Raw genomic sequence first — 70805 nt, forward strand, 5'->3', positions numbered from 1 at the left:
TCCAGTTCAGTTTGGAATTTCCTTACTTGTTTTGCAGGAGTGGCCTGTGTATTTGATTTTTTCCCCAGATAGTTTAGAAGATTCATAGAGGGGAGCCTGGGTGGCTGGGTCGGTTAAGTGCCCGACTCCTGATTTCGGCTCAGGTCATGATCTCAGGGTTGTGTCGGGCTCGCACTTAGTGGGGAGTCTGCTTTTCTCTCTCCCTCTCCCTGTGCTCCCCCTCCCTCTAAAATAAATAAATAAAATCTTTTAAAAAGGAAAGAGAAAGAAGATTCATAGAGAGGAAGTCAGATTCTCCCTGGCCGGCACGGATGGCTTGAACAGCAGCAGCTCTCCTAAGCGGACAGGCAGCCTCTGTTTCGATGCCCCAGCAGCAGGGAACCCCCTTGCTCGCAGGGAGCCCTTCCCCTGGCATAACTGCCATCCACCACTTTGTGCTGAGCAGGGACAGAGCCTTAGCTGACTCGCTGAGACCCAGAGGGCTCCGATCACCCGATTCTGCACCTACGACCAGGCTCCTGCCGCTTCCCAGCACCGTGTCCCTGTCCTCACCGCAGGAGGGGCTCTGCGGCCAGCGGGGCGACAATCGGGACCGCGTTCTTAGGCTCCGTGTATGGGTGCATTTGCTCCTCACGCCCCTCGGACTGACTGGTCCCGCAGGTGGTGTTCTGCCCCCTGACCTTTCTGCGGCAGGTTCTTGGGCAGGAAAGGGGGCGTGGGTCCTGGCTGGGGGTGAGTTTGGGCCTCCTATCTTTTCCAAAAACCCTTATCATTTTGGCAATTCACTCTCGCCTCAGCCTGGTGGTTTTTTTAGCCCAAGAAATTTACAATTTTAGTCAACAGCTCTCCAGTTTTATCTTGCAACGTTGTTCCAAAACCTCACTTGTAGCTGATTGGATGATACAAAGGGACCCTTGGCGCCCACGCTGCTGAGCAGAATGACAGAGAACCAGCTCCCTTAGCAACCTGATACCACACTCGCATTCCTGGCTTCTGTCCCCCATTCTCTGTCCCTGTCCCCCATTCTCTGAAACGCTAAGGCATTTTCTTTCCGTGGCCCCTCTATGCAAAGTCTAAAGATCTCCCTCTGTGCTGGTCTTCCTTATGCCACTTCAGCCCCTCTTCCCCAAGCCACCAGCACCGGCCGGTGCGGGTCACAGGCCCTGTCGGTAGCAGGGAAAGCTGTGGTCCCTGCTTTATGCCGATTTATTTTCTGATGACCCTAAAAGTTCAGCCTCTCCTGTGGCTCTCTGCCCAGAACCATTCCTTCCCCGCTCCTGTTTGCTTCTGTGTAGACCCCCGGCACCCATTTCTTACTGAGTTTCCTGCCACTGAACCCAACCGTCCTTCATTCAACCAGCACCTGTTACCCGCCCCCCCCAGCCCATGACCTTTGGCTTGCAGCTGCATTGTGGTGGGATTAGGGCAATCCAGCTGTAACTGGCTCAAGAAATGTACTTTTGGAAGAGTCCCTATGTTCGCTGCAAGCATAGAAACTGGCACAAACCTGCTTTCCCAGCAGGCCTGCCTCTGCTCCTTCTCACCCCTCATTATTACCTAGAAGCGAGTTTTCTCTTTTCCACATTCCTCTGGTTTGTGGCGGCCATGGAATGTGTTGGATCGCGTATCTCAGGCCAGCTACCCGAGCACCCAGACAGGAATAAGCACCAAGTACAGGGAAGTGTTGTTGCCCTTGGGAAAGGGGAAGAGAAGAGCAGGTGCGAGTTACCCACGGAGCACACGCGCAGGGAGGGCACACACGGGGACGGAAGTGGGACAGGGGCAGCCGCTGATGGCAGCACACGGTGCAGGACGTGCACAGCTCTGGGAATATGCAGATGACCTTTTCAGAAGCAACTCTTACTTTTCCCCTTCTTGAACTGCAAAATATAACATGCACCCAGAAAAGTGCATAAATGGGAATGTACAACTTAATGAATTGTAAAACAAGTAGCCTGTGACCAGGCTTTAGGTCAAGAAGTAGGACTTGGGGGATGCCTGGGGGCTCAGTCAGTGACCCTATTATTGGGCTCCTTGCTCAGTGGGGAGCCTGCTTCTCCCTCTGCCTGCCACTCCTCTTATTTGTGCTATCTCTGTCAAATAAATACATAGAATCTTAAAAAAAAAACAAACAAAAAGTAGTAGGACTTGGCCAGCACCTAGGAAATATCCCTCCAGGCTACTCGGTCACCCACCCCTCACGCCTTCCCCCAGGGGTAATCACCCCTTGACTTCTATGGTAATGACTTCCTGTATTTCTTAGACTTCCACCAGGTTAAACACTCACGCTGAATAATAGAAAGCTTTCTTTACCCCCAAAACATGAAGAAAGTCTACAACATTGTCTTCTGATGACTCATGTTTCCTTTTTCATTTAGACTTAATCCATCTGGCAGTGGTTTTTAATGTGTGAGTTAAGGGTAAAGTCTGTTTGTTTCCAACATGACTATCCAATGGTCCCAGAACCAGCTCTAGGGAGAGCGTTTCCCTGCCCGACCCCACTCTTCTCCTGAGTAGCTCGCTAGTCTGCATCGATTCTCCACGCGTGTCGGGGTCCCTTTCTGCACTCTTTATTTTGTTCTATTTGTGGGTCTGTCCTTGCCTCTTTACCGAACAGTCTAATTACAGTGATCTATAATTAGTCTCGAAATCCAGTAAAGCAAGTCCTCCTACCTTCGTCTCCAAGAGTGTCTTGGCTATTCTTGGTCCTTTGAATTCCCATATAAATTTTAGAATAAGCTTGTCAAGTTTTACTGCAAGAATCTCTTGATATTTTCATGGTATAGAGTTAAATCTGGAGATTAATTTGGGGGGAAGTTAACATTTGAAAAATAATTAATCTTCCAGTGCTTAAACATAGCATTTCCACTTATTTTGTTCTTCTTTGGCTTATCAAAGAATATTGTATTCCTTATATACAGGAGTACTGCATTTTCTTAGATTTATAACTAGGCATTTGATATTTCGATAGGTGACTTATTTTGGTTTTATTTTATCTGTTGGTTGCTAATACACAGAAGTAAAATTGATTTTTTTATATTGATCTAATGTACAGCAAAATAGTTAAATTTTTTTATTAATTCCTTTTGGACTGTCTGCATATAATGCCTGCAAATAGTGACAATTTTATCTCTTCCTTTTCAAACGTATACTATTTTTCTACCTTCTGTTACTCCCCTGGCTGCTACCTCTAGTAAAACGTTCAATGAAATTCATGGTAGCCGTTATGCTGGTCTGGTTGGCGATCTCAAACGAAAAGTTTTCAATGTTTGAGTATGAAGTGTACTGCTGGTTATGGGTTCTGTAGATTTTCTTTATGAGGTCACGGAAGTTCTCTCCAGTTTCTTATTGGTTAAAAATTTATCATTAATCAGTGTTGAATTTTTCCAACGTTTTTCTGCACCTGTTGGGATGCTCATATGATTTTTTTCCCCTTTAACTGTTAATAGGCATTAACTGATCTTCAAATGTTAAATGAAAGCTTGAATTTGTGAAATAAACAGACCCTGCTTTTATTCTGTTTGCTGATATTTCATATGGGATCTTTGCCTCTCTGGGGGTCAGGGGGGTGAGCTGTAGTTTTCCTTTACTTCCCTTGCATTGCGGACCTTTTTAGATGGTGTTATTAAGGCCACGTTGGCATCCCCACCACAACTGGTGAGTGTTCTCTCTCTCGTTATTCTGAGTAAACTCTAGTGAATTATATTTTTCTAAGAATTTTTTTTAAAGATTTTATTTATTTATTTGACAGAGATAGCCAGCGAGAGAGGGAACACAAGCAGGGGGAGTGGGAGAGGAAGAAGCAGGCTCATAGCAGATGAGCCTGATGTGGGGCTTGATCCCATAACGCCGGGATCACGCCCTGAGCCGAAGGCAGACGCCTAACCGCTGTGCCACCCAGGCGCCCCTCTAAGAATTTTTTTATCTCAACTGAATTTTTAAGTTTAAGTGATTGTTCCATTTTTTCTATATGAATATACAAATAGAAAAATATTTCCAATTTTTCTATTTCCATGAACTATTCAAGTTTTTAAATGCCGAATTATTTTAATTTTTTATAATAATAGAAGGTACTCTCCTTGCCTTCCTTCCTGTCTGCTCTCGGTCTTGACAAGGGAATTCCTTACTGTGAGTTCTGACTAAAATTTGAAAACCCGTGGTCCAGCAATTCTCGATTGTTTATTGAACATTAGATGCATCTAAGGAGGGTTTTTTTGTTTTTATGCCAGTACCTGAACTCCACCCTAGAACAATTCAGTCTATATTTTTAAGAGGATCCCAGCTGACTGACTGTGTATGCAGCGTGGAGAACAACTGGTCTACACCACGATTTCTCAACCTTGTGCTGCTGACATTTGGGGCCAGGTAATTCTCTGTTACGAGGGCTGCTCTGTATATCGCCAGTCTCTGGCAGCACCTCTGGCCTCCACCCACTGGACACCTATAACATCCGCCCTGCATACTCCAGAGTTGTGACAACCCCCAATGTCCCCAAACATTGCCAAATATCCAGGCACCGGACACCCACAGTTCTAGGTCAGATGAGGCAGCCGTAACCGGGATGCAGATTAAATAAGAGGACAATTTCAATCGGTATGAGAACCATCTTTCCAATACGCAGAGACACGTGACATTAGAGTGGATTGTTGGCGGCCATGGCCTGCTGTGTTAGTCAGCTGGACGGGCCAGAACAAAAGAGCACCAGGTTGTTTCCTTCGACAACAGAAATTAATCCTCTCCCAGTTCTGGAGGATAGAAGTTCAAGGTCAATGTGTCAGTGAGTTAGGTTTCTCCCGAGGCCTCTCTCTTCGGCTCGCAGATAGCCGCCTGCTCTCCTGTCCTCATATGGCCTTTCCCCTGTGCGTAGACTTCGCTCTACATGTCCAAATGTCCTCTTCGTATAAGGATCCCAGTCCTATTGGATTACAGACTACTTTTATGACCTCATCTAGCCTTAACCACCCCTTCAAAGGCCCTACCTCCAAATATGGTCACATTGTGAGGCACTGGCTAGTGAGGACATCAACACACACAGTGGAGGGGACACCATTCAGGCCATAAGACCTATCAGTGGAGGCAAGCAAAACAGTGGCTTGGTAGTCACTTACCAGGGATATCGTAGGGCGGCTATTGGATAGAGTAGAAGACCAGTCTGGAAATCTTCTGATTGTGAGATTCTGGGATGCTGGGAAGAAGGCAGAATAAAGTCCAAGTGGACAAAACAGTGGAAGCATTATAGCATAGCCATACTTTCTACCTGCCCTGAAAGGATTTCAGGGAAGATGGTGGTAGGAGGGACAGGGGAGCAGGGATTCCTGGCGGAGGGGATGGTGCAACCAGGCAGCATGGGAGTGGGGGGAGCTTAGAACGCTCAGGGAGTCAGGAATGCACTTCAGTGTCACTAAGGCACAGGGGTTGTGTTTGGGCAACAGTGCGATGGGATAGAAGACTCATTTGGGGACTAACGTGAACTCACCGCGTACCTTAAAGCTCTCTGGGCAGAAGGAAACCGCGCTCAGAAGCCTGTTGCTCATCGTCGTCTCCCGTTTGGCCACGGCTGGCATAGACCTCGGACTGTGCAAAGTCTGAGCGAGAAAACTCCTTGCAGTGCTTTGCAAAGAGTCACCTTATCAAGTGTTCTAACGTCACTGTGGCCGCAAGCGTGAGTCTGAAGTGTTTTCTTTCCCTTCTTACAGGTGCTGGCTACCTTACAGGTTTCGGCCAGAGGTCAGACCACTATGTCTGTGCCAGGAGAGGAGGCACCTGTAACTTTTCCCCGTGCCCGCTCTTCACCAGGGTGGACGGCACCTGTTACGGCGGGAAGGCCAAGTGCTGCATGCGTTGACTCTGAGCCCAGCGCGATGGAGAAAGGATGGGGAAGTCCAATGAAGTATTTGTAACCACTGTTTTAATAAAAGAAAATCTTTTTTTAAGCATACCTCTTTCAGACCAAAGTGAATCTTGTTTCCTTTTGGAAGAGGTCGAGAGCGTATGGGGGTTAGGAGCAGAGACGGGCCGGGCTGCAGGGCCCACCCTGCACAGGGGTGGGGAATGCTGACCAGGCTTCTGCCACGTCACCTTCACTGCGTGTCATTACCAAACCAAGGTGTGGGCGATGCGGAGGGTCCCTGGGGGACCAAGGACACGCGAGGCGGGGACCAGGCAGATGAAGCCTCCCCCGGCCTGTTCCGTGAAACAGCCCGGCTGCAGAGCTCAGAGCAGCTGCCTTTTCTCCTTCCGGGGCCGGGGGCCATGGGGTGCTTCACCTTAGCATTGGAGCACCTCCCTTATGGCCACAGAACTCCTCCCGTAACTTCGTTCTCCAGGCCTGGTGTCTGGGTTCCTGCTCCCCAGTCACGCAACCTCGCCACGGGTCCGAGACGGAAGCCTCTCGCCTTCTCATGTCACTTCTTGGCCGTAGACCCCTGTTGGTGAGGGACAATGGGTCCCTTGCCCTTTTCTCTGATAAAATTTTTACAACTCCCAATGATACACGCGGTTCTGTCGTCTCCTCAGTGTGGCAACGATGATTTCATACTCCACGTCGATACATCACAAGCACAAATGAAAATCAAACACTGTGAAGACTTTTGCTCCCCTCCCCCAGTGGCAGGTTCCGTCATTAACAGCCCTGTTTTGTTGGGGGGGGGGGGGACATGGAGGGAGGGGAGGCTGATTTGTGTCACGGATGTTAACCACTGGGACACCACAGATGGTTAATTCCAGGGCATCCAGGCCTCTCCCTTCCCCAGAAAAGCAAAGAAATAATCCAGGAGCGTTCTACTTGAAAAGAAACCTCAGGCCTGCGGTCAGCTTCCCTCCTCAGGATACGGAAGTCCTCCCTGGCAGCATTCCTTTGGATGTTAATCAAAGACAGATTCCCAGATAAGCCAAGGTTTGGGTTTCCCAAGACCCAGTTCCTCCGGCAGGAAAAAAAAAAACCCAAAAATACCACCCTCATTCTGTGTTTATCTCACGTTCTTCGGTTTACAAGGTTGTGGTGATTTTCCCTGCCCAGCAAGGAACTCTTCAAGCGACCGCAAGCCAATGCTCACAGATCCCCGGCCACAAAGAGGCAAGAGGGTGCTATGCCATCACAGCACCGTCACCGGAAACAGCAGGCACGGAACCAGAAAGACGAGCACGATTCTTGCAGCCCCTCCCCCCCAGGACATTTGGTCCCAGGGCTCCCATTACTAGGGGGATGGCGCTTAACTGACCATTTTAAGGGTCTGCCCCTGATCACATTCTCATCTGCTCTTGCCACACCCTCCCAATGTCATGCCCTGCCCTCTCCATCCAAACTCCTCTGAGCCTTTGCATTCCCCTGCCCCCCCTGCCCAGGGCATCTGCAGGCTTGCAGCTTATGGACCGGCCGGTACCACCCAAAGCCCATCCTCCTGCGATGAGGCCCTTGCTGCCGCTCGCTTCTGCACCTGAGCGGGCCCAGCCCAGCTAGCCCCCTTCTCCACTCCCCCCGTGATGCACATTCATCTCCCTTCTCCCCACGACTCCCCCCTTTTCAGCGCCCACTTAGCTCACACGGGAATGCGGACAAGATTGCCCGAGCCACCGAGGAGGGAAGATGGTCCCGGGGTTGGGGCCGTGCTTGCTGCGGTCTACAATCCACTTCACTTCGGAGCAGCGGCAAGGGCCGATTTCTGGCTCCTCTGATGGCCTCTGCGTAGATGAAAAGCAAGTACTGATTTGAGTAAGCTCCACACACAGTCTGGGGTCCAGCTTTACCGCTGTGGCTGTCCCTAAGGAATGAGTGAGTCACGTCCTTTAGAGCTGGTCAACATGCTGACTGCCCCGAGTGAGGCGGCCACCGAAGCAGACTGGTTTTGCACGGTTACCTTTCTGGGGAGCGTCTCCCACCTCCTGACTGCTGGTGCCCGTTAGGGTGGCTGACGGAAGGCCGGCCTGCCCTCAGTGCGTCTGCCCGCGAGCCTGTCGTGACAATGCAGGACGCGCTGTGCTCAGACAGGACTTGCCCGTCAGCGCAAAATAACCGGTGAGCACCTTTACCATCTCTGCAGCGTGTCAGCCACGCCAGACACTGTCATCCAAATCCCCAGGAAAGGGCGCCATGTGTGGCCGCTCGGGCTTGCTGTCAGCCGGCACGGCTACGGGAGCTCCATCAGCTACCTGCCAGCGCCCACCCTGGCCGCAGACGTATCTCGGAGGAAGGCGGGATGTCATACACCACATCCTAGGGGCGCCTGGGGGCTCTGTCGGTTAAACCTCCGACTCTGGATTTCAGCTCAGGTCGTGATCTCAGGGTTCTGGGATCAACTGCAGGCCAGGTTCTGCGCTCAGCGTGGAGTCTGCTTGTCCTTCTTCCTCTGCTCCTCTCCTGCTCTTTGTCTATCTCTCTCTCAAATACATAAATAAATAAATGAAATCTTTAAAAATAAAATACACCCTTGCATTGCTTCAGCTTTTCATAGGAAAATCACATGGCCTCATACGGAGACAGCACACCATCCCGATGTCCGTAGCTCGGGGCCCCCAGGGCCTGACGCCCAACCCAGCAGAGAGCTCTGTGATGCAGGGGCTGGGAGCCACAGCATTCTTGTTCTGATGGGCACTCCTACGTGCTAGCTGTGCATGATTTCGTCGGGTTTCCCTGACAGGGGTCTCCCCCAAGAGTCTCCAAGCTTCCCTCCAAAAAAGATGAAGGAACGGGAGGGAACAGAAGCTCCTGGCGCACAGTGGTGGTCTTCAGAGTTAAGGCATCTGTGTCCGTCAGCGGTCTGCAGAGAAACAGAACCAACGGGATGCGTGTGCGTTCATATATCGAGCAGGATTCATTCTGAGGAATTGGCTCACACAATTATGGAGACTTGGTGAGTCCACAAGCTAATGGAGGTGAGCCAACAGGCTGGCGATGTAGCAAAGAGTAGCAGTTCACGTCCAGAGGCCGTTTGCTGGGAGAGTGCCCTCTTTCTTGGGGGAGGGCAGTGTGCTAGGAAGGCCTTCAACTGATTGGATGAGGCCCACCCGCATTATGGAAGGCAGTCTGCTACACTCAAAGTCCACTGATTTAAAAGTTGTGTTGTACATATGTTATTGTCTGCTTATTATGTTTTGATATCTAAAAAAATGAAAAACAAAACCAACAAGCAAGCAAACAAACAAACAGAAACCCTTCCTGGCTGGGGAGAGACTGCCCCTCCCAGGGCTAGCTGATTCTTAGAGCAAAGCTCCAGCCAGGAGCCTGCCTTCCATGTGTAAACTAACCCAGCCAGAGCCACACTCCTCCGTCTGGCCCGTGCACCCCAGGAAGGTGCAACTTAGTCATCCCAGGGTGAGGTACCAGCCTGCTAGAGGCTACCCCTCTAGCCTCAAGCCTTCTTAAAACAATTCAAACAAGCCGGTCCCAAACTGTGAATCCTGCCCTGCTTTGCCTCCCCTCAGAGACTCCAGTGAGAGCAGTGGCCTCAGTCCTCTCTCCCTCCCTCCCATACCCTGCATCTCCCTGTGCCCCTGCATGGTGTCTGGGCCTCCCGTCTCGAGAACCGTGAGTGTAATATATTCTATTTCCTTGAGCCTCTCCCCAGTGTCCATGTGGCTACACCTGACTGACTCAAAGGGAAGAAGAGAGAACACCTGGCATCAAGAACGGCACATCTAGTCACAGCCCAGAGGGGACTTAGGAGATGTCCCCTACTGGTCTGGCTGGCTGGCTTTCCCATTGGGCTCTACCTTCCGGGAAGATTCGGTGGCTGTTGGCGTTCTGGGCATTGCTCTGCTTTACGTTGCCAAGGCTTCTGACTAGAAATCAGGGATGTCCTCCTCCTAGCGCTCAGATCCCACTTGCGGCCAGCCTGGGCTCAGCGAGAGAAGAAGAGGTCCGGCAGCCCTCCCCAGGGGGCTGGCATCACAGGCTACAGAGATCATGGAGGCCCCCACGGAGGGAGGGTAGAAACGTGTTCTCCCCGTGGCCGGCTCCCTGATGAGGGCTGGGTGACCGTGAAAATGCTGATGGCGATGAGCAGCACAGGGCTACGGGGGGCGTCCTCGTCCACGTTCACCTTCCCCGGGTTCTCCCTAACCAGCGAGGGGCACTCCTTCAAGGGAAGCCCGCCACGGCGCCCCAGGAGGGTCGATGCCGCGGGCAAGCCCTTCTCTTCTGTGTGTCTTGTTGCTGTTGCTCTTGGTCCCCCAACCTCATGCGGTGTCCTGGGTCCCTGGAGACGGTGGCTCAGCATTTAATAAAAAAGGGACAGGAGAAGGGATAATTCATCCCGTGCCCCCTAAAGTACCTGAGGGGTTTTCCTAGCTGAATAAACGCACCCCCAGGGTTGACAGGAGCGTTCAAGGAGGTGACTTATGTATAGTGCCCTGACACGCGGCAACGACAGGAAGGGCCGCTCCCTTTCCTCTTCTCCGCCCTGCTCCTGGTGGTGTAGCCATGAGGAGGGGGACCTGTCGTCTTGTCCAGCGGTTGGTGGTCAGGAGCCTGGCCAGCCATCTGCACATGGCCCTCCACCACTCATCTGCCTGGGTCACTAGCAAGCTGGTTTTTCTGCCTCTGTGGGTTGGAGAGCCTCCATCCGTGACCGGCAGGGTCTGACTCAGCGCTGAATCAGAACATATACGCGAGAAGAGAAAAGTTACCTGTTGTCGGAGACTCAGAAGATCACAGAGCTGGAACCAGCACAGCCGAGCGCGAACAAGACCTTGCAAGCCACTCGTGGTGGGGAATGGAAGGAGACCCCGGTCTCAGCCCCGCTCCACCGCCTCCTGGACCCTGACTTCTCCTCCCCTAAAATCATGCCAACATTTTTATCAAGCCATGACATGTTGATGAGAATTCACTCAGTAAACTATCACTGCTTTGAATCAACTCATCAGGTCACAAACCAAAAGCACCAATGGTATCTCAGTCCAACTGCATAATATTTGGAAACTTTGAGTTATTAAAGAATCTCCTTTGGTTATGAAGATGTAGGCTTGCCTATTTTTAAACTTCAGTCTCACATCCTATGGGATGTTCCTGCCCCTGAGGTGGGGCGTGTGTGAGGGCCGGGAAGGGGGTCCGACCTCAGCCTCTTTCTTCCTCTTACTTAGTCCTTTGGATGGGGGGCGGTGCATAACATTGGCTCTTCCAGAAGAACACACTTTACTCGATTAGCAAGATTTCTGCTCTATTAGGCTGCTGATCGATGCTTCCCTAACTGTCTTGTGGGCTGCATTGGCCGGTTCTCCAGAGGGCCCCAGTGAGCTTCCCCTCTCCACCCCTGGCCTGGGACACCGGTTCAGGCTCGGACTCCCCCCACCAGCTTCCATCCGAGGCAACAGCCTTGGGTCCTCGTCTTTTGGTATCTTATCACCCAATAGGTGGCCCGATATCGACAAGCAATGAGGTGACCTAAGTCCAGCCATTCCCAGCGTCCCTGCCAGAAACATCGAGACCCTTGAATGCAAACGGTCATTATCTGGAGTGCCCAGCCAGCGCAGCACCAAGCTGTCTCGTCTTTCCGTTCTTCCATGTGCCTGCTCCGTGCCCCAGTGGAATGTGTGCCCTCTCCAGTCATAACTCACTGATGGCCGCACCCGACGACGTCACCCGTCACTCGGCCCACACTTGCAGAAGCGGGGAGGAGGACACACTGGACGTGTGTGCTGCCCACCAGGGGAGGACAGGGTTCTATAGTGCAGCTCTGCAGAGGGCTGACCCTGGGCACGTCGCGAAGATAGCAAGATGCCGAATTTCCTAAAAACACAGCAGTCAGTGGCAACACAGGAAAAGGAGAATCTGACGGGAAAGAGTGATTGTGTATGAAGCAATTTGGACTGACATGATATTAAAAACCAGATGTGCTTCATTGAGATATTGTAACACGCGGGCTGTGTCCATAGTTTGGCTGTTGCAGACAACGCTGCTGTAAACACTGGGGTGCGTGTATCCCTTTGAATTCGGGTTTTTGTATCTTTGGGTGAATACCTAACAGTGCAATTGCTAGATCGTGGAGTAGCTCTATTTTTAGTCTTTTACTGTTTTCCAGAGTGGCTGCACCAGCCTGCATTCCCACCGACAGTGCAAGAGGGTTCCCCCTTCTCTGCATCCTCGCCAACCCCTGTTGTTTCTTGTGTTGTTGACTTTAGCCAATCTGACAGGTGTGAGGTGGTATCTCATTGTGGTTTTGATTTGCGTTTCCCTGATGCTGAGTGATGTTGAGCATCCTTTCATGCGTCTGTTGGCCATCTGTGTGTCTTCTTTGGAGCAATGTCTGTTCATGTCTTCTGCCCATTTTTTAATTGGATTATTTGGTTTTTTGACAGATGAATGGATAAAGAAGATGTGGTATATATACACAATGGGATATTATTCAGACATAAAACAAATGAAATCTTGCCATTTGCAACAACATGGATGGAGCTAGCAAGCAAAATACTAAGCAAAATAAGTCAGAGAAAGACAAATACCATATGAGTTCACTCATATGTGGAATTTAGGAAACAAATGAGCAAAGAGGAAAAAAGAGAGAGAGAGGCAAACCAAGAAACAGACTCTTAACTACAGAGAACAAACTGATGGTGACCAGAGGGGAGGGGATGGGGGGATGGGGGGAACAGGTGATGGGGATTGAGGAGTGCACCTGTCGTGATGAGCACGGGGTGATGTATGAAACTGCAGAATCACTATATTGTACACCCGAAATTAATACTGTATGTTAACTAACTGGAATTTAAATAAAAACTCTTAAAAAGAAGAAAAAATGTTGTAACACATGAGGAAGAAACAAGCAAGTCATTTTGAGGGAAAAAGAAAAAAGAAAGGGACAGAGGAAGGAAGAGAGAACAGGCATGGATTTTAGACCCAAGTCCTATCATTTCCACAATGATTATTCTTTTCTTTTTTTTTTTAATAAACAACATGACTGGGCATTTGCCACAACAAAGAAAACTGAGAGGACCTTAGAAGCCCCTTAATCTACAGGGCCATAAACATCCTTGAAATCCTGCCACAGTTCTGAGCCCTGAATCCTTCCAGAGTGCGGGGGCTCTACCCCAGGTCTGGGAGGGTTCACACTGCGGGTGAGCAGGAATGCATGTCCACACACAGCAGCATCAACTTTGCTTTCGTTCCACAGGACAACTTACCAAGTGAGGCTCTTAAAATATCTGAATTCAAACCTGCTGCACAAAGGTAAATCGTTCCTGTGTTGCTAGGATGAGGATCCTTTCTCTCTACTCGCCAACGAATAGCCCTCCTACCAGTTGACCAAGGTAGGCAGCAGATGTAAACACCCAGCGAGGCTGGACATCACGGCCGCTCCTGACCCGCCGGCCGCTGGGCATCTGCAGCGGCTCCCCCAACACCCCCCAGCAGAACCTTCCCCGTGACTACCCTTAGTAAACCGCATTTGCAATTCGTTTTTACATCACATTTTGGAAGGAGAAAGCCCTAGGCCTTAAGTTCCGCCTATTAACTCATTGTGCAACTCCGAGCCAGCCCCCGCATCTCCGAGTCAACACCTGAAACCTCAGGTTCAGGTCCTTCTGCAAAGGAGCCAGGAGCCCGGATGAGAACCTTTCCCTCTCGGGCACCATCTAGTGGCAAACAAGGGGAACACGGGCTCCACTGGCCAACAGCAGGGTCCTGGCTGGGTTTTCTCACCGCCTCACAGCCAAAGCTCTGAATAACCACTTCTCCATCATCTGATTTTCCAAAACCAATTCGCTGAATAGACGTTTCCTAATTATGTGCTGTTGCACAACTTTAAATTGTCTCAAACAATCAACAGAACCCTTTCACCACAAGATGTGAAGGAGAACAAGAGTGCGACTAGGGGGTTGGGGGTCACAGGTCAGCCCTAGGATGGGGGTGGGGTGACAGGTCAGGCACTAGGATGGGGGTGGGGTGACAGGTCAGACACTACCGTGGGGGTGGGGTGACAGGTCAGGCACTAGGATGGGGGTGGGGTGGCAGGTCAGACACCGGGACTGGGGGGACAGGGTGTTAGGACAGACACTGGTGCAAGGACAGCAGTGGGAACCTGTGCAGAGCAGACGCAGGCCTGACCTGTGAAACAGAGGGCAGGAACTTCATCAAGGGCAGCCTCACGTGCCATCGAGTGCAGGGCCCTGAAGGAGAGGTGAAGCAGAGACTGGGGGAAACTGTGGTAGCGGAACCAATACGGGGAAGACAAGGTACAACTAAAAGTTTCACAGTGAAACTAAGCAACTGGGAAGAAGACAGAGATAATCCAGGTAGGGTGTCTCCAAAACAGATCCAGAAACCTCCCGGGGATGGGGACCAGTCAGCTCTCAGAGATTCCCGTCCCTCAACAATTTCGAGTCTCTGCGCTGATCACCTTTGCTGCAATAACACCCCCAAATCTCAGTGTCTTGAGCTTTCTCACCCAGAGGTGTGTCTGCTCCGGCTGTGGGCTGGTTGCACGTTATCACTCATCCGGGACGCACGCGCCACGGGCCGCGGCCGCCTCTGGAAGCTGAATGCTGAGGGGCTGAGCTGGGCGTCCTGTGGACCGGTCGGGCCCTGAGTCGGCAGGTGGGGGTGTAAGCGTCAGCTACCGAGAGGCACGGCGAAGCATGGCAAGGAGACGACATGTTAGAGCAGCGTATTAGCCATGATTGTCACCTTCCATATTCAGAGGCCTTGACGCTGGGGCCTCGATCACCCTGGAGAGACTCCCGTCCCACAGCTGGTCAGTTCCTAGAGACAGCAAACAACTGCCCAGGGGCTTTTCCAGTGCAAAGCAACCAGTCCACAGCACACACCCTGACCGCCTCCTCTATCGGGCTCTCATGCTCGGGCCCCTCTGCACCCGCCCTAGTCACCCAGGGGCAGGTAGTGGGCAACCGCTGAGGGTACTTTGACGAGCCAGTCCTAAACCCACTTCCCCTGCCTCGCCATGGAAACCACAGTTAAGGCCCTTGCCCACAGTCTCCTGCTCCCTCTACCTCGGGACTGGCCCCGCTACCTCCCCGGACGCCCCCCTGCCTGGGGCGCCCCTCCTCTTGGAACCAGTGAGAACAAACTGTCCTTTCAATGGTGACTGGCTGCTGATCTGGCTTTAGTGTATCTCAAATGTTCTATCAGTTCACCGTATTTTGGAGCAAGCAGTAACCCTCATGACCACCGTGCCCTTCGAATCAGGGTGGTATCCGGGCCCACGCTGTGGGTGCAGACAGCGTTCGACTCCCCTCGGTGATGCAGGGTGAAGCATGTGCCTCCAAAAGGGACTCTTGGCAAACACAAGGCCTGGAGAAGCCAAGCAAAACTCTGGCTTTTTTTCCCCATTGTTAATCATGTGAGTTTGTTCCCAACACGTTCAATAGAAACTGTACCAGCAAATTCCACCACCTTCCTTATGAGCTCTTACAAAGAAGCAGACCGTAGTGACGTGTTCAGGCCACTGAAGCAGAAACCAGTGAGGGAATCACCCATCTACAGACTCCTCGGGGGCAGTGAGCGAGCCCAGCACGCATCTCTCACTCCTCCTAAGTCTTGTGAACCTTGCTGCATCAGAGAATACACCTGCTTCCCCCTGGGGGCCGTGGCCTGGTCCGTGAAGGAGGGGCGGTGGGGGCACGGCCGTGGCCCCCAATGCACCCCTGGCCCTGCAGCTCCACAAGGGGGATGTTTCCAAATTCATCCGCAGCAAAGCACGCCTGTGAGTTTGGGCCTGGTCTCCCTGACCTCTCGCTCCTCTGTGGCAGTGAATATGCCCCTTGGCAACACACGCCCCTCGTGTTGGCAGCAGCCCCTCCCCCCGCCCCCGCCTGGCTCCTGATCTCCTGCTCCAGCCAACTTCAGATGAGGGCCAGGTAGACAAAGGAGGGGGAGTCTGAGCAAGTCTTTAAAAGGGAGACACACAGCTGGAGAGGACTGAGGTCTGAAATCGGTGGACACTGCAGAGTCCCCCTTCCTTTTGTTTGAATTGATGGCAATTCTGTGGCAACCAGGATGACAGGTGCACCAGGATCGGTCTGGGTCATTTTTCTCTGCTCCTAGTGGCGTCTGAGGTCACGAATCGCCACCAATACCAGAGGAAGATAGGATCACAGAAGAGAAAGCCCATCGCCACCCCTTCCTCCTTCCTTTAGGACAAAGGTGGCTTTTCTCCAGGCTCACCTCGGTTCCACCCATCATGCCCGCCTATTATGGGACGTGGGTTGCTCCAGGCACAGGAGGAAAGACTGTAAGCAAAACTGTGTGATGTGGAGAAAGACGGAAACTATGCAAAGTTCTCAGGATTTACTTCCTCCTCTTAGGTTTGAGGCGTTTCATGGTCTCCCCCACTATGATCACACAATCAGATTTTCTAAGAATCTGCAATCCAGACTCTCCTGTCCATGGATCCTAGGAAGAAGTCCCTCAGGAGCAAGGGAGATGGGGTTACTTTCCTATGAATATTTATAAAGTTCAATGCAACGTCCAGCCTAGGAGCGGTCCTGGTGCCCCTAGAGTTATACCACGGGGTCGACAGAATCCACGCTAGGTATTTCAACAAAGAGAACTCAATGTGGGGAACTGGTTAAATGAGGCGGGAGAAATGTCAAAGCGAGAAAGGAACATCAGCTCCCACCCAAAAGCCTGGGAGAGCAGAGAGAGGACTCTGGGCTTAACCTATGAGGAGCCCCACGCAGCTAGCCTGGGCCTGCTCTGGGGGCCCCTGCAGCCCCTGTGTTGCTTCTGGGCGCTCGGGAAGCCGCAGGCGGGGAGGACACGGCTTCTGGGGCGGAGCAGGAGTGAGAAGCAGGCAGGGCGGCGGCTCTTTCCTCCTTGCCCACGGCTCCTGGCAGCAGAACCGAGGGAGGTGGCTGGTAAAGGAGAAGCATGCCTTGCTGCATCTCAACCCGGGCCTCACTGTCGGGGCTTGAAGAATCGAGCTCAGAGATAACAGCTCCTCTTCCCGGCGGTCTGGCCCACGGAGCCAAGGCAAGCCCCCATCCAGGCACCCCAATCACGGCCCAGAAGTGTGTTTGTACCCACCGCTGCATCACCAGCCACGCTGATGTGGCTCACAGCGGCGATCTTACTTGTTCCTCATTCTGGGGGCCAGAGGTTTGGGTGAGCTCTGCTAGCACAGGTCGTATGCATCGGATGGCACTGGGCCTGCACGGGGCAGTCTCAGCTGGCCTTGCTCACATCTGGAGGGGGGCTCTGTCTCCCAGAGATCTCCAAAGTCAGGCTCCTACCCTCCCACAGACACAGGGACACGGGGGTAATATCTCCCTCAATGGTTACCCTTGGGAAAGTCTTGGATTATAAAACTGGCAAAGGCTTTTTTTTTTAAAGATTTTATTTATTTATTTATTTATTTGACAGAGAGACAGAGAGAGCACAAGCAGGGGGAGCAGCAGGCAGAGGGAGAGGGAGAAGCAGACCCCCGCTGAGCAGGGAGCCCGATGCAGGACTCGATCCCAGGACCCTGAGGTCATGACCTGAGCCAAAGGCAGATACTTAACCAACTGAGCCACCCAGGTGCCTCAAAACTGGCAAAGGCTTTTAAAGAAAGATTTACATATATCTGGAGCACCTAGGTTAAGAGTAGGGCTCTTGGTTTCAGCTCAGGTCACGATCTCAGAGTCCTGGGATGGAGCCCTGCATGGGGCTCCCCGCTCAGCAGGGAGTCTGCTTGTCTCCCCCTCTCTCTGCCCCTCCGCCCGCTCATGCTCTCTTTCCCTCTAAAATCAATAAATAAATCTTAAAAAAAAAAGATTTATATACATCTCAAAGGGACAGAGAAAAAATTTACAGTGACAAATGTTCTCAAGTAATAGATGTCAAGTCTGCCTTGGTCAGAGGCCGGCCCAAGCTTCCTCACAGGACGGGCTCAGGGTGCACAGAGAGAGACCAAGACAGAGACAGAGAGATGCACGGACAGACGGAAAGAGAAAGAGAGAAGGAGGTGCAGGACCTCTTGGAAATCCTACAACCTAACTTCTTGCACATTCTTTTGGTCAAAACAAATCACAGATCAGCCAAATTCAAGGGAGTGAAGACAACGCTTGACTTCTTCCTGGGAGAAGTAGCAAAGTCACATGGCAGAGCCGTGGGCACGGGGCTGGGGGGGGGGGGGGCAGGTAGAGAATCTGTGATTCTTTTGTCCAGTCTAACACAAAAGGGTTGGACGAGGTCGGGTGTTTATACATTAGCAATACACGAGTCTCTAGCTTCTGAGATTTCTGCACAACTCACTCACCATCTGACATCCCACGGCTATGATTTGGGATGAGAACCACTATTTTCTGACTTAAAGTTAGTTTCCAGGGACAATAAGCTCCTTTTTCCATGATGTTTTCTACTTTTCCTTTCAATACCCTCCCAAAGCTTCAAGGCAGCTGACATTAATGATAGCTCTTATTCAAACGGCTACTGTCCCAAGAGAAATGCCCTCTTTCAAACTTCTAAATCATTGAATTCTTTTTGTAACATACAAAATATGGGATCCATGTATATGCTTCAAATAATACCTGGGAATTAGAAGAAACATTTTTTTCCTAAAACTTGAAATGTTGAGCAAAGTATGAAATACCACAATGATCCCTCCCCCACCATAAACATCCTCTACCCCAATCCTAATTTCTATACCCGATTTCAACTTTATATTCCTTTTCTAGGGGGATGACAGTGCTGCTTCCAATGTGTACAAATTGGGACACACTCCCTTTGCAAGAAAACTAGAGAAAGGAGCATCTGGGGACCGAAAGTTAATAAAAAGAAAGGCTGTAGTAGAGAAAAGGGAACAGGACTTTGGTCAATGAGGTTTTGGTTAAAATGAAACTGAAGGAATGAAAACCCAGACTTTACAAGTGCACCCTCGAATCGGCGTAGAGGGCAGAGAGTCGAGAGGTGTTCAGGAGGCTTTGATCCCCAGCAGTGCAGCTGATCTCTGAAGGGGGGAGAGACTGAGAAGAGCAGAATTTGTAGTTCTGATGAGAAAACTAGAAACACACTGAAAAGTGAGTGGAAATATGGTCATGGTAGGGTGGGGAGCCTCTTAGGTCAGGCAAGCATTATCTTCAACGAAACAAAGCATTTTATAAACATCACAGGGGAAGAACTGAAGATGTCTGAATTTGTGGCGGTATTTTGGTAAAAGGAAAATAATCACAAGAGTTTTGCACGTTTGCTTGCTTTATAGGTTCACTGGGTGGTCCAACTATTTTTCCCCTTCAAGACGGTAAGTTCTTCAACTGTGGCTTTTTCTATTACAGGGCTTTTGTAGGGAAGGGGGCAGTAGTCTATCTAATTAAACCCGCGTGAGCCCTACAGCAAGATCCTACAGGAAGTGGCAAATGCCCTTGACTCAAGGATGGCGGCTGGAAACTCCCCTCAAATAAAAAGAAGGAATGGTGTGGTTAATCGTTTTAGGAGTTACAGACCCCAAATTCATCGCCACCATCACCATGACTGAAAGCCACTTCTTGCTGAAGTTACACTGTATACGGTCTATAGATAGACGTAGATAGATGTATCCTGAAAGTTTTCCAGTGTGCAGCTTTATTTCCCGCACACTGCAATCTCAGTTAACCCTCAAACCCTTTCGGAAAAAGCTTCTGCGAGGACAGAGATCCGGATGGGTTTGAGGGTGAGATGCAGAGGCCAGCTAACATCCCTTGTGAAATTTCGAAAAGACCAATTAGCGCTTCCGATCCAGGTCCTTCCATCCCAGTGCACTAACTAGTGGTTCACTGGGCTGTCTTTCAGCGGCTCCAGAGGCGGTGACCAGTTTAACCGCCTGGTGACCAGCCCACCTGCAGTCACAACCATCAGGCAGTACTTCTCCAGGGCGCCTTATAAGGTTGGGGAACGGCAGAGAAACTTCTGGCCACGTCAAGGGGCCTGATCTGATTTGTACTTAACCACCGAGGGACCAGAAGACTCAGGGCTGCCCTGCTCTGTCCCCGACTGGGACTCCGCGCCCCCACGGCTCCCGTAGTGGGTTCTGGGGCCGGAAGCCTTCCCGACACCGGGCGGCAGGCAGGGGAAGGGGCGGGGGCGAGGAGGCGGGTCCGGCGGGCGGCTGCGCGGAGGATGCACGCTGGGGCCCTGGGGCTGTCCGCCCTGCTGCTGGCGGCCGAGCAGAGCGCGCGTGAGTGCCCGGCGGCCCCAACTGGGCGCCTGCCCCGCTCACCCCTCCAGCCCCCCGACCCATCCGGACGCCCGGGGACGCACGGGCCACCCCTGCCTCAGCAGGCAGCCTGCCCGGGCGGGCGCACAGCTCTGTGCGCACGTGCGCGCACGGTGACACGCCGCCCGCCCTCCCAGTCCCCGGTGGGTCCCCACGGGTTCACGGCCCTCTCCTGGAGCCTGGGCACGTGTATTCCCGCCGCTCCCTCCGGAAAGGCCTCCTGGACGCAGCCGCGGGGCCGCGGGCCTGAGTGCGCCGTGCGCTCCCCGCCCTCCCCCCCTCCCCGGCCGGCCAGGGGGCCTCGGCGGCGGGGGAGGCGGCCGCGTGGCCCAGGAGGACTGTTATCCGTGGCGGGCTTCAGGACGCGGCCAGACCGCTTGCTGGGGGAGCGCGTCCTGGCCCAGCAAGATGGCAACACTGTTTAGCGCCTTTCTCCTTTGAACCTGTAACTCCTGTGCCAGGAGGAGGCCTCCCCCCACTTCTGCCCGGCTTCCTGCTGAGGGGTTCCCTGGTAGGGGTGGGAGTTTAATGAGCGCCCAGTCTTGAGACCTCCAGGGCCCTGCGCCCCTCCCAGCACGCACTTACTTGGGGACCCCGGCAGGCGCCCTCTCGCAACTTTACCCATGGGGGCAAATTGTTGCCTCAGGGTTGGCGGGGTCTTCAGTTTGTAACACTGCCCTGTGGGTTCCCCTGGGGCGTCCCCACAGCGCAGTTTCAAGGGCTCCCTGGGTCGGACCTTCACCCAGGAGGAGGCCGAGTGAGGTCGGCTCCAAATCTCCCAGGTCCAGTGCCCAGACAAGAAGGCCTCAGGCAACACAGGACACCCCCCCCCACCCCCCCCACCCCCACCCCCGTCAGTATCCACCAGAGGTGCTCCCGCAGACGTTGTGGCCACATTCCCTCTCACCAGGGAACCAACGAGGGCCTTAGCATTGCTTGGCCTAGGCAGGGTGGTGACTCCTCCAAAGATGTCTTGTGCTGGAGACCCTGGTTTGCCTTGGCGGGTTGAGAGGGTGGGGAGCAGGAACCCCAGGGGGCTACAAGCCCCCAACAGAGCCTGGCCATTCCTCCTGGCCACTCCTCCCTCGGTCCAGACCTGCAGGCTTCCTACCTGGACCCAGAGCAATGCTGTGTTTCCACTATAATTTGCAGCGCTATGTGCCCATAAATCCATTTTAAACTTTAACACTGGAAAACCCAAGCAACAATCCTATGAAACGATTACAGTGAATTTTTGCACCTGCCAGTGTTGGACAGACACAAGCACCCCTCCCCCATTGCTGCTGATTGAGAGTACAGATCCTCCCTAGATTTGTCTCTTCCTGAGCATCCTCAAAAATTAAAAAAACCAATCCCCAGAGAGGAGGGGATTTTTTCAACGCACATACCAGGTGCCAGGTATTTTCTGTGGGTGCTATCCTGTGTGGTCCAACAGCCCTCTGTGACCATGCTGTCTGATGTTTTGGGTCCCCCGGAAAGCCCTGGCACCTTCATCCCCCTGCACACCTGTCTAGAATGCCGCTGGCCGCGGCTGTGCCTGGGCTGGGTCTAGCAGAGAGCCCCACCCGTGCTGGAGACACAGTGCTGGAGGGCCGCTCACTCTCCCCTCCGGCCTTCCACTTACCCTCTCGTCTTTCCTCTTCCATGCTGCAGGCCTCTGCTCCGTGGTCTACTACTTCAGCTCAGGACAGCTGCTCTGGGGGTGGCTGGCCCTTTCTGTGCTGCTGCCTGGCTTCCTGGTCCAGGGCGTGAGCTATGTGTGGTTCCGGGCGGATGGACAGCAAGGTCAGTGCTTGTCGGTCGTGCTGCATCTCCTTCAGCTTGGCGTGTGGAAGCGGTAAGAACAAGCAGCCTCCTTTCACCTCTGGGGCGGGATTTCATAAGTGCGGTGGGAGGCTGTGCATTCCATCCTTAGGGTCATGAAATTCGGGGTTGGAAGAATGCTCCAAGCCACCACTTTGAACCCTGCTCTGATAGGCATCCCCTGTTCCAGCCTGCACGTCCTTGAGAATCTCTGTCATCAGGAAGCTCCTTCCAGAGGCAGCTGTGACCCTTCAAAAGCTTTTTTGTTTTTTGGGTTTTTTGGTCTTTGGCCGAATTCTGTCTTGCTCTTGTTTCAATTTGTAGGTCAAGGCTTTGGAGCCACAGAAAGTGCCTCACTTACGGCAGTTGCATTTAAACCCCTAGTACCTTAGTTGGAAGACGGTGACATGGATTTAGCCACACACTAGGCCGTGCAGCTGGCCTGGTGAGATTTGCATCGAGGCTTTATTTCAGAACGAAGCCATTTGAGAGCCAGGCCCGGTTTTTTCCCATAAACAAAGCAGCCTCGATGGGCCCGGTGCCCAGGAGCCTGACCTGTGGCTCACCTCCGCGGGCCAGATACTGTTTTACCCTGGGAGTACCTGGATACCTGGAGTGTCGGGAGACATCTGTCAGTGAGTTTATGTAAATGGAAAATTTCAGCTCTTAGCCACCTCATAACCCCATAGTTGCCAGGAATAAAAAAAGAAAAAGGGAGACACGTTTGGGGATCGTATCAGGGAAGCCGTGCAGCTCAGGTGTTTAAGTCCTAGATGCCAAGGATTGGAAGGGTGTTCGGGAAGTCAGCGCAAGTTTGAGATCTCAGACTGTGCTGCTGGCTGTTCTGGGAGGTTTCTGCCTTCAGCCCAACCCCAGGGCTTTCTCTGGAGGAGCTGAGGTAAGTTTTCGGGTTTCTTAGCTGACTTTGAACAAGGAATGATTCCTCATTCAGAATCAGTTTCAGAAAGGAATGATTCCTCTCCACCCAGTGTAGAGGCTGCTTCCAATGAAGACATCAGGCAACCACCCCAGAGTTCACTGGGCCCCTCAGAGCTGGAGCCCTCCCCCTCTGAAGGCACCAGCGCACATTTGCAACCACAACAATTCTACCCAAAGCCTGGCCTTTGTGTTCAGGCAGGGTGGTTCCTCTTACTCGTGGGAGGAGAGCAAAGATGGTTTTTTCCTCAGACTTACCAAGGATTCGAGGCCCTCCTGGGCACCAACTACCATAGTAGAGATGTCAGCCCCTTCCCTCAGCCCAGCCGAGTAGGAAACCCACGAAGGGCTGGGGTGCCCTGTATATGACCTTGAGGACGGATAACCAAACATTTGATGACTCAGAAGGAGAGTTCAGTGAATGCCAGTCACTTGAGAGAAGCTTCCAGAACAACCACCCAATAAGTTTGCCTTCTGGGGCTGTGTGAAGACCCTCAGGCCCATCCAGTCCAGTGCCTTCTGCAGGGATGGGGCTGTGTCAGGCCCACGATGGTCTGTGTTTGTGCTGTGGGGTCCACCCGGGACCCCACATTCTTTGCTTCTCCATGCTCCCTCAAAGTTTTGTAAGCGGTGCTGTGAGTTTCTGGTAAGTATTAATACTAAGATGGATAAAGGAGGAGAGTCAGGAAAATTAGGCCTCAGGAAGAACAACTAGTCGGCTGTATTTCTTTCTCTTTTAAAAAATAAGGGGAATTTAAAATAACCCACATAATTTAAAAGGAAGAAAAAGATATGAGAAAGTCAGGAAGAGGAACAATAGGTCAGAAAGCAGGATAAAGTGAAAACGTAGTTGTTCATGGAGAGCCATGAATTTGGCTTTAAGTTTTTTTTTTTAATTCCATTAATTAACATATAGTGTGTTATTAGCATCGGAGGTAGAGTTTAGTGCTTCATCAGTTGCATACAACACCCAGTGCTCACCGTGTCACATGCCCTCCTTAATACCCATCACCCAGTTACCCCAGCCCCAAAGCACAGCAAAGGAAACAGTCTACGAAACCAAAAGACAACCTACAGAATGGGAGAAGATATTTGCAAATGTCTTATCAGATAAAGGGCTAGTATCCAAGATCTATAAAGAACTTATCAAACTCAACACCCAAAAACGAATAATCCAGTCAAGAAATGGGCAGAAGACATGAACAGACATTTCTCCAAAGAAGACATACAGATGGCCAACAAACACATGAAAAATGCTCCACATCAGTGATCATCAGGGAAATGCAAATCAAAACCACCATGAAATATCACCTCACACCTGTCAGAATGGCTAAAATAAAAAACACAAGACACAACAGGTGTTGGAGAGGTTGTGGAGAAAGGGGAACCCTCTTACACTGCTAGTGGGAATGCAAGCTGGTACAGCCACTCTGGAAAACAGCATGGAGGTTCCTCAAAAAGTTAAAAATAGAGCTATCCTATGACCCAGCAATTGCACTACTGGGTATTTACCCCAAAGATACAGACGTAGCAATCCGAAGGGGCACCTGCACCCCAATGTTCATAGCAGCAATGTCCACAATAGCCAAACTGTGGAGGGAGCCCAGCTGTCCATCGACAGATAAATGGATAAAGATGTGGTATACACACACACACACACACACACACACACGCACACACACACACACACACACACAGACAGTGGAATACTGCTCAGCCATCAAAAAAATGAAATCTTGCCATTTGCGACGATGTAGATGGAACTAGAGGGTATTATGCTGAATGAAATAAGTCAATCAGAGAAAGTTAAGTATCATATGATCTCACTGATCATATGGAATTTAAGAAACAAAACAGAGGATCATAGGGGAGGAGAGGGAAAAATAAAACATGGCTCTAAGTTTTATAAACAGCCCAGCAGGCGTAAGAAGCTACGTGGTTTGCAGTGTTTCTGAAATTTTTAAAGTAAACCAAACACACAAACAGAAATCCACTTCCTTAGAAGAAAGCTTTGAAAGTTGAAATAGAAAGCAGCCGATCTGCTCCTCATCCCGGAACCGGGAACCGGCCGGCTGGGTTCCCATAAAGAGAACTGGGTGATGAGCAGCCCTTAAACAGCTGAATTTTGCGAGACTTTCTGTGTGGCCTGCGAGGAAGTTTCAGAAAGTGCAGTTTTGTGAAAGCACCGGTAGGAGGAGCCAAACAACCGCATTTTGCGGAATCCTGACTGACCCTGAAGACTGGATCACTTTAGGTGACTTTATAAGCTAATGCGGAAACATCTACTGCTGACAGAAAAACTGACGAAACACGAATCTCTTGAGGCAAAGTAGCTTATGAAAAGTGTAAACACATAAAACATATATGTATTTTTTATTCCAAACGCCTCTCATTGTTAATGTTAAGTCTGACTCTATTCAGGTGACCCTGGCTTTAGTGATCACTTGTTTAAACGAAGTCAGTTACTTTTCTCCATTTAGTTTTTATATTTCCAGTATAATGCTACAGGTTGCCAAAATCTTTAAAAAAAAATGTTTAAGCCTATAAATTCATTGGAACCTCAGCATGAAGTGATCAAGGAATGCCTAACTCATCCCACACTTAGGGCCTGTCTTGGTTTAGACATTTTTTCTTTAGTGGAAGCTCTAAGTTCTTAAAAAGAAAGTTGAGGTGAACTTTAAGGATATGTAAGGAAGGCAAGCTCAACACAGATAGGTAAAAATTTAATATTTAAAAGTATGTAAAATCCTTTCACCAGGCTCCACATCACTGATCATCAGGGAAGTACAAAGCAAAACCACCACGAGCTATCCCCGCACACCTGTCAGAATGGCTAAAATCAAAACACAAGAAACAACAGGTGTTGGCAGGATGCAGAGAAAGGGGAGCCCTCTCACACCATTGGTGGGAATGCAAGCTGGCGCAGCCACTCCGGAAAACTGTATGGAGGTTCCTCAAAAAATTAAACAGAACTACCCTATGATCCTGCAGTCCCGCTCCTGGGTGTGCACCTAAGGCTTCGGAAGCAAGGTCTGGGCAAGAGAGTTGTGCACCCGTGTCCATGCAGCATGGTTCACAAGAGCTGAAATGGAGCAAAGCAAATCAGCAGATGACTGGACGAGCAGAATGTGGTCTGTGCACACAGCGGAGTATGATTTAGTCTTTAAGAGGAAGGGAGTTCTACAACACGGGTGAGGCTTGAGGACTTTATGCTAGGTAAAATGAGCCGGTCCCAAAAGGGCAAATACCATATAATGCACTTACACGACGTACTTCTGGTCAACCTCACCGAGACAGAAAGCACAGCAGTGGGACTCAATGTTTAATGGTGGCAGAGTGTCGGTTTTACGAGGTAAGAAGAGTTCTGAGATGGGTGCTGGGGATAGTTGCACACCATTATAAATTACTACAAATTATTAATAGTCTACTAAATTGTAGCGTTAGTTTAAATTATGTTAATAAATTATCAATACCACTGAACTGTACATTTAAAATGGTTCAGATGGCAAATTTTAGGTTATCTGTATTTTACCACGATAAAAAAGAAAGAAATTAACAAAAGGAACAGCCGTAGCCCAAACCTCGAGCTGTTCACTATCTCAGGTTCAACTTCGCCAAAAGGCGTGAAGACGGAGGGCCGCACGCGTCCTCTTCAAGCTGCGGGCCTGTGATAGACGGTTCTAGATTTCTAGATGAAGTGGGTATGTATGGCTTCTTCCTTAAGCTGCCAGTGAGGACAGATCAGAGCTTGCTGGGAAATTTCATTCCGAAGTTGGGTTAACTACTGTGTTTCCAAAGTCCGCTTGGAGCGTTTGTTCCTAATGCATCTGGAAATCTTACACCCGCATCCACACCGCGCGATATGCTCGGTGCACATTTGTTCGCACTTCGAGACGTGTGTGGACGCGCATGGTGATGTGGGCGCTGAAGCCTGATGGGGGCTGCAGCTGTAGGCAGGGACCTCAGAGAACAGAGAGAAGGCATTCGCTGTGCTGGGGGAGAGGCTGGAGGGCTCAGGGACCAGCCATGGATCATCACCACCGGGAACTCCTCAAAAATGCAAGACTGCAAGGTGCACCCGCACCCACATCACATCACAGCAGACTTCCCGTGATTCTCCACATGCATCTACTTGACCAGAAATTCTGGGCCTGGGGCCCAGCAACCGGACTTAAATAGGCCTCCGGGACGTGAGTTCCAAAGCTCACGTCTGGGAACCCGGGCGCTGGCACGGGAGCGCTAGGGTCAGGGCTGAGGAGGCGGGGGACCCAACATGCCTGAGCATGGGAGGCATGGCCCCCCCAGCAAACAGCCTCCCACTGCAGAGGCAGAAAGGCTCATGGACATGGTGTGCTTGGTGAGCAGAGTGAGAATCTTCTAGATGGGAGGAGTGTGGCCAGAGACAGATTAGGCCTGGACTTGCCACCAGGGGAGCAATTTGGCTTTTACCCCCCAGGCATTGGAGACCCAGTGGAAAGGTTTTGATGATGATGGTGGTGAAGATGTTCAGTTAGCCGCTGTACAGTACGTCATTAGTTTTTAATACAGTGTTCCACGATTCATTGTTTGTGTGTAGCACCCAGTGCTCCATGCAATACGTGCCCTCCTTAATACCCATCACCGGTCTATCCCATCCCCCACCCCCCTCCCCTCTGAAGCCCTCAGTTTGTTTCCCGGAGTTCAGAGTCTCTCGTGGTTCATCTCCCCCTCTGATTCCCCCCCTTCAGTTTTCCCTCTCTGACCCTATGATCGTCCATGTTATTCCTTATGAGGTTTAAGCAAAGGAATAACACAGTCAAATGAGGCCCTTAGGGAGATGGTGGTGGGGACAGTAGAGGCGATGGGGCACAGTGGGGAGAGACCAGGGCCAGGCAGCCAGAAATCTGGGCGGGAGCCGACGGGGACCCAGAATGAAGCATCCACACCAGGGACGGAATTTGACAGGAGCTAGTGGCCAGTCCTCTCCCTTCCCACGGCCACCCCCCGCCCTTGCCTCAGCTGTGATCCCGGCGCCCCCAGCAGTTTCCAGTGATGTCAGCCTGAGTTCCTCCCTCTGCCATGGGATCCAGACATCCCGTTCACAAAACCAGGTGGATTGCATTCCCCCTGGCTCTATTTCTTAAAAACGAGCCCCAAACCCTCAGCTAGACTGGAAGAGGCTCCTGCTGTCCGGCCCCTACGTCACTGTCCCCAGTACAGACCCACCATTTCAGCGGCCTCTTCCTGCCCCGCCGGCCCCACACGTGCTCCCTTAGGCCTTGCTCCCATCTGTCTGTCCCAGGTGCGTGTGCCCCTTTGTTGCTGGGAGCCCTCCTGACCACGCTGTCGTCAGGCCCCAGACTCGTTCCATCATGATCCACAGCTCAATTTGACACGATTTTCTTCCTGCTTAGACTTTTCATGGACATAGCTGAGACTTTTCATGGACATTTCTGTCCCCAGCTGAGCCCTGGGCTTGTGGAGAACATCGTTTCTGGAGCCTTCTGTCTCCAGCAGGTGGCAAAAACCCATGAAAATGCACCTTGAACTAGCGAAGGCTTCAGGGAGGGTACGAAGAGGGAGCCTCCCGTCAGGAGAACAGATGATTCGGGACTGAAAGCAAAGCGACACCCCCTGGTGTTTACAGTCCTGACCTTCTCTGTTGTTGTTGGGTTTTTTTCCTTAACGTTATGTTTGTGTCAGAGATCACAGCTTCAAAGACTCAGTAAGAAATCAGTTCACTCCGGGATCCCAGATCATGAAAAAGGCACTTCTCCTTAAGCTCCTTTCCTGGGCCCTCCAAACCATGAATAAACCCGTTTATATCCTCAAAGAGGACCCCCGCCTGCCCTGTCCACAGACGTGCTGGCCAGAGATCAGAGCGAGGCCTGAGCTCTGCGCAGCCAGAGCCCTAGCGAGGTCCTTATGGAGGGAGCTTTCAGGGACTCGAAAGGTGCAGCTTGCTTTCTGATTCAGGAGCAGAATTAAGATGACCTCCCTCCTATTTTTTTAACTTGGACAAGAAGGAGTTCACTGTGCCAGATGGCTGTGGTGGGCACGGTTGTCCCTGCTGCGAGCAGGTGTCGTAATCACCCTTGTTCCTGCTCCTGAGGACGCCGAGGGGGGATCTGGGTGCATGAGGAAGAACCGTGAGAAAAGGCGAGGTCCGCGGTGCCCAAGTGTGTGTGCCTGGGGAGTACTTTCATTTTCCTGATCGCTGCACGACTCTTCAGGGGTAAAGGACAGGCCCTGCAGGGCAGGCTCACCCACTGTTGCATCTGACGACTGCAGCGTGGGGCCCGAGCTCAGGGCTCTGGTGCGTGGATAGGGCAGCCTGTTTTCTAGAATGCTGGATGTCTGTCACCGATCGGCCAGGAAAAGGGGTGTGGGGCATCCCGTTGAAGCTGTCGCGGTCTGGCTCTGCCCCCCGGGCCCTTGCTCTTCCTCAGGCATTGGGACGCCACGTCCACTGCTCTGTCGAAGGAGCGGGAAGCCTCCCGCCAAGACCAGCTGCTGCTGCAGGAGGCTGATCTGTCTGCCCTCCGCCTCCTGGAAGCCCTCGTGCAGACGGGGCCCCACCTGCTGCTCCAGACGCATGTTTTCCTCGCCTCGGACTTCACAGATATCGTGCCAGGTGAGAAAAGCCGACCCCCGAGCACGGACCGTCTGAATTCACAAGGGGAATAGAAATGAACGCCTGATGTCGTAAAGCCGGGTGTGCCATGATTTCCCCTGGGCGGCCCGCGCTCACCAGCACGAGATGATGGTTCGAATTGGCTTTTGTTTGGGGCTGGCTTCTCTGGTGGGGGTCAGGCCTCACAGTAGAAATTGTAGATGGGTCACATTACCCTGAGAACACCTTGGGAAGATACCCCACACTGTTCCTTCGTAGGATCCGTGCACCCGTTTCTCCGGCGTCCTCAGTTGCTGGTCTAACTGGACGCAGCCAGAGGCCTGACCCCGAGAGCCTTGTGCAGACTGAGAGCAGCTCTGATCCCGTGAACGTGTGTCCGGCCTGCATTTGCTACGGCGAAGGCTCACTCTCTGTCTTGTTTTCTCTCGATCACTTCTTGATTCTCTCCCAGCATCCTCCTCCTCCTCTCTCTTCCCGAGCGTCCACGTGTCTGTGTGCTCACATGAGATACGTGAAAGTCACGACTGCACTGTCCTTCTGTCTGTCCTTATGGTGGGCCTGGCACAGTTTTTGTTCCTGTTTTATTTCTGTACCTAAACCTCCTTCCTAGGGTCTGAACAGCAAAGTACATTTGGGAGGGAACCTCACGTTCATGGCCATCTAACGGCTTCGTTGCTGACAGAACTTCGATGGGAGGGCTTAGAGGAGCTGTGCCTTGGCCACTTTTCCTAAAGGGCGTACAAAGGAAGAGCCCCGCTCACTCGCTGGGGAGGAGCGCCCACTGCCCTACGCAGAGGAAGCAGCTCCCGCGTGTCCGTGCTGCGTCCTGAGCATAGGCGTGCATGTCTGTACTCAGAGCTGTGTTATCCACCCATTAGGGCGCTTGGGGAGGGAGGCCCTCTGGGAAGCCAGGTTGAATGAAGAGGTTAGACGCCCCACCAACACTGCTGTTGTCCGCTTCCCTCGCAGGCGTGAGCGCCCTGTGCTCCTGGTGCGCGCTGGCCTGGGCCCTGGTGTGCTATGCTTGTTGCATGGGCTCCATGAAGACGGGTCACCAGTCCACACCGTGGGCCGCCCTCTTCTGCCAGCAGCTCTGGAGGATGGGCATGTTGGGGGCCCGTGTCCTGAGTCTGGTCCTCTTCTTCAGAGCTTACCACGTCTGGGTTTTGGCTTTTGGAGGTAAGCAGAGCTTACAGTCTGGCTGTCAGTGGCCGTGTAACAAACCACCCCAGCCCTTAAGGCCTTAAATCACCATTACAACCATCAGCCTCGGTTCTGGGGGGCTCCGTGGACACCTGGGGTGTTCTCACCAGGGTGGGGATCTCAGGTGGGTGCAGCAGGATGGCAGGTGTCTGGACTCATAAGGAGGTTGCGCTGGGCTGGCCGTGTAGATGGTGTCTCTGCTCACATGCCTGTACCCCAGCGCACGTCCTGGGTCCTTTCTCCTCAGCAGAGTAGCCGGGGCTGCGGACACGGCAGCTGGGAATTCTGGGAGTAAGCGAGTGGAAGCTGTCAGTCCTCTTAAAACTGGCCTGGCCTTGGGTCAGTGTGGCTTCTGCTGTATTCTGCCTGTCCAAGTGGTCACGGCCAGCCCAGAGTCAGGAGCGTGGAGGAATGGACTCCATCCCCCGTGAGCATCTAGGGAGGGGAAAGCCCAGGACGCTTCTCTTAGAGACACACTCCCTTAGCTTAGACAGCCCAGCCCTCAGCACCCAGCCAGCTCCGGAGCACAGCCGCAGTTGCTGGGGCCTTCTTGGGAGACCGCGTTCTGTATCATAGGCTGAAAGCTCTTCTGTAGACAAACAGGCAGAGGGTCCCACCTGTCCCGGCCCGATACATATGTACTGTAATGTTGTGCATCGCTTCTGAAAGCTCTCCATCTCTTCTGAAGGCTGGATTGAGGGCCTCTTCCCTGTTTTGAATAGGGCATCTGCACTGAATCAACCCCCACCCCCAGCTCTGGGTCTAGACTCACACGGATGCGAATAGTGGCCACGGGGTCTGCCTGACTCTGCAGGAGTCCTGGGTGTCACTGCCTAGGAGAGGTGTCTCTTGTGGCCATCAGCGAATACACTTGGCAAGAAGGAACAGTGTACTCATGTTCTAAGAGAACAGGAGGCATCGAGAAATATTTAGGCTTGAGCCTGGAACCAGCATTAATACACTTGTTGGCAGAGAGGAGAAATTCTTTTTTATTATGTTATGTTACTGACCATACAGTACATCCTTAGTTTTTGATGTTGTGTTCCATGATTCATTAGTTGCGTATAACACCCAGTGCACCATGCAATACGTGCCCTCCTTACTACCCATCACCGGCCTATCCCAATCCCCCACCCCCTCCCCTCTGAAGCCCTCAGTTTGTTTCCCAGAGTCCAGTGTCTCTCATGGTTCATTCCCCTTCTGTTTACCCCCCTTTCCTTCTTCCCTTCCTTCTCCTACCGATCTTCCTACTTCTTATGTTCCATAAACGAGTGAAACTGTATGATAATTGCCTTTCTCTGCTTGACTTATTTCACTTAGCATAATCTCCTCCAGTCCCGTCCATGTTGCTGCAAATGTTGGGTAATCGTTGTTTCTGATGGCTGAGTAATATTCCATTGTATATATGGACCACATCTTCTTAATCCAGTCGTCTGTTGAAGGGCATCTCGGCTCTTCCACAGTTTGGCTATTGTGGACAATGCTGCTATGAACATTGGGGTGCATATGGCCCTTCTCTTCACTACATCTGTATCTACCCAGTAGTGCAATTGCCGGGTCATAGGGTAGCTTTATTTTTAACTAGAAAGGAGAAATTTTTGAAAGAAATTGTGCTCCTAAAGAAAGATTAGCTGTTTTATTCATTAAAAACAAAAATCAGCTCCAACTTCAGGAAGATATTATTCATCTTCAAATATAGGAATAGAAATCACAGCTGGACCACATACAGATAGATCTTCCCTTTGGATGTGGGGCCTTGCAGCCCTTGAAGCAGTGACTAAAAACATAGGGAGCCGGGGGTTCATAACTGCCCCCTTAAACACCTCCTGAACTCACAGGCCATTGGGAAGCAATGTTTGGGAGGTGTTACCGAAGCTAGCCTTTGTTTTCTCGTCCCCAAATTGGTTCACTACCCTTTATGAGGATCCAGTGAGACAATACGGGCAAAGATAAAAGGGGTGGGTTTTCTGTGCCCCTCAAATCTCCTCTGGGTTTCGATCGCTCTCCCTGCATGCCAAGTCAGGTGTGGTCAGCACAGAGAGGACGGCTCTGAGGCCCCGGTTTCCGTGTCTGTGCCCCTGCTCCCTGGAAGCTGACGTCCTGGGCCTGCCTCCTTTCAGGTGCCCACTGGTTGGCGATGACCTTCTGGCTCGTGGCACAGCAGAGTGACATCATCGACAGCACCTGCCACTGGAGGCTGTTCAATCTGCTCGTGGGGGCCGTGTACATCCTCTGCTTCCTCAACTTCTGGGACAGCCCTTCCAGACATCGGATGGCCGTGTTCTATGTGGCAAGTGGGGTCATGGCTTCTTTAATCCTAAGTTTACTAACTTTCTATGTGCATGTGCGTGTGTGTGCGTGTGTGTGCGTGCATGTGTGTGTGTGTATGTACTTGTGCACACATGTCTATATAAGAAGGAACAGCTTAGGCCTAGGAAAAATTCTAAAAGGAGTTACTGTCCTAAACAGAGACGACAAGCTCAGAAAACAGTACTGGGATGGCCAGTTGTTCCCCTGTGGTCACTGTAGCAAGAACTGTGTTTTGCAGACACTTCTCCGTCTGAGAGCTAGATCACAGCTCAGCTATGTGATGTCACCTACACATTGTCTTTGTTAATCAGCTCAGTCGTTACTGGGTTCCAGGCATGGCCCTCGACCATGCAAAAGCCACGAAGGTGACAGAAGGCCTGTCTTCAGGCTGCTTCTGGCCCAGTAGGGGGGATAAGCTCCACACCCAGATAACCAAACAATGAGGCAGAATGTGGGTAATACGAGGAGACAAGAACGGCCTGAACTCACTAGATGGTGAGGATTACTTCCTGTTGGGGTGACCAGAGATGCTGTGGACCGGAAGGCGGAAGCCACGCTGCATTGCAAAGAGCGAAGGAGAGGAAAGGCAGCCAGCACTTCGGAGCACGGGGTCTGGGATCTGGCCCAGATTTGGGACTGTGGCTCGCCCTTCCCTGTTACCAGCCCACTCGGCCGAGGACTGGAACGCTCCACACCTGTTTTTCATCGCACGTTAAGCGCAAAGCCTCTCAGCGCGGCTGTGACGATTGTATAAGATCCACCCACTTCTCAGGGTCCCCTGTGAAGATTTAATAAATAACTTGGCTCACAAGAACCAACAGCTCATGGCCATTATTGATGATGAACGGGGGAGGACGCTTCCAGGGGAGCAGACCCTGCAGGACGGAGCCATGAGCAAACGGAAGGGGCAGGAGGGGCAGCTCCTGTCCAGGAGATGGCGGGTGGCGTGACTATCTCCTGTTTTTAGGAGAGCCCTGAATGGCTGATCAACCCTGCAGGCTATGGGGCCCACAGACCGTGCTCTCCAAGCCTCGATTTCCATGCCTGAGAACCAGGAGTAAGAGTGCCTGTGCGGGAGGATGGAGGATGGGCAGCCCTCCCTGTGTGACTTACAGACTCTTTCAGGCTCAGCACAGCCTGCTTATCGGAGCCGGGGGACTCCACTCACGGAGGTGACCTGCCACGTCCAGGGTCACCTGCCAGCCGGTGATCTGGTCCCTGGGTGTCTGGTCCAAGCCTCCTGCAAACACCCCGTAAACATCAGGCCTGCCACACTGTCCTTACATGGAGCCCTCCATCCCCAGCGGGCACCTTCCCTGGAAGACACATGAGTCCTGACCCTGACAAAGTGACTCCTTTGGGGTAAATCCTGTTGTATTGGCAAAGAGAGCGGTGTTGTTGTGGTGGACTTGTTCCTACGCTCCTACAAGCTCTTGTCTCGTCCTCAGGTCCTGGGAGTGACAATAGAATCATTAGTAACAGCTACCATTTGGATCATCGTGCGCCAGACACTGTTCTAAGCTCATTAACTGCCTTATTTCTCACAGCACTCGATGAGACGAAACCCATTTTACAGATGCAGAAACTGAGACATAAAAAGTCAGGCATCTAGTCAGAGGCAGTATTCGGATCCAGCTGGTCTGATGCTGCAAGGCCTCCAGCAAGCCACACGGCCCGGGCGGTTTGAGCTGAAAGGGCCTCGGGGCCTCTGTGCCCCCACTTCCCAGCCTGGCTGGCTGGCTGAGGCGCTCGGGGAGCTTTTCAAAGTCGATTCCCAGGTGCCTTGCCAGGGATTCTGGCCCAACAGGTCTGACGGGGTCCTGGAATCGGTGGTTTGGAGGCAGGGTCAGGTGGTGCTGGCCAGCCTAACGGAGAACGCCTCGCCTCGCCTTCCCTTCCCGAGGGGGCAGGCGGCCTCTGGCTGATCTGTGAATGCCCCGGAAGGCCCGGTTTGCCGTCTTGCACTTGTTGCCAACTCACTCAGCTAAGTGTGCACACACAGCTTCCTCCGTGTGCTGGAAATGGACTCAGAGGCCGGAGTGTGCACGGGTCGAGCCTCAGTGGCCCCAAAGACACAGATCCACAAACGCAAGCTCGGTGACGGAGCAAACCCTGCAGGAATACAGGAGGCTGAGTGAGGAGCGTCAGAGAAGGCCTTACAGGAGCTGACAGCTGGTCTCGGGGGATGAGCCCAGCCGGCAGGAAGAAAAGGGGGTGAGGGGGGCGGGGGCATTTCGGGCAAAGCTGCCGAAGCAACATGGAGTGCCGGGGACCCGCGGGAAAGTAGGGTGGGTGGCGTCATAGACGAGCAGAGCCTGACCACTCGTTAGAGGCGATGAAACGAAGCTTGTTAAGTCCCTCGCCACAGCGAAGAACTGACCTTGATCTAGTTTGTGGGGCGGTGGACTGGGGGGGACGTCGGATGTCGGAGCCGGGTCAGGGAGATGGAATTTTATCAGAAGTGGGAAAGGGGGTGGTTAAGGTGACTCTGCCGTCTGGTTCGTGGGTTGGCGTTTATGGGGACGAGGAGCTCACTTCTCACATCGTGATGACAGGGGGCAGTGTTCCTGCAAGTTAGAGCAGGCTGCCGCCCCCCGCCGGGAGGGTTATCTGGAACATTTGTGCTGCAGAGACACAGCTCGAGGTCCTGGAGGAGGCGGTGCTGGGTGGCAGAGGGTTTACACCTCAGAGATGCAGAGGCAGAAGGGACTTGGACGTGCAGGTTTGCAAAGTAGCTAGTCTAAGGGGGTTCACGGCCTCGCTGCCTTTCACTAGATTTCGGCTGAAACGGAGAGTAAATCTTCTGACAGTGTTAGCTTTCAAAGGCAGAAACTGCACTGGGGCCAGCTCGTCACCCTAGGGTGCAGCCCTGAGTTGGTAGGAGCTGTGCGAGTGTTTGTTCAAGTCTCTTAGTGTGTGGGGGGAGGGCTGGTAGACAAAGGCATTTGTGCTACGTGTCTACAGTTTTTACAGGCCAGGCTTGAGGCCGAGGCAAGAGGGCTTAGAGACACCTATCGTGTCAGGTTTGGTCAAGGAGACCATCTTTGTCGGTGGAATGTCCTTGTGTCGGTCAAGGTTCTCAGGGAAACAAAACCAATAAGAATATATAGAGATACACAAGAGGAGGTTAATTATGGGAATGGGCTCACACAGTTTTGGAGGCTGACGTAGGCCACAGTAGGCCTTCTGCAAGCCAGAGTACCAGAAAAATGTGGTGTAATTCAGTCCGAGTCCAAAAGACTGAGGACTAGGAGCTCGGATGTCCAAAGACAGGAGGAGATGGGTGTCTCAGCTCAAGAAGAGAGAGAATTTGCCCTTTCTCCACTTTTTTGCTCTATTCAGACCCTCAGTAGATTGGACGAGGCCCACCTGCCCTGGTGAGGGAGTAAGGGTCGTGTTCTTTCCTCAGTCTGCTGATTCAAATGCTAACCTCTTCTGGAAACCACAGACACACCCCAAAATAATGTTTTACCAGCACCCAGGCATCCCTTAGCCAGGCAGGTTGGCCCATCCCAGAAGCCAGCACACTCACTGTGGGAGCAGTGGGTTGGAAGATGACTCTGGAAAGGAAGACTGGGGACGTATTGTAAACAGGCCTGCCCGCGTTGTCAAGGAGTGGGGTTGTGACAACCCTCAGGTGAGAGGGGGTTAGTTCCAGGTGTGTTAGGGAGGGATGACAAAGTCTGATCTGCCCGTGAAACAGATCACCGGGCAGTGGTGTGGAGGAGAGACCATGGACAGGGAATGAAGACAGAGGAAATCGTAGCACCCAGACAGGAAGCAGTGGGATCAGAACCATGAAAATGGCAGTAAGAACAGAAAGAAGCAATGGATTTGAGACAGACTTAAGAATTTGACTCAGCAGGACCAGATGGTTGATGAGATGCAGTTAATTTGAGGAGCGAGAGAAACTCCAAGTTTTGTGGACTGGGCCGATGGGCAGTGGCACTCAGTCCTGAAATAATGCCTGCTGGACCTTTGAAACAGGGCCACCCAGAGCCTGAAGGCCTGGGGAGCGTGGGCATTCTCAGGATGGCTAAGTAGCTTTTCATAACGCTGTCAGTTCTCTCCTTCTTTGACTTTCCTGGAGTTAAAATCGTGCCTGTGAATGACCACGGCAAAGCTTTCTAAGACTTTTGGCCCAACAGTATTACAATTTAGTTTTTCTTCATGCCTTATGCACAGTATTTAAATATACCATCTTCTAATTATTCCAGTTTGTTTACTTAGCCTAAGAAATACATTTTTGTACATAAAAACTGGAAACCAGGGGCACCTGGGTGGCTCCATGGGTTAGGCATCCAACTCTTGGGTTTCGGCTCAGGTCATGATCTTTCGGTCGTGGGATGGAGCCCTGCGTTGGGCTCTGCACTCAGCATGGAGACTGCTTCAGATTCTCTCTCCCTCTCCCTCCTGCTCTCTCTTTCTCAAATAAATAAATAAATAAATAAATAAATCCTAAAAAAAAAAAAAAATACCCAAAAAACTAAATCAAAGTTAAGAAGCCCGCCTGGGTGAGGGGTACAACCTTCTGTATGGCTGCCGCCATCTTGGACCGCAGAGGAAGGCCCCGTGCTCAGCCAGTAGGAGCGCTATGACCTCAGGCCAAGGGCCAAATTTACCTTTAAAGAGGTAAATCAAAACAATCATACTAAAGTTGTTATAAAAGTTTGTGACGCTAGTTGTGACACTGGAATTCAGTGGCGCTCTGAGCCCTGAAGATACTTTGAATTATTGCATCATGAAACTAACACACACGTGCAGTTAACATGAGGGCATGATATACAAAAAGTTGGAAATAAAAGTCTCCTCGTGGGCTATGCCCTTCCATTCCCTGTGCGTTTATGATTCTGCAGGCATTTTAATGAACTGCACTGAGAACGGGGAGAATCCCTTTTGCCAGAGAAGCTCTTTCAGACCTTGACCCTGCCCCTAGGGGGCCCGGTCAGCCGTGGGCACCCCAGTGGGCGTTGAGGACAGAGCCTCCAACACTGACGGACGCTGCTGCAGAATTTAGGATGGGGGTGTCCCCCAGGCCATGTGCACCTGACCAGGGGTGGTGACTCTCCTTTTGGTCCCATAGATTATGCTGTTGGAGAACATCATTCTTTTGCTGTTAGCCACTGACTTTCTCCAGGGGGCCTCCCAGACCAGCCTGTGGACCGTAGCTGGAGTCCTGTTCGGATTTCTGATTGGTAAGGCCCAATGTCGCCTTCTTGTTCCCTCCCTCACCACCCCAACTTGTCTCTTTACATTGCCCTAACTCTAAGAGCAGGAATCTTCTCAGGAGCGGTTAGGCAGAGAGCAAGGAATGGAGCTCACTGGACTGCCGGAGCAGAGCAGGGACCCCCAGACGTGACACCAGGTCCTATATACCAACAAGAACCCTGGGACGTGGGTGCTGAGTTACCCCCAGTTCAGAGCTGAGGAAGGTGGCACAGAGGAAGTCAGGTAATATCCCATAGGACCAGACATTCTGTAGGTGGCGGAGCTGGGATTTGCGCCCCGCTCCACTCTGGCATCTAGGACAGTGCCTGGCAGTTTTCCTTAATTAGCTTTGTGTTAACCTGGTTCAACAGATGGATGTCAGCTTGAAAGGGAGTTCCTGTCTACACCTGGGAAATAAAAATGAAAGCGGGGGAGGAGAGATGTTTTCATTCTCAGTGACCCAGGGCATGGTGAGCCGGGAGCCAGGGACAAGGGTCAGCTCTGGGGCTCAGACAGCCTGAGGGGCTCAGAGCCACCTGCCGATCCTTCTCCCCCTCTTTCTGGAGCTGCCCAAACTCCTGATTCCCAAGTGGCCCTGGAGGGAGTCCTCGGCAAGAAGATGGTGGGTGAGCTATCGTCAAAGGCACACAAGCTTTAGAGCAGACCGCTCTGGCTGACATCTTGAGCTCCCTTGACCAACATTTATTGAGTACCTATTGCATGCCAGCTTGGGTTTGCAACCCAGAACCTTATGAATGATTTGGCCCCATGGAAATGTTACTCATTAAAGGCATGTACTTTGGACTTGCCTGAGGAGGGGGGGGTTAGGTCCCCTTTTAGACCTTGGGGGGCTCATTATCAAAGACGGGTGACATCACGGTGAGAATTCAGAATAATGTGTAGGAGGGGCTTGAGGGGTGCCCACCGCAGAGCCATCACTCATCCCACAGGAATGCTGTCTCCACTCCCCCGCGGGAGGCCCACTTCGGGACCCCCCACGCCTCATCCTCCAAGAGTAGTCGGAGAGGATCCCAGGGATCATTTGTCCCGCTCCCGCCCCCAGCTCCGCCGCAATGCAGTCTGCCCGCCCCTCGGGTGCTTCCCCCACGTCTCTTTCAGCTTTCTTGCTGTTTATGACGGGCGCCTTGAAACCAGGCACTTGATCTAGTACAACAGGAAGCTGGAAATACCGTGGGAGGCACTGGAATGCTCTGTTAAGGAAATTATTGCCACGGCCAACACTTCTGATCAAAATAAATTAAACTGACAACAATGTGATTAAGATGTTTATGCACAAAGGAAGTGTTGTTGCTCATGGAAATTCCTTGATATGGGGTTTTTGATGGATATGTTTAACCTTTACTCGGGTCTGGTTTTTGAGGTTTTTCCTTGCCTCCCCTCCCCTAGGTTTGGAGTCCGTCAGCTGGCGTGGGGACGGCTGCATTCTGAGCATTTGATCCAGTTATTTGAAAGCAAAATTAGCATTTCTACCGGACCTCACACACACACACACACACACACACGTGTAAACACATACATATGCACATACGCACACACATGCGTGCGCACACACATGCAAACACATGCATACACACATGCATATGCACACACGTGTAAACACATACATATGCACACACGCACACACATGCGTGCGTACACACATGCAAACACATGCATACACACATGCATATGCACACACGTGTGAACACATGCATATGCACACGCACACACATGCGTGCATACACGCAAACACATGCACACACATGTAAACACATGCATGTGCACACATGCGCGGATACACGCAAACACATGCATACACACACACACACACACACACACACACACACCCAGAGTGCTCAGTGAGAGCTGCCCTCGAGAAAGAAGTCGTAGTATCAGTAGGATTAAACATTTTCATGACATTTTTCAGTTTGGAAACATTTGCAGCCTGTGGAAGCTGGAGCCCCCTTAACTTCCCGCGAGCACCCAGCTCTGATACTCCGACAACAGTCCTGTCTGGACCCCAACTACATGCCCCTATGCAGAATTCCAGACTCTGGGGTTCTCAGGCCCAGGGAGGATGCAGGACTTCAGAGAACATAACCGCGTGCTCTTGTGTTTCCTCTTTTCCAGGCAGTGCGTCGCTGGTAACCTATTACAGCCTGCTGCACCCGAGGTCCCCCGACATCTGGCGCGGCTGCAGCTGGCAGTCCTGTGCCATCGCAGCGGGTCCTGCGGCGGAGAGGCCGGGCAGCCCGGGCACATGCCAGGAGGAAAGTCACGAGTTCTCCGGTCTGGGGAAGGCCCCTAGCCCACTGTGGGGACCGGCAGAGGCCAGGCTGGAAAGCCAGACTGCTCAGGAGGATTCTTTCCTCGGTCATCATCACTGGCTGTTGGTGAAACTTGCCCTAAAAACAGGAAATGTGTCTAAGATCAATGCAGCCTTTGGAGAAGACAGTCCTGGCGGCTTCCGCCCCCCTGCGTGGGGCTGGAACCAGCACTACACCCAGCAGAGGATGCCCCTGTTTTCCCAGCAAGAGCTCCCACTGTCCCCCCAGGGCCCCCTGTCCTCAGAGAAAGGCTCTGAGTTTCAAGGTGTCCCGAACTCAGAAGTGGACCTGTTGGAAACCTCCAGTTTCGTCTCTTTTGCCAGCGACGGTCACCACCCAGCTCCTGCCCAGAGGCAGTCAGCCGCACCGAGGGAGCGTAGCCCGAGGGAAGGAGCCGGAGCTGTCTCTCCACTGCAGAGCAGGGGTGCGGGTGGGCGGAGAGGAGGTGAAGGGCAGGAGAGCTCCACGCTGTACTTCAGTGCCATGGCCGAGGGGGCCCCATCCTCACCCCAGGAAGGCAGGCAGGCAACTCTGCAGACACCCCACTCTGAGACGAGGGCAGAGTCCTCACCCCGGCCGGCCACACGGCCCTTCCCTGCCACCATGGCCGACATCAGCCCCATCCTAGGCCCGGGCCCTGCCGGAAGCTTCCGCCACCCTGCAGGCCTCGTGGGCAGGGCCTGGGGCAGCTCAGAGCGTGGGGAGCAGCAGGAGCCGATGAGGGACCGGAACCTTCCTGCCACTGCTGGGACGCGGACATCATTGCCAAAGGCGAGCCTGCGGCCTGCAGACCAGCCTTTCCTCACGTCCACTCCCAAGTGTGAGGCTGCCCGCGGGGACTGCAGCTGGACAGCCCGGCTGAGGACCAAGCTGACCATCTTCATCTGACCGCAGGCTGGCAACGCAAGCTGATCCCTGGGCTCCGGGACACCCGCACCCCCAGTCACCCCTGTCTGGACCTCGGTTTGCACACCCGAAGCCTGAGGGAACTGCAGCGGATTATTTCTGAGCTCCCCTGCGAACAGCACATGCACACGTATGTGTAGGACACGCTTTCCCATCATGGTGTGGGGGAGGGCGCAGGGCTTCCAGTCAAAAGTGCCGGCTTCCTTTTATGAACGGTAGGGTCCCTATTTTATTTTATTTTACTTTATTTTTGTTGCTATGGCTTCTAGGAAACTCAGCGGTAAAGGCCAGAGTTCTGTTTGCTTCTGGGCTCTTGTGACAGTTGGCGTCTGCTGACACTGAGGGGTTATTAATCTTTGGAAAATGTATTCTTCCTGCATAATTTATGAAACCTTGTGGGAAGGTGAAGCATGCCGTTTCTGGAAGCCGATGAGAAAGCTGTGCTTCCAATCGTCGACATAACTGAAAATGCAAATGTCATCCTGAGAATCTTCTGGCAGAAAAAAAATATTTTTTTTTGCTAGATACTCAGTCCTCCCCGCAGCCCAGCAGCTCTGAGTCAGGTGGTCCCTCTCCACCCCTGACCTCACACTTCATTACTGCGCTCCCTCCTCCGTTCCGTGTGAGCCGCTACCTGTGATCTAAGCTTTCCCCAAAATGGGCTGTTTGTGCACAGGCATTTCCATCATCTCTGGAAGCCTTCCTTCAGAGCTGGTTAAAAAAGTGTGGTCAGAAAGCACAGAGGCAGAAGGCGGAGCCCGCATGGAGAGCTGGGCGCTGTTTGCGGGCGGTCCTTTCTACCTTTACCAGACACCTCTGGGTTCAGGGACGATAGGACCCAGAGAGGAAGTGAGTGTGACCACACAGTGAGCGGTCAGGCTGTCATTGTCCCTGTTGCTGGCCACAGACACCAATGGCAGATAGCAGGCAGAGGCTCCAAACTCGGGTACAACAGGGACCTATAAGAGCCCCCAGGCCGCTGCCTAGAGGAAGGAGCATCAGAGACAAACCAGAGCTGGAGAGCAGCGGAAGCAGTAAAAACATGGTATCAAAGACCACTGCAGTAGTGGTTAGGAGAAAAATCTACACCTGTACTCCATTGTGGATACAGCACGGACACGTGGGAACTGACGGGCAAGGAGCAGAGTGGGGGTCAGTGGATGGAAATGGACGGAGAGGAAGCCTGAGGAGTAAAGGGAAGACTCCAGCTAACCCAACCTAACAGGACTCCCGCTGAAGGCAGGCCAGGTGGTCCGACCTGTCCTGGGGCCGGTGGGGTCTGGAGAATTTGACCAGATACAGGTGATGAGACCATGAGCATGGAGGATTCTGTTAATATTAACTCAGCAGGATTCTTGCTACAACTGGACAAAGCAGAGGGGAACGTGAAAAGAGACCTCGTTGAAAAGTTCAGGGGAACCTGAGTGGGGTTTGGTCAAGGGGAGGCTCTTTGTAGGGAGGTGTGGGTGGGGCATTGGTGGTCTGCCCAGGCCAGCAGAAGGCGCTTCTCTGAGCCACGATGTCTGGCCTTCCCCCTCCCGTGCCAAAGGCTCACCAGGGACCAAATGCCCTCGCGCCCTTGAAGAAAGACTTACTGGACAGAGGGGTCCACTTCCCTGCACCACTTGTCTTCATCTTTGTGGTCAGGATGTGCGGGGCACAAGTATGACATTTTTAGAAGGAAAGGCCAAAGCCCTTCAGGTCAAGAGCACCAGGGGCCACCTGGACTTGAGCCAGCTGGGTTCGTGACCCCTCGCAGCCAGAGGGAGTGCGGCCCATGGGGGCGGCTCAGTGAGAGGTGGGAGAAAGGGCTCAGAGGAGCGTGGGCAGCAGACCAGCTCCCAGACGTCAGAGGCCACTGCTTCTCTCCCTGGAATATTAGGAGCAGCTTAACAGCTGCTTGCAAAGCTCAGCGCTCTATACCGGGTCCACTCGATGGCCATGACTGCCTCCACAAGCGACTGTCGCCCACAGCTTCAAAGCGGGGGTGTCGCTCCCAACGTCTCGGCTCCGAGGTATTTATCTTACGTCTGCTGTCGCACCTGCCCATGTGGCTTTCTGGATTTCTCGAAGGCTACTTCACTCCGTCTTACCCACGAAGCCACGTTGGATGCAAGGAGGGACTACCAGTACCCTTAAGCACTACAGACCAGACAGGTACTGCCCGCATGCCGTTTCTCAAAAGCAGGGAACCCCGGGCTCTCCAGAACCTCCGGGGAATTAGGGTCCATTCCCGTATTTCTACAGCGGTTGAATGCTGCTCGCGGCCGGCCGCTTCTCCAGCTGTTTGCCCTGGGGAGCAAGAAAGCCGATGGTGGCTCGTGGCAAGCGCTCCGTCAACAGCCGGTAAGTGGAATTGAATTTCTGGGTTTTTCCAGATGTCCAAGGATTGTACTTCCATAAGCAACGCTTCTGAAGAGCCATTTTTTTTTTTATTTTACTTTTTAAAGTAATCGCTACACCCAACGTGGGGCTCAAACTCAGGACCCCGAGAACAAGAGAGGCACGCTCCACCAGCTGAGCCAGCCAGGCGCCCACTGAGCAAGCCGTTTTGGAAGTGGGTGTTTGTAAAACTGTTACAGACCCCCTGCCTTTGTGGCAGAACAAGACAGCCACTCTTCTGCTCCCGTCGGGTAATCGGAAGTCTGACAAAGGGGCTGCTTGCAGGGTTGGGGGACTGAGTTCCAGAAACCGGGGAGGGATGGCAGAGCGCCCCGGCTGGCTGCTTCTGCCCTTGGGGCAGGGGGAGGAGGCCGTCAGACCCCAGAGAGCACTCTGGCTACAGCAGGCAGACTGACCCGCTCCGTGCTGCCAGTAAGGATGCAGCCAGCCCGTGGGGACCCGCTGTCCTTCCACTCCCACCCTGGCCAGACCTATGCCTGAGGCCGGGGACTGAACAGTCTCCAGAAGTGGGCTCCCGCAGCCCCGTCTGGGGGAGCAGAACACCACCACCATCCCCCCTGACACTTGCCTCCTGCAGACCGGCCCCCAGGCTGTGGCCGTTGCAAAGATGCATCTGCTTTTCGTTGTCTTCTGCGCCCCTCCCTCATGCAAGAGGAGAATACAACAGCTTGTTTCTCTCCACCGAGTTACTAGATTCTGGACTGATGGTGAATCGCTTTCTGTGACCTTTGCTGGCCCAAGGACATAATTCACTGCAGGTACTTCTATGAAGAGGCAGAAAAACAAGTGGTGACAGACGCGATCGTTCTGTAATCCATACAAACATCACGTCGTCAGGATGTACACCTGAAACTAACATCTTGTATGTCAGTCATACCTCGAGTTTGAGAAAGCGGAAAAACGAGAAGGGAGGTTTTAGGTCTTCTGCGCTCCCACGAAGTCAGCAGGGATCCCAGAACGAAGAGCACTCTTGAACGCCGTGTCACAGCGGCTTAAGGACAGGCGAGGCACAGCACAGCTGAGACAGAATCAGATCTGATGAGACGAGTTACGTTCCCCGTTAAAGGCAGGGGGCCCGTGTGAGTGTGGATACGACACAAACACGACAGTGGCATATAGCAACGAGCACGTCTATCTCCCTCTTGGGTCTGCAGGCCCTCCGCGGGGCTCTGGCTCACGCTGCCAGTCAGAGTGACCTGGGCTCCACATCCCGGGGGAGCAGCAGTGGACACGCGGGCCAGGAATTCCCCCAGGACCGGGGGGCAACAGGCGACGGTGCCCATCCTGCCCACACTCTGTGGCCTCGACGAGTCCTGTGGCCGAGCCCGACTTCCGTGGAGAGAGGGGTAGAGTCCAGCACCGCGGGCCACTGCCCGCACTTCCCTTGCGCCCCATTTCTCTTGCCCCGGGTCCTGGACTTCGTGGCCGAGTTCATGTTCATCTAACAAGGCTCTGAACTTACAAATCCAAAGACAGATTCCGGACATATCGGTGCTGATGACTCCAGAGACAGGTTCAGTATTCATGTCCTGATGTATCTTTTTAGACATCAAAAAGGAGGTCTGATATACATTTCTTCTCAACACTCCACAGCCTTGTCGGGGGCTCCTGGACCAATGATTTTGGCTCTGGCGTTGGCCATGTTTGCCTTAGTTTTGATTCTGTATTCCTTCCTTTTTCTTGACCCCAGGCAGCATACCAGTTCTTCACGGCGGCTTTCCCAGCCCTCGAAAGGCAACCAGAGCAAACCTGAGAGAAGATCCTGAAAGGGAGACCCTTGTAGGGCATTATGCGGGGGCTCAGGTAGGGAACCCCGGCTCCCCAGATGGGCCTCTGACTTCCTTCTCTCCTGCATCCTTTTCTTCTTCCAGCAGAGAGAAGGGGTGTTTGCCGAGCAGCCAAGATACCGTGGAAAGGATCGAGGTGCTGGGACCCTTGGCAGCAGCCTCCTGGGGGGGACCTAAACCCCCGTGCGATGCCTTGTTCTGCTTACGCCTCCAAAAGACCAGAGGAGAGGTTAACCTCTGAAATTGTTAGCCAGAATCGTGGTTTGTTTGGTTTTTCACGTTACATTCTGCTGTGCCAACCATGAGTTTTGTACATTCTTTTTGTGCTGTTTCCTGAATATGTTCCGAAGCTAAATGCTGATTATACTTAGGTATTTTAAGCATCAAGAAAGAATTTTACTGTAAACCTCAGTCTGGTTGTTCTCTTTAAAATAAGGCTATTACTTTTCTGTCCTCCTGAATTTAATTCAGTTTTCCATACTATTTAGGATGACCAACTATCCTGGTTTCCTTTGGGCTGGAGGGTTTTCTGGCTTGCAAGATTTTAGGGCTAACACCAAATAGTCCCAGGCCAATTGGGACGGCTGGCCACCCTGATACCTGTTCGCCCTATTCGATTTTTGCCCTTTAATGTAGCCACCAGCCCAGAAGAGGAGAGAACGTACTCCCCAGTTAAAAGTCTTTGGGATTGTACACGTTTCCTGACATAAATTTCTATACCACCAGATCCCTATCCCCTGCCCTTGTCAATCTTGCAAAAAATCAATTTGACTAATCTCCCCCTTACCAATCAGGCCTACCAAAGTCAATATAATCACCAACTTCAAGCTATCCTGCTCTAAAGTCAAAGCTATAATCCAGATTTTAAGTTAACATCTCTCAGGGAGGAAATCTCCCATGGAAAAATACCATGGAAAAATCCATGACTTTGACCACACAGATACATGCATTATGGCAAGGCTATAATCACAACACTGCCCGTCAGGGTTTCCATTATAAACGGGGTCTGAATCTTGGTGGAGCGCAATTCTTTCCAGCTGGAGTAAACCACGGACAGGTTTTCAGCCCATTGGGGATTTTTCTGATTTGTTTACAAATTGGCAAGGCTGGGGGTGGGGGAGGAGGGAAAGAGGGGGAAGCTGAGGCTGGGAAAGGAATAAACAGTATGGACTTTTGTTCTGTGTTCTTTCAACTGAAATTAAGAAAACACAAACAGCAACCAACCAAGGTCAGTTAAGGATGTCATGTAGATCTGATAATTCTGGATTTAAAGGCAACACTTGGTCTTTAACTTACTTTAAAAGACTGAATCGTTGATAAAAGTACAGAGATTTGCTTTTTTTCTTCTCCTTATACCTTAAGTTTAGTCAGCCACAGATGTGAGCTTTGGGCTGTCTGTGCCTTGAGGGAAGCATTGTGATGGGGAGACCGCGTGGAAGATTCGACCTGGACTCTCTCTGGACTCTTCTCTAGCTAATTCCCTGACTGTCCGGAAGCCTGTCCATCTTCCGGAGCCTGCGGTTCCTCTCCTGTAAGGAAGGGGTACTCTACGTCGGCCTGGCTGGGTCATAGGATTCCTACCCAGGCCCACCACGGCACTGGGTGAACTGACTTGCCCTTCTCTTCCTGTCCATCCCTCATGCTGGCAGCCTCTAGAGAGCCGCAGTCTGATAGGCGTCCTGTGTGGCTAGGGGTCCACTGTTGCCTGAGGCCACGGAACCCGGGAGGCCTCCACTACCTGTCACGGAGATTGACTTCTCCCAAAGCAAATGCATGCTGGGTCCTGTTGAAGAATTAAGCTTGTTTTCACTGAAACGTTTCACAGTAACTGCTCCAGAGCCATACAGTTGTTTGGGGGCATCTTGCTTTGGCCTCAGGACCTTGTTTGGCATGAGAGCCAAAAACCTCATCCATGGTTAAAGGGTGGGGCAGAGACCCTTCTCGGGCCTCGTGGGCTCACAGGGTGACCAGCACACACCTTGGGAATCCCAGAAGTGTCCGATCCCTGTGTTCCCTCTCGTCTCCAGAAGTTCTGGGACTCGTGAAGGGAATCGAGTGTACCGGGCGACCGTGTATCAGTCTGCTTTAAATGACAGCCACCGTAAAGTGAACGGTGTTTTCCTCACGTGCTCGGATCCCGCTTCCCACTCTCCAATGTCTGAAGAATTTGGAGGCCAGAATACGTTCTACCAGCAGTCAGGAAATAACGTCATTAATCTGGGGAATGGAGGGTGGACAACGGTCCAAGTCGAATTTTGTAGGGTTATGGAATCGTTCAGGATTTTGAATCCTTTGTTTGAAATACCTGTCAGCAAAAAGTCAGTCGGGCTTAGTTTCGACTTGGGTTTGGAATAAATGGCCAATGCCCTCCTCTCTCACCGAACTCATGATCATGTTCGGCGGTAAGCACGAGTTCTGTGTAGGAACCAGCAGCGCGGGGAGAGGGGAACGTGCGGTGTGGCCGTGGCCCGGGCTGACCCTGCTGATGGACACACTCCGCGGGGCGATTGCAGGGGCGGATATGGCGAGTTAAGCACACTTCACACTCCTGTTTTACTTTAAGACGGAATGCCGGGGAAAGCTGGCCTTGTGCCCGGCCGGCCGGCAGAGCGGAGCGCCCCTCGCTGCGCCTGGAGCGGCCCCTGCGCCCCCTGCGCTCGCAGGGCCGCGCGGGCTCAGCAGGTGGCGCTGTTGCCTCTGCAGCGGCGGCGGCGGAGCCCGGTCGGCCTGCTCCTCCGTCCCTCGTCCTTCCCCGTGCAAGCTTGTGACACCTTCAGCCACACACCCAAACATCCCGCGGGGACTGAACCACGGGCTTGTGAGGCCTCGACACACGGTGCCTCTGTCTTTTCTCAGCAAGCCGATGACCTATCCCTGTTGAAATCATGTGCTGAAGGGCTGGTTGAGATCATTAGGCGTTCAAATGCGGTTATTCATTTCCCATTACAGGAATATGACGAATTTCCAATTTCAGCAGCAGCTGCCCTTAAATTGGAAGTCAGCGTTTGTGAAATATCCAGCGTCTTATCCACAAAGCTCATTCTTGAGGCTGGACATACATAATACCTAGCCTGCATTTCGGATGACAGGGCCCACCCGGCTGATTTTTATCATGGGGACCATTACTATTGCCATTACGGAAGAAAAAAGTCCTTTTCTGTGTCTCTTTAAGGACGGTGGATTCCGGAATGTGCCAGGAATCCTATGGTGTTTCCGGCTCCCAGTTTCCGTCTAAATTCCATGGATCGAGAGAGGGCTTTTCATTTCTACAAGATGAGAATTATGCTCTTCTGAGACAAAGGAATATTAGTACTAAAGAGAAATGACCTATGAAGCCATGAGTAGACATGGAGGAACCTTAAGAGCATATCAGTAAGAGCATATCAGTAAGTGTAAGAAGCTGGTCTGAAAAGCCTACACACTGTGTGATTCCAACGACATGACGTTCTAGAAAAGGCGAAAGTATGGAGACAGATCAGTGATTGCCAGACACTGGGTGGGGAGGGAGTAATGGGCCGAGCAGAGAGGAGTTTTTAGGGCGGTGAAACTGTTCTGTGTGATACCGTATGGTGGATACGCGTCATTATACGCTTGTCTAAACCCGTAGAATGCACAACACCGAGAGGGACAATGTCAACTGTGGACCGCTGGCCGATAATGATGGCCGGCTGTATGTTCATCACCGTAACCCTGCACCAGCGGTGGGGGTGTGGACAGTGAGGGTGGCAGTGTACGTGTCAGGGTGCGGGATGTGGGGAATCTCCTTACTGTCCCTTCAGTTTTGCTATGAATATAAAACTGCTCTAAAAAATAGTCTATTTTTTTAAAACCTTCTTGATTATGCTCTCTTCTCAGCGATGGACCAAAACTTAATTCTTATCAAACATTTACTCAAGCACCTGTCAGTGTCCAGTGCTGGGAACAGAGGTCCAGCTCTTGGGACCGGAGCCCAGCAGAAGACAGTCACAGGGGAGGCAGGATAGGTTCTATTCAGTCATTACAGGTGCTTTGCTGATTTTAGCGTGGAACCTCTGGATTGTTGACGAGAATCCCTGGTGAGTAGGATACAATCTTGAAAGGCCCTCAGGATTCACACCACCGTCCTTGGGGATCAGGGGGACATCTCCATGGAAGTCTGGTCAGGTGGTCAGTGCCTCCACATTCAGTCAGCCTCCCTGGCTGTGAATCCCTGCTCCCTTCCTTGTGAGGTCAGTGACTTCATCTCTCTGCATAAAGTGTCCCTCTCTCTAAGGCAAGGGTGACAGTAACAGCCTGCATATTAGGACTGTGTGTCGAATCAAGTAGGGTAAGACCCAAAATGCTTTTAGCCAAGGGTTTGGCATGGATTAAAAACACAGCATTTAGTGAAGATTATTTTCCCAGGTGGCAGCCCTGTGAAGAGAGGTGGGCAAGCCACGAAGTCATTATCTTTGTGACTACATGAAATTACATAACTTTTCTCTGAGATGTTTGCAAGACTCATGTGGCAGCTTTTGTCTGCCCTGGCCTCGCCGGGAGGACATGCCCCACGATAGGGACCGAGATGACGCCAAGCTGGGTCTTGCAGGGTTCACTGTCAACCATCTGGCAGGCGTGTTCAGACTTTCCTAAGGCCAATGTGAAAATCCTATGGGGTCTTTTTGGGCCCAAGGTAAAGTCAAGGATCAGCTCTCATAGAACTTTCTCCTGGAAAGAAAGAAAGGTTACTGGTTTTTTGTTTTTGTTTTTGTTTTTTTTTTCCTGTTTAGAGAGTTCCTGACATGCTTCTTCCTGTTTTCCTTCATACTTGGGGACAGCAGAAATGATACACAGCCCCCCCACAATCTCAGGGCGCTATGCGCTGGACTGTGATATATTTACTGAGAAATTTTTAATAAATAAACCACAGCCATGAACCCATGTGCCCTTATAAACCAGCCGTTTCTCATGGGGAGAGTTCAGGAGTTTTTATGGAGCTGTACTATGTTCTCATGAGAATTTTATTAGAAATCAGAGACTTGAAATCCATCAAGCAGGAAATTTATGAGGTTACATGGGAACTATCCTTTCATTGTGTCATTCTGGGTTAATTTACTTCTTCATATTATGTTGATTTACTTTGTAAATTTCAGCCATGAACGTTGTTCTGAATTTCTCAGCAGATTCAAGCCAGCTAATTGATTTCTTGAACTTTTCACTTTCCATTTTTATCCTTAAAAGAAGATAGATAATTATTGATGGTCTGTATAAGCAAGCCCCCACATCTGTGGGAAATGCATATTGCTGGTCAGAAATGTGTCCAAGCAGGTCTTTTCAAATGCCAAGGAAGAAACAGAGCTTAGTGGAAAACATTTTTATAACCACTGGCAATTCTTTACGTCTCTAACTTTTCCGCTCAATAGTTTCTTTAAATAACTTTTTTTAAATTGTGTTTTGCGAAGTACCCAGTTAAAATTTCACTTACCAAAAAAACAAAACAAAACAAAAAAACAACTTGTTTATCATCATGTAACCCAACTTGGAAAATAGCCCAAACCCAGAATAGATGTTTGTGCCGGTGAAGTGGAGAGGAAGTGTTCTAAGCAAGTGTTTCGTCTGGGCCTGTTCCAGCTCTCCATTAATTGTGGCGTTAATGGTGTGAGGAAGGAGGCCAGGCGGGGACTGGCCTTGAGCAGAGTCAAGAAAGTGAGTGAGTGACACAGGAACTGGGCTTCCCTTAACCAGCTGACCCCTTTGCCGACATTGGAGCCCGACTCCTGGGGTGAAGTCCCCAAATTAGCTAATTTCTCTTAATCTCTAAATTTAATTCTTTTTTTTTTTTTGAAAAAGATTTTATTTACTTATTTGTCAGAGAGAGAGAGCAGGAGCAGTGGGAGAGGGAGAAGCAGACTCACCAAGCAGGGAGCCCGATGCGGGACTCGATCCCAGGACCCTGGGATCATGACCTGAGCTGAAGGCAGATGCCTCACTGACTGAGCCACGCAGGCGCCCCTCTGAATTTGATTCTTAAGTCAGAACTGCGTGTTTCCCGCAGACACTTGCTTTGGGAGTTAGAATTTATTGCGCTGTCACGGTGGCGTGGTTACTTTGTTTTAACCTTTTCTATGCACCCGTGACCCCAAAGCTCCTAGGCACCTAGAAAATAAAAGGAAACAATGCAAGAAGTCACCTGCTTGCTGGCTTCACGTTTCTTGGTATCAGAGAATGATATCAGCCGCCCTGCCCGGCTCAGCTCTTCTTTGAACCAATGGACCGTAGTTGTCCTTCCAAAAAGCAAATAATCCTGGTTGCCATTAGCTCATCTTTTCTGAGTGTTGCCCGATGCCAGGCTCTGAGCTACATTGTATCTATTAGCACATTTACCTCTGGAAGCTCGCTGAAGGAGGTCCTATTATTCTCCCATTTCCCAGATGAAGAGTTTGAGGCTCAGGCTGGTGAAGCAGTCTCTCTGTGATCCCACAAGCAGACATGGTTCTTACTCTGAGGGGCCCAGAATATTCGGGCCCACGCTGCTACCTAGGCATTGGGGGGAGCAGACCGGAGATACAATCTCTGCCTTCAGGAAGCTCTTGTTCTAATTTCAGGAATAGAGAACTTGAAAACATAGCCAACACTCAGATCCCGGTGATGGCCCAAGGTGACTCTGTCATTGCGTCTGCCTCCGTGTGGGGGGAAAGGGTGCCCAGATGGCAAATGAGCACAAGAAAAGAGCTCCACATTGTATGTCATCGGGGAAATGCCGAGTAAAACCCCTGCACACCTGTGAGAATGGCCCAAATCTGGAAGCACTGACAACATGAAATCCTGGAGAGGGTGGGGAGCAATGGGAACGCTCATCCGTTGCTGGGGGAAGGCAGAAGGCGCAGCCTCTTTGGAGACAGTTTGGCAATGTCTTACAAAGACAACATCGTCTCACCATACGATCCCGCAATTGCGCTCCTTGGAATTTACCCAAAGGAGTTGAAAATTTACGTCCACGCAATAATCTGCACGTGGATATTTATAGGGGCTTTATTCATAATTGCCGGGACTTGGATGCAACGAGATGTTCTTCAGGAGGTGAGGGACACGTGCATGGTCCATCCAGACAGGGGAAGAGTATTAGTGCTGCAAGGAGATGAGCGTCGGGCCAGGAGAAGACAGGGAGGAACCTTAAATGCGTGTCACGAAGTGAAGGAAGCCAGTGTGATTCCAACTCTGTGACATTCCAGAAACGCCACACTATGGAGACAGTAAAGAGATCAGAGGTTGCCCAGGGTTGGGGGCAGGGAGGAATGAATAGAGCACAGAGGGGTTTTAGGGCCATGAATATGCTCTGGATGATATCATCGTGGTGGAAACACATTTGCGCAATCCCATAGAACATGCAAGAGCAAGAGTGACTCCTCTTGTAAACCACAGACTCTGGGTGATGATGACGTGTCCATGGAGGTTCATTGATTATAGCAAACGCACCGAGTGGTTCAGGGTGTGGGTAGTGGGGGAGGCTGTGGACGGGGGTGGGGATATGTGGGAAATCTCTGCATCTTCCATTCAATTTTGCTATGAACCTCTAATTGCTCTTAAAAATTAACTCTCTTAAAAAAACAAAACAAGGAAACAAGAATGTCCTTGACTTTAGGAAATGTTCACTCCCGTGGCTTGGAAGCAAGGCACTTTGAAACAAGGTTGTACCATATCAAGAAACATAAAAACGTATCAAAATAACAAACCTGGCTCATTGATATGCAGGACATATCAGTGAGTGCTGGTAATAAGGTGGAGAACAACAGGAGGACTGCCTGGTGGAGGAGGTCTGGAAGGGCCAGAGGGTGTGTTTGACTCATGGCCAGACAAGGAGACAAAGGCAGGGCCTGGACCAGAGCCTTGACCAGAGCCTCTCACTCAGACTGTGGTTTTTGGGATTTTGCCTCTAGATTCTTACCCCTCCCCTCCCCTGGCCTCTAGTTAGGAGAATTGTTAACCAGTTGGTTTGCTCGAACTCCAGGCAAGCTGTGTTTGGTGATGCGCCAAGGAAAATCCCCACGGAATACAAACCAGTCTCCCGGAACATGCCCAGGAAAGTCCTGCAGGCAACAATCTGTCTTTAGCAAGCAGCCACAGAATCAGGGTCTCCTGCTCCTTCCTCAGAGGTCTGAGGGCCCAGAGTGACAGACGTCAGTCTTTGCAGGACTGTCAGGAAGGGTGACCAGGTGCAGGAAGGGCCTTCTTCCCCCCTCTGCTGGGACATGGGACATTTCCAGCGCCACACGTTGAGGGAAGTCCTCCAGCCCCAGGAGAAACTTCAGCCCCCAGGAAGAGCTCCAGAGAGTGCACCCCCCAGATCAGAGGTGGTCCAGGGACAGAGCACTACAGTGGGGTCAGAGGACAACGTGGTAAGCCACGTGGCTCTGACTCTGCCCCAGCCTCCTCACACCCAGCCGGGGGAGGAACAAAGGACACAGGCATCACATCTGAGATCCAACCAGGCTCCCCATGGGGATCCTCACTGCAGAGGGTCCCCAAGGCCCCTGTTGCAACTTGGGCCAGGAAGGTGACCCACTTTCCACTGTCTCCTGCTTTCAACCAATTGTCCTGCTGGGGGCTGGCATGGTGAGGGCTGCAGGGACATTCTTCCTGCCTTGAGAAAGTTCTGGAACATTTGAAAAGGCTCTGACTCAGCAAGAGGCCAAAGGATTTAGGGGTTGAGCAATGGTCAAGTGTTGTCTTCTACAAAAGGTGCTGACTCACCCTTGGATGGCCGGTTTCTCCCAGACAGCGATGATCCCACCCGTCTCTGCCCTTTTCATCCAGAAGGCTGAGCTGAAAGTAAGACAGGGGTCAAAGCCATTGCACCTGACTGATTCCCATCAAACAGAAAACAGCTTCCTCACTGAGAACAGAAACACTGGCCAGAGCCCAGCTGGGGATGAAGCGCTTCCGCTGGAAATCAAGCTAACTCCTTCCATCTGTTCCTGCCCCACAAGGAGCCAGGGTTGGGCACTTAGAGCAGCAAGTTTAAGAAGCATCCACGAAGGGGGCGCCTGGGTAGCGCAGTCGCAGTCGTTAAGCGTCTGCCTTTGGCTCAGGGCGTGATCCCGGCATTCTGGGATCGAGTCCCACATTGGGCTCCTCCGCTGGGAGCCTGCTTCTTCCTCTCCCACTCCCCCCTGCTGTGTTCCCTCTCTCGCTGGCTGTCTCTCTGTCACATAAATAAATAAATAAAATCTTAAAAAAAAAAAAAAGAAGCATCCATGAAGGTTCTGCTTCCCATGAGCTGTTTTCCTCCACAGGTGACCATCATGGGATGCCCTCTCCCCAGAAGCTTCTGGCAGCCAGGGACCTTGTCGGTCCAGCTCTCCTGCATCCCCAGGGCTTACAATCATGCCTGGAATACCCTGGGCACTCCATACAAGTTTACTGAAGAAAGTGATTGTTTTTAAAATATTTTATTTATTTGAGAGAGAGAGAGGGAGGGAGGGAGGGAGCGGGAGGAGGGAGAGGAGAAGCAGATCCCCACTGAGCAGGGAGCCTGACATGGGGTTCAACCCTGGGACTCCAGGATCATGACCTGAGCTGAAGGAAGATTCTTAACCAACTGAGCCACCCAGGCGTCCCTTAAGTGGTTTTTGTAATGCCTTTGACTCTGCAATGAAATCACAAAGAGACCTAAGCTATTCCGCTCTTCGATGATGAGCCCAACGTGAGGAACGCCTCCAGAGCCCGAGGAGAAAGGCCTGTCCCTGTCGCTGACTGAAGGGCCCCGTATGCTGGCAGCCCAGCCCGGGGCTCAAGGCTTGGGGGTGCAGCATGTGCTGCCCAGCACCCCCGCCCCCCATCCAGGCCACCGCGGGCCAGCCTGAGTCACACATGCAATATCTGAAGTGACCCAATCCAACACTCTCCCTTCTAAGCTGAAAAATGAACGGAGGTGACACTCCAGCCCAAAGTCACAGGAGTTAAGGTGGGCTTGGGATCAGAGCCCTGACCCCCTTTCCCATTCCATGTTCCCCACTCCCACATGGCTTCCCCATCCCAGGACCCCCAAAGGCAACATGCTCACTCCCTCGCCCACAACTCAGTCCTCTTCCTGCCATTCGGACTGCTCCCACTCGGGCTGGGTTTGCCCACCGGCCCAAGACGCTGTCCTCTGCACACGGACAATCTTTCACTCCCCCGAAGCTGCCCTTGGTCGGTGCTTCTGACCCGGACGCTTTGCGCATGGGACGTGATGCTGTTACCCCTTGTCTCCCACAACGCGATGCACGGTGCGGGCTCTCTGCTTTCACTCCTGTAGGCTTTGCCCTTGAAAGGGGAGTCCTTCCCATCTTGTCCCACTTCTGTAGGAATTAGGAAAGTGGTATAAACATATGGCCCCGGGTGTTACTCGAACCGTGGGGAAAAGGGGTGAGGCAAAATAGGTTTTACAATAATTTCCTATCCAGTTATGGGTTTGTTGCATGTGAATATTTTCATAATTTCCTTTGAACCCCATGCAGTTCTCCTTGCGGAGGGCAGGTTCAGGAATCCTCATCAAATTCTTCTAGCACCTTCCGAGTCTCGAGTTGAAGGCGTCCTCTAGGTTTCTCCCGTGGAAAAGGTTAACAGATGCGATAGCGTCTAACTGACAATGGGCGTCAAGATTCTTACAGAAACAATTACTCTGGTCAGCTGCACCTTTTCAGTCATTCATTTCTCATTGATTTGTTTAGCAAGTTCTATTCCAGTTCGGTTGACTTCTGTCTGGATGGAGGGCGGGTGCCTGCTGCATACACCTTGGATAGCCTCCGTCTGGACCACCGGTCAGAGAAAGCCTTTCTTCCTCTCCTTTCTGTCCTATCCCAAGTCAGTCCTTATGCAGAAAAAGAAGGAAAACACCAGCTCTAGGACATGTTTACTGCGTCCCAATCACAGAAACCATAAGCCTTGTGATAATGTGTAATGATGCCCTTGGCCATACCGTCTTCTAACACTTCAAAATTTACACAACTTTCTTCTACTTTAGCCATCTCACAAAAAGATCCATTTTTATTTGAAAATTTGCATAGTATTTATAAATGCAGGGCAGAAAATAAAATACATCAATGAGCAGCAGAGACCTCCACGGAGGGGGAGGGGGCGGCGGGAAGCAGACAAATGCATAGGAAAGTTCCCAGCTCTGGGGTCAAGCAGGGCTGCTGACGGCTGTGGCCCACACACCTGCCTTGGGCCTCCGTCTCCCCACCCAGAAAGTGGGCCTCCTCTAACACCTGCCCTGCGGTGAGGGTGTCAGCAATGCTGAGATCACATAAGCAAAGCTCCTACCATGGTGTTTGGCGTATTAGAATCACGATAAATATTCACGAAAACAACGCGATTGAAATACATTAGTGATAAACCTCAAGCCGGACATTAGTTCCTTCCCTTCTGTGGGTCATCTGTGCTTTACTCATCGGCATGGCCCCTCTGGTTCCCCCCACCACCGTCTCTCACCCCCCCCATACAGGTCAAGAAAAGGCTTTGCCATCGGGGTTGGCTTAGGTCCCCCTGTCCCCTCAGCTGGCCTGCCTCCCGCAAAACACCCCTCCCACGGCTGTGCCCGGCGCCCGCCTCATCGCAAACTAGAAGGTTCGAGGACGTGCTGATTTGTACACTCAGTCCTCCAATTGGCTGGTCTCACTCTGTGCACGGAGGGCTTCATTTCCCTTGGGCCCCCAATTTCAAAGCCTCCATGGGGCCTGGGCCCTTTTCCAGATACCCACACGAATGGAGCTTGGAATTCTCACAAAGTCTAAGCAAAACGTCCCCCTGGCCGAGGTCCGGGTGTCGGCTGGAACACACGAGCTGGCACGAGGGCCGATCTTGGGAAGGGCGGCATCAGCTGGGAGACCTGGACGGGGCTGTCACAGGGCCTGCCCGAAACAGTCAGCAAGAGTGGCCGGGAAACACTTCCTCTGACCCTGCGGACACAGGAGGCATCGCGAGCTGGTGTTAGTGTGGGGGCAGAGACCCCCGCCCCGGCCCTGCTCAGCCCCTCCACGGCCGTCCTGTCCTCTGCCCACCAGAGCTGTCGGGTGCAGCACTGCGCGGCTGCCCCTTCTGCGAAGTGTCTCGGGAGTTCTGGCAAATCAGCTTGGCCTGGAAAGTGGAACACCGGAGGAGTGAAACCCCACCACATGGCCCCTGTTCACGCATGGGACTGGTGTGCAAGGAGCAACCTCACGAGGTCAGGCTGGGGGCGGCTCTTGGCTTGAATTCAAGGGGGGCGTCCATGAAGCTCCTGGGGGAGGGGAGAGTGGAACAGTCAAAACTTCTCGCTCAGTTATGGGGTTTTTGGCGGCGGTGGGAGGGCGGGGGCTCTGCTAACGTCCACAGGCGACTATACGCACCTAGAATCAGGTCACGTCTATCCCATTCAGTCATAATCGTGGCTGTAGTTTAGTGACCCGGGCACCATGCTCGGGACACACGCGCGTCATCCCAACTTAATCCTCGAATGGGCCCTACTAGCCTCATTTTACAGATAACGAAACGGCTGTTTAGGGAAACCAAGGGATTCACCCAATGTCCGAGCTGGCAGTTGGCAGAATCAGGACCAGAGCCCGGCTCTCTCTGACCATTTGCCTCTTTCCTCACCAACCCCCAGCGTCTCCTCACGGCCCCCGACGGTCGCCCACCCTTCCCGGACCCACTCACCGTCCACAACGCGGAGGGTGTGCACATTCACGTCTTCCGCCCGAGGTCACCTGCACCTCCCCTCGGCTTTACATACGTGCTGTACGGATTCTTGAAAACCCTCTGAGGGATCCCCCCAGCCAGGGCTGGAGCCACCAGGCCGCCTCACATCACCAGCTCACCTGCGAGCCTTGGCTGGAGACGCGGCCCCTCCATGCCCAGAAAGAGTGTACATAGACCCAGCATGTTGCCAGGCTACGTTTCAGACAAAGGCTGGGTTAGATGGTTAAATATTTGGGAAATCGGAGAACTGAGATTTTAGACAAAGATTTGATTATCTGCATCCAAAAAAAAGGTCTATACGCGAAGTGGATTTAATGGAATCCGTTCTGATTGTGATCGTCATCAGGGTTTGTACAGCTGTTCCAATTCTCCTCTCCTTCAGGTCGCTCGGAGTGACGCCCCTTCCAAGGTCAAGTGTGGCCAAGTATGGGCTTTGGCCGGTGAAACTGAGAGCAGAGGGTGTGTGTCACTTCTGGACGAGATTTTAGGTTACCGGGTCTGTGGCTGCATCCCCTTTCCTGCCACAGCGATCAAGGGAGCATGTGTTCTGGTGGGGCTCCCATATGCCCGGACCCCTGTGGGATTCCCAAACGCAGGGACACCTGCCAACTCTGCCAGACAGGCAGCCTGAGCAAGAAAAACACTTTGTGTCATAAGTCCTCATACTTTCATGTTTGTTGTCATTACCGTAGTGTACGTCTCAATGCAGCCCCGGCCAGCAAGATCAGAGTTATGTCAACTGAGATATACAAGCCTTACAGATTTTCAATTTCAGATGGTGAAAAGCTTCTGGAGAGGGTTTTCAAGGTACCCTAAATGCATATCACCAAGTGAAAGAAGCCAGTCTGAAAGGCTACGTACTGACTGATCCCAACTGTTTGACTTTCTGGAAAAAGCAGAACCGTGGAGACAGTAGAAAGATCAGAAGTTGCCGGGGTATGAGGCGGGATGCGCTGGTGGGAGTTCTCGTCCACGGAGAGCCCTCCGTATGATGCCGTAGTGATGGGTCCCTGCCGTCAGGCACTCGTTCAAACCCACGGAGTCTGCAACAGCGCGAGGGAGCCCCAGTGTAACCGGGGATTCCGGGGATGACGGCATGTCCCTGTAGGCTCATCAGTCCTCACGAAGGTCCCACCCTGCGGGGCTGCTGATAATGAGGGAGGCCGTGCGTGTGGGAGCGCAGGGGTTCCTGGGAATCTTAGTACCCTCTGCTCTATGTTGCTGGGAGCCTAACACAGCTCTTAAAGGGGGACAAGTTCTGGAAATGGATAGTGATGTCGATGCAGAACGATGTGAATGTGCTTGATGCCACTGAACTCTGTGCGGAAACACGGCTCAACGGGAGCTCCTACAACTCCACACAAGGAAAAACCTGATTTAAAAATGGGCAGAAGATCTGAATGGACAGTTTTCCGAAGAAGACCGATAGCTGGGCAAGAGGTAGATGGAAAGATGCTCCACGCCCCTTATCAGCTGGGACATGCACATCGAACCACAGGAGCCGTCACCTCCCACCTGTCAGATGGCTGGGATCAAACACACGAGACACAGCAGGTGTTGGAGAGGCTGCGGAGACAGGGGAGCTCGTGCACCGTGCTGGGCATGCCGGCTGGTGCAGCCACCGTGGAGAGCAGTGTGGAGGCTCCACAAACAACCATAGATGGACGTGCTCTGTGTTCCAGCAACCCCACCTCTGCGTATTTGTCCAAATACTATTCAGCCATCGAAAAGAAGAAATTCTGCCCATTGAAACAACAAGGATAGGATGCTAAATAAATAAATAAATACATACATACATACATAAATAAAAATGAAGACTTGGTCAAGGCACCGGTGGAGCTTTCACACCAGTCCACATAAATCAGGTAAGAACCATACGTGATTCAATCATAAAGAAAGGCCAGCACCTGCGTATCCATTGACATCACCTGTCTCTGCGTCCAGTCTCCTGGCTGGTCTCGTGGTCCCGTGGTTAGCGCACCTCTGAGCGGGGGCAGAGGGCAGCCACTGGGGCGTCCTGACAGCCGCTTCGCAGGACACCACAGAACACAGTGCTGGGCAGCCTTCGGGCATCTGAGGAGCGTGATCACGACCCCGAGGAGGACGGTCGCAAGCAAGGCGGTTTTCTGGAGCCAAGGCCAAGCTGCATGGACGCGGGGCGGGGACTTTGCCGGGAGGGACAAAGCCAAGAGTGGCCGGGGAGCTGGAGGTGCCTCCCAGGCCGCCGCCGCGGTGACCAGCAGAGCATCTACGCTGGGTGGTGGGGGGAAGCCAAGGGGCCGAGGGTCGGGGGAAGGCCCTGCAGTGCTGGATCGGAGGGTGGGGACGGCTGGAGGGGGCTCGAGAGGGAGCGAGCCGGAGGGAAGTGTGCAGTGCTGGACGCTGGGATCTGGACGGGCGGCGCCTGTTGGAGTAACAAGGCCACGGGTGTGACAGGCACGAATGGCTGAGTAGGAAGGCGGACGCCACCCAGAAGAAAGGAGTGAGGGGCCGGTCAGAGATGCTCTCCCAGGAGCACTCCCTGCGGTGGCCGACAGTGTAGGCTTCACGCACGCGCTCCTTTACCCGGTTTCAAGGAGACTGAGCTCCCCGAGGGCAGGGACCCGGCTGTCTGATGCGCAGTAAACGAGCAGGGCTTCTGGGGCACAGAAGTGGTCGTTGACTGAGTGAATGAAGTTGGGTTAAACCAGTCAGATGGGGTGGAGGCAGCGGCTTCCCAGGCAATCCCAGGGTCCCCGTGGTTAGCTCTCCTCCCATACACCCGTGGGAAGAGCAGTTATTCGATCCTGGTGACAACAGCCTCTGTTAGCATTCAGGAGTGAAGACGTCGGGAGGAAGCTGGTTTTAACCACCTCTCTGGCTGACGAGACGAGCTCCAGCTGGGGGGTCACCGCACCGACTCCCTGGCCTGTGGGGTCTGCGTGGAGTCAGGCACAGGTGAACAGACAGAATCACAGACGGAAGTGTGTGTGATCGAGGGAGAGAGAAGGGACGGGCAGGCCCCTGTCGGTGTTGAGTGTGAGAGGGAGCTCACGTGCGTGTGTGCATGTGTTCAGGTGTGAGGGGTGTGTTTGAGTGTGTGTTCGCTGTGCACCTGTGAGTGTGACCATGGGGATAGGTCAGAAGACAGCCAGTGGTGAGGGAGCGGGAGGGACTGACTGGTGAAGAAATGCAGGGCCAGCGAACTGAGTAGAATTTCCCTAAATCAGGACCAAGAGGGAAGGGAACGTGATCACAGCCCGCAAACATCCGAGAGGTCTAAACAGCAGGAAAGGGAGTTATTTTGCCTGGCACGCGGAGATGCAAGTGGGAGTAAGGGATGTAATGAAGGAATGGGAAATGCGGCCTCACCGTCCGGAAGACTTCCCCATCGCATCCCACCACAGACTTGGGGCGCTGTCTCTGGTCTCCAGAGGTGCCCTCCTTGGGCTGCACCAGGAGGGAAGCGCTGGACAACGTGGCCCAGGAGCCTGGAGGGGGCACTTCTCCCCGGGAGGCCTAGAATGCCCGAGGGAGAGCTGGGACCGAGGGGGCTCCCGGGCCCAGCAGGTGCTCAGGGCAGTAGCCACTCGAGAGCCCCAGGGCCACTTCGCCAGCACTGGTGGACTAGACAATGACCCTGGGGTCCCCACCTGTGGGCCGCACCCTGAGCCTGGATCACAGAGGCCTGCAAGGGGAGTCCCCATGGTCTGCCCGGCTCACCTCCCGCCTGCCAGCGGGCATGGGGTGGGTGGCTGTTTGCCTCTTGAAAAAAAACAGGGTCATTTCCTGAAACAAAACGAGGCAAACCTCAGCCAAGTCCGTCAGTAATTCCTACCACTTGCCTTTCGCCTCAATGCCAACGTGGAAAACTACTAGGGCTGGAGGAAACTTTCCCATATCTAAGCTCTTGTATTTGATATATAAAGAAGGACACAGGGATCCCAGGGAGACCGTGCTTCCCCCGAGAGCTGGTCCTCACCTCCCACCTGTACCCATCCTTCCGCCCCCACCACATACCTCTGCTTCCGAATGGCATGCTTATCCTTCCTTTGTTTTTTGGTCTTTTTCCAGTCCCATGAGCTGAAGTAATTTTAGGGAAAAAACACTGATTACAAAGGACAACTCTAGTGACGAGACATGAAGATTAATGCGGAGGAAATGCCCGACGGCACGCGGGCCTGGGGGTCAGTGAGGTCTTGAAAAGGTAACAACAGCCAAGAGGTAGAAACACCCCAAGTGTGCGTCCAGGATGGAGGGATAAACAGGATGTGGGGTCACCATACAACGGAATATGAATGAGCCTTGGAAAGGAAAGCGATCCCGACACCTGCCGCATGGATGGGCCTCGAGGACATGACACTTGCTGAAAGAAGCCAGTTCTGTCAGGATATGTGCTGTGTGATGACACTTACAAGAGGTCCCTGGAGTAGCCAAGTTTTAGGGACGGAAAACCGAGCGGAGCTTTCCAGGGGCTGGCGGAGGGGGAACGCAGTGTTAGTGGTTAATGGGGACAGAATTTCCGTTTGGGAAAATGAAAAAGTTCTGGCGGTGGATGGCGGTGATGGCTGACCAAAAATGAGAATGCACTTAATGCCATTGAACGGTACGCTTAAAAATAGTGAAAATGGGAAATTTATGATGTGCATTTTTTTACTATCATTATAAAAGTAAATAAGAAAAGAAAGAGAGGTGCGCTGTTCTAAGTGGTCTTTGGGGAGGCCAACATCCCGGGAGCATTTATCAAGGGCAGCAGCCCGTGCCAGGCTCAACACGGTGCCCACTGCTTGGGTTCGACACGCACCACACCCTGGATGTCCTGGGGGCCGCGCCTCCTCCGGGGCGGGCAAACCCTCTGATGCTCCGCACCCACCCTCCCACCAGGTGATGCCGCAAGACCAGGGTACCGGGAGCTTTAGGAATGGTACCCGCTGGACGTCAATGGGCAGTTACCATCATAAAAGCCAGTGCCACTGAGGGCCTACTGCGTGTCAGGGGCTCTCAGTGCATGTTTCATATTCAAAACAAGCCTGGAGGTAAGTATGCTTAGCCCCCATATTAGGTTACAGGCTGAACTGTTTCCCCAAAAATTCATATGTGGAAGTCCCGACCTCTGGGCCCTCAGAATGTGACCTGATTTGGAGAAAGAGTCTTTGCAGAGGTGCTCAAGTTAAAACAGGGTCATTGGAGTCCACCCGAATCCAGGGTGACGTGTCCTATTGTTTCCCAGGACCTGCTGTGACAAAATACCAGGCCCGAGGCTGGGGCTTAAACCACAGCAGTGTGTTTCTCAGTTCCGGGAGCTGCAAGCATTGGATAAAGGTTCTGGCCGATGTGGTTTCTCGTCAGGCTGTCTTCCCGGCTTGCAGACGGCTGCCCCCTTGCTGTGTGCTCACATGGCCTTTCCTCTGTGTGCGTGCACGCGTGTGCGTGCGAGAGACACAGAGAGGAAGTGCGCTCTCTGGTGTCCCTTCTCAATAGGACACTAATCCTATTGGATCAGGACCCAGCCCTCTGGCGCCATTGAACTTTAATTGCTTTCTTAGAGGACCCATCTCCACATACAGTCACACCGGGGCTTGGGGCTTCACCATGTGAACTTTGTAGGGACACAGACCTTTAGTCTCTAACACCGCTGTCCTGATGAAAAGGGGGACGTGGAGCACGGAGACCGACACACAGACAGGGAAGGCTGTGAAGAACTATGGAGAGGAAACGGCCCTCTATGAGCCAGTGAGAGGGGCCTGCGACAGAGCCTTCCTCCCAGCCCTCAGAAGGAACCAACCACGCTGACACCTCGCTTTCACACGTCCAGCCTCCAGAACCGTGCTGCAAACCCCAGTCTGTTACAACAGCCCCAGCAAACGAATACAGCAGAGAACGGTGAGGCTGGGCATGGTCAGTGATTAAGAGTCACGTAGCCAGCAGGTGGCAGGGCGATGATCCAAATCTGGTCCAGTGGAGTGCTCGTGGCTCTCAGGCACGGGTGTGGGGAGCCCTGACTTGCAGCCTCTGCCAGTTAGCGTGGTGTTCACACCCGCCCCAGCTTCCACCACGGCGTCACCGACCAAGGCATTGGGAAGAAACGTGCACAGGCAGCTTTCAGCTCTCCACAGCGGATGCCAGCTCCAGTCCAACCCTGCCCGGCATCTGTGTGGTCTTTCCTAGCCCGTCCTACTAACACATGCTTTTTTTACATGCAAATTTGCACACAAATGCTTTTACATGCATGGCTGGATAGGATGGAAGCTGGGATACAAACTGGGGGATTATTTTCCTATTCCCTCCCCTTACACTGTGTTAAAAGACGAAAGACTTCGGCAGCTCCGACTTAGCAACCCTGTGACTGTGCCAGGTCTTGGACACCTCGCAGCTTCTCTGACATCATTTATTTGAAATGGGGTGGGGGGATGGGGAGATGTTGGTCAAAGGGCACAAAGTTTCAGTAATGCAAGAGGAAAGACATCTGGAGTCCTAGAGCATGCTGGTGATGGTTAGCAATACTGGACCGTGTACCTGAACTTCGCTAAGGGGAGAGATCTTAAATTAAGTCCTCTCAACACACGTGCCCCGTGCTAAGTGGGCAGAGGTGATGCATAAGTTACTTAGTGCGACTGTGGTGGTCATTGCGTGACGCAAACGTATGTCGGAACATCACACGGTACATCTTAAATACATACAGTTTGTATATGTCAAAGGTACTGTAATAAAGTGATTAAAATAAAATAATAAAACAACACAAAGGGGGAAAAGCAGTAACAGTTACGAAGATAATTGAGCCAGATAAGCTCTGCCTCTTGTTTTGGAAGCACTAAATCAATCAGCCATTTAAGCTGTGTCTCTGCGGCATGAAATCTAGTGGGTCCTGTGCCCTTCGGGTTACATCATCGTAAAATACTGCCTCCGTTGTGTCACACAGCGGCACCAACAGGCGTGTCAAACGCTCACAGCAGCAGGAGACCCCAGCTCCCAGGAGAGTGTCCCCCTGCCTGTAAGCCCGCAGGCAGCAAGCTCTTTGGAGGCTGCCAAGGGTCTGGTCTGGACTTGTATATCTTTCTCCTTCCTTTAGCTTCTCTCGGCTTCCCTCAGCGTCTCTCTGGGAAGTCCCTGGCCCTGGAGCACGCCCCCGTTGCCCGCTCGGGCACAACCGCGTCTCTGATGCGTGTCTAGACCGTCTTTTCCGTAGCAGCTATGCCTCCTGCTCGACTGCTTTACAGCAAAGTCACGGTCTTTGTTGCGCTCACCGGGAGACAAATAATCTGGAAGCTGCATGACAAATCCCATCCCATACTCAGGTTAGAGGACCTTGTCAGGCACCTTTGGGGGACCAGGAAGGGTCCCATTTCTCCCTGTCCAGACAGGATTCTTCGAGGTGGCGAGCGGAGAAGCTGAGGGAAAGCCATGTTTGCTGCAGCGGGCTGGCCCAGCGCAGGCCCCTGAATGGCCAAAGCACAGCCCACTCTCGCCTGCAGGCGCCCGGCAAGGATCTCCTCAGGCTTGGCGTGTGCTGAGGAAGAGCAAGAAATGAGCTGATGGTAACATAGTACCAGGCACAACAGAGAAGTTGCTTCGGAAACGCCAGCTGAACGAACGAAGGGGTGAGTGGATGAGCGGATGGATGTCAGGTGCACAGATCAGCAGAGTCATATCCTCGTCAACTTCCCAAAGCAGAGGGAGTACGTGTGTCCGCGCAATAACCCCTTCGAGCCATCGCTGTTGCCAGCACACGACAGGGATGAAAGAACAGAGGACTGGCTGCACCATCTCCTGTCTCACGTTTGCCTCGGTGCAGACACAGGAAAAGAACAGCCAAGGCCGAATGTCCCCAGTTCGCTGTGGAGGGTGACGCGGAAGTCGGCGCAGCTGACGGCTTTGGTTCCCAGCGTGGGGCTATTTCAGAGCCGTGCACAGCCTACCTAAGACCCCTGGTGGAGCATCTCGGATGCATGGTGGTAAATTCCGATCTAGGGCAGGGACTTTATTTTCACATAACCGAGCGATACAGCGTTCCATTTTATAGGGAAGGACTCAACGTGCAGGCTGGAGGTTTATGGAGTTCTAGTGCCTCTGTCCTCACGTAACTTCTCGGTCTGTATCAAACACTCTTAAAAATGAAGTTTTATGATTGTCGTTACCGTAATAACTGGAACCAGAGCACTTAAATTTTTCCTGAGATTAACACTTAGGGAGATGATCCTAACGGATGCAGGAAAATTTAGATGAATGTGTTGAGTGAACTGGTTTTTTCTATGAGGGCAGACAGCACACTCACCAGCTACAGCTGACATCGGTGACAAGTGCGTGCTAACGGAACCACGGATACTCGTGTAATTCATATAGTATAGTTCATGTAACTCATACATCTTCATGTAACAGATGTGCAACTAGAAGATTTATATAGTCAATAGTATATATACAAAATACTACTTGTAACAAAGGAATCTTGAAATCTTTAGTAAACTTACTATTCAAAGGCATTCTACACATTTTTAAAGTGAACGACTGGTATTTTGAAAGGAGACGATGATTTTCTAATTTTTTTTAAAGATTTTATTTATTTATTTGACAGAAAGACAGCCAGCAAGAGAGGGAACACAAGCAGGGGGAGTGGGAGAGGAAGCAGCAGGCTCCCAGCGGAGGAGCCTGATGTGGGGCTCGATCCGAGAACGCCGGGATCACGCCCTAGCCGAAGACAGACACTTAAGAACTGTGCCACCCAGGCGCCCCAGTGATTTTCTAATTTATCTGCTTTCGTTCATCCAGGAAATGATGTATGCGTGAATCCTATTACTTTATAGGTTTTGGTCTGCACGGCAGCCTTGCATGTGTTTATCTATTTTTAGAAACTTCACCTGAAAATGGGGTTGCTGCATTTGGCAGTAGGTTTTTCTTTGGTCCAACAATTTGGCTACCCGTAAGAATTGTTCATTGGACCTAAGAGAACCTCAACTTCTTCACTTACTTTTATTCTCTAAGGAGTTAGAATCCCTGATTAAATCAGTTAAAGCTCCTTACTGAGCCTACGTGGGTTTCCTCGGACAGCCATACCAAAGTACCATGGTCTGCATGGCCAGAACATCGTCTCCCAGGTCTGGAGGTCCTGGGAGCTGGAAATCCAAGCTCAAGGTGCCAGCAGGGCTATGCTCCCTCTGAAGGCCCTCGGGCAGCTCCTGGTGGTTGGCAGGAGAGCTCCAGAGGTCTTGGGCTTGTGGCTGTAATGTCCAGTCCTCCCCATTCACATGCGCCCTCCTCCCTCCCTCGCCGCGTGTGTATGCATTCTTCGGTGCAATTAGAAACTTCTTAACAATCTCCAGTTACTATCTGTTATCAACCACTGCTGACATTCAACTGGTTTCCACCTCCAGCCTCGACGAGAACACAGTTCCCAATTCACTCTCAAACTCTCAAAAGTGAGAATTTTTCTGACTCCTCTACGAGTTTTTCACCAAAAGTCTTTATAAGCGGTTGCCCTGTGGCCTTTGACGCTCACAAAGGCCAGACTCCTCGGAATCCCTCTCTGCTTGGCAACTTCCCCAGCCACGAGGTAGAACACAAGACAAACGAAGTGGTGGCCCAGGAGTGTCCTGGTGGTTATACCAGCCTCATTCTAACAAGTGAGATGCTGGCTTTCCTGCCGTCCTGCTCTCTCATTCCTCAAAACTCCACCTCCTTCCTATGCAATATGTTGGATTTCTGTTTTTTAATTGGCATCCCCAATATCTGATTGCATTAAAATAAGAGCTGTGTGGTATTGCCTGGGACTTAGAGTTCTTAGGACAAGAATGTATTGATCTGAGCCTTAAAGGCTGCAAGGAATAGACATGCAGATGCCACCAGAAAGGGCCCTTGGAAGGTCAGCTGCGGGACACACAGGGTCTCTTGGTTTCTGAGACGGGGGAACGCAGCCAGATGCAGGTAGAAGGGGTGCAGAGGTTCCCCACAACCCAGAACACAGCCTCTCACTGCTTCTCAGGGTTCACCCTCATTTCATATGACTCCAGAAAGAGGATTCGATGTGGTTGTTTGCCATCACCCAATATGGTAGACCGGTATCAGGTGGAAACTCACACCAAGTCCAGTGGAACTCAACTGGCCTTCTTCCAGGTCTGTGCTCTAGTATGTGGGAGGTCTTCTATGTTTCCCCCCCATGCACACAGTACAACCCATAACAGTGTTGTTGGGGGAACCACGTTGCCATCACCATTCTTAAAATGCAACAGGCATCTCCAGGTTCTGAGACTTTTCCAGAAGTCTTTAGGAAAGAGAGTAACTCCTCCTGTCTGCCGCTGACCATGTTGCAGGGTGCTGACCTATCTTATCCGATAAGTGAAGTGTTTGACGTATATTGACAAACGTTCTGCAGGTTTGTTCTCATGGTTTCCATAATCCTTTTGCAAATCCGACCCTCGCAGACATGTTGGCCCTTCCTTCCCCTCCCACGTTGTACCACAAAACTTCATACTCCTGGGTTTTATTTTTCGCATGCTAACCCTGTTAGTTTCTATTCCCTCATGCTGCAGATTAATACACAGACACCGGAAAGGAGGAATGCATCAAGATCATGCAGTTGTGAATAACCATTAGGGCAGCACGTTTTCTGTGCGAAGGCTCATTCCTATTCATCCTCGGAGCAGCGGCCACGGTACGAACGAGGGACATCACACTACTAGTGCTTTCCAACTTGAGTCAAACGCCTGTGGTTGGGGAAACATTCAAGTTAGATCGGATGGACTTTCATGTTTCCAACAGGGTCAAGGCTTCTGTGATCAGACTCCAGAGAAATGAACTAGGAAATGCTTCTGACATCATAACGGGCAGAGGACCCCAGGGCTGTGATCTCTCCCGTTAGATGCGGTTTTTCCATGTGGAAAGAAAGCAGTCACCCAGATTGGTCGGCAGCCAGTGGGAACCATCCCCACAGCACAGTAGACGTCACACGTGGAAAATCGGCCTGCATCACTCTGTCCAGTCCCAGGAAGGGCATTCTTGAATGAATGGCTCGGCGGGCTGGAACCTTGGAGCAATGGGCTTCCACCCTGTCCCGAGGGAGGCTTGCAATTTAATGACGACCCACAACTGTAAATTTCCTTTGGTTCATTTGCTTGTTTACAATAGGGAAGAGGGTTTTTTTGTTTTTTTTGTTGTTGTTGTTGTTTTTTTAATGGAAAACCAAGCCAAAAGGGAAAATACTTTTTTTTTTTTTAGCCTAAAGATGATAGTTTCCCATTCATAGAAAAACATACTAGCTTAACATTTGCATTGATGTCCTTGGACTTTCAATGAGTCCTACTGTCTTCAGGCAATAAGAGCAAATATTTATCAATCACTTGTTATGTGTCAGCCATAATGCAGACCTTCACCTGATCCCCCCAACAATCCAGTGAGGAAGGAACTGCTACCTTTTCCCCATGCTGCAAATGAGGGGACCCAAACTCAGAGAGACTGGTATCCAGAGCCAACCAGTAGCGACCGGAAGCCCACGCTCGTATGACCACAGGGCATGGGAGAGAACGTCCACACTTCATAGACCTCCTGCCTGTGCCAGATTCACTCAAGCTGGAAACAAGCATGTTTTAATAGTAACCCTAAGAATTATGAATTGTTGCAGGTTATACAGGGGCCCCCAACCCTGTTTTAATAACATTCTGTAGCGTTTTCCTTCCGAAGACCTTCTTCAGACCTCGCCATGTGCTTTCGGGGACATGATTCTCCACTGCTCTGCGAAAACACAGGGGTGACTGGACAGGGAATGGCTGAGACTTGTTTCCTCTGAGTCTCTGGCCTCTGAAATCCCTGTCCACCCCAGGACTCCAAGGCCAGGCTCTCTGTGATTCCCCTCTTTGCAGCTCTTGCAAACTGTCCCTTTGCTTTAGATTTCCGGCCCATATCTTTCCCCTGGCGTCCAGAGAGAAAGCAGAACTATCTATTTCTAGGTATTTTGCACAGAATGAAAACCTGCCCATCCCCCATGTGTCCGCGGACCTCAACCAGTTGTCCCCGCGAGGACCAGGCTCCCACTGAGAGATGAAAGCCCTGTGCCACCCAAAAGGCAACCCTTGTAACCCCAGTGGGAGAGCTGGGGCCAGGGGACTGGGGTGCGAGATGGAGGACATGGGTGGCTGGGGCCAGAAGTGTGGGGTGGGTATACACAAGCCAACTGCTGTTACCGCTGCTGTGTACCGTGGGGGCCATTCCCGCCTCCACATCACCTGTGTCGGAATCACCCGGCAGGTGTTTGAGACAGCGAGGTTCTGCGATCCTCTCAGACCCACTGACGCAGCATCTGCAGGATGGACCTGGGAGATTCAGTGACCGGACGGTCAGGGACACTAACTCCGTCCTGTCCCCACAATGGGCAGAGAGCAGAGCTGGTGGAAAACTCCGCGTCTGTTCTAGCAGCAGCTGGGAGGCAGGAGGGGAACGGGAGGGATGCAGAATGGCACACACCCTGCAGGTCAAGCCAGGGCCTCCCACCCACAGCTTCTCCTTAAAGCGGGGCCCGAAGCAGAATGGCAGTCCTGGGCCCATGGGGTCTACA

The 70805-nt window shown here is 52.1% G+C and overlaps 2 protein-coding genes across 2 annotated transcripts in view; both read left to right on the top strand.

Annotated features, from left to right (window-relative positions):
• DEFB1 (defensin beta 1) overlaps nt 1–5911 on the top strand; it is a 9819-nt gene extending 3908 nt beyond the window's left edge. Inside the window, exon 2 of the mRNA XM_008706142.2 lies at nt 5697–5911. Coding sequence (XP_008704364.1) covers nt 5697–5845 — 149 coding nt within the window. The 3' untranslated portion in view covers nt 5846–5911. The remainder of the gene's footprint in view (nt 1–5696) is intronic.
• Nucleotides 5912–20020: 14109 nt separating this feature from the next.
• XKR5 (XK related 5) lies at nt 20021–46024 on the top strand. The gene is made up of 8 exons (XM_040643175.1): nt 20021–20078; nt 21771–21954; nt 29285–29469; nt 30439–30648; nt 32793–32962; nt 38066–38177; nt 40321–41553; nt 45698–46024. Exons 1-7 carry the CDS (start codon nt 20021–20023, stop codon nt 41403–41405), a joined length of 2004 nt encoding a protein of 667 aa, XP_040499109.1. The 3' UTR covers nt 41406–41553; nt 45698–46024.
• Nucleotides 46025–70805: the final 24781 nt, after the last annotated feature.

This window comes from Ursus maritimus, unplaced genomic scaffold, assembly GCF_017311325.1.
Source record: "Ursus maritimus isolate PB19 unplaced genomic scaffold, ASM1731132v1 scaffold_28, whole genome shotgun sequence".
NCBI lineage: Eukaryota > Metazoa > Chordata > Mammalia > Carnivora > Ursidae > Ursus > Ursus maritimus.

Coding starts and splice junctions, on each gene's coding strand:
- XKR5 (XM_040643175.1), top strand. CDS start 20,021: ATGCACGCTGGGGCCCTGGGGCTGTCCGCCCTGCTGCTGGCGGCCGAG. Junction 20,079..21,770: donor GGCGGCCGAGCAGAGCGCGC/GTGAGTGCCCGG, acceptor TCCATGCTGCAG/GCCTCTGCTCCGTGGTCTAC. Junction 21,955..29,284: donor CAGCTTGGCGTGTGGAAGCG/GTAAGAACAAGC, acceptor GCTCTTCCTCAG/GCATTGGGACGCCACGTCCA.